Below are 59,328 nucleotides of genomic sequence, written 5' to 3' on the forward strand. Positions count from 1 at the left end.
GCACTGGATCGCCGTCGTTTCGCCAACTTACCAAGTTTCGGACTGGCTGGGCCGCCGGGAGATGCCGTGAGTGAGTAGAGTGCGAAATGGTACGACCCGGGCTGGCTTGGGGGGGGGGGGGGGGGGGGGGATAGGGGAGGGGATATCTCGACCCTTGGCCTTGTGAGTACCCTGGTCCTCCCGGGATCCCATGGGGATGGTCAGGATCACTGTAGGAGCGTTTGTGTATAGAAAAGTATTCATATTGTGCAATTACTAACTTGATCCGATCCTAGGCTCTCTAACTTGTTAGGGCTAACTCACTTAACTGTTAGGCCGGCCATCCACTTCGTGACTTAGGTGACCCAAATAGAATTCTCATTTGTTTGTGTGGTGTGGAAGATAAAACTGAAAGACATCACCAGTCACCAGGCATGATCATCACTAACTAATTTTATACACAGCCCTGTCGCTGTACACAAGTGTAAGTCGCACGGGGTCTGGTTGGGCTAGATCATCACCGCACCCTCAGACTTGAATTTGAAAGTGTCCAAAGAAGAGCTGTTCGCTTCATCGTGTTCATCACACGTCTAACATTATAAAGCAGAACTTTAACGTTAGGAGATTAGGGCCTAACGTTATATGTTTCTAAGTTTAGAGATGACGGCTTTGGACCTCACAAACAAGCTGACTGATTAGTGATAGGCCTACATTGCATCTCCCGAACTCCAAGTTGGAAGGAAAGAAAGGAACCTCTAACTCACCACCCTCTTCTTCAAAGTGGTTGGGGGATCCAGTTGTGGTGTCTGCTCTCCCAAGTTAAAATAGACAACATATCTGTGCCAAGCAAGTGTGATGCTGTAAACTATATAACGTTAGATAGAGAAGTGACAAATAACACTAACAGTAAGTGCTTTAACCAAATAAGCAGTAAGACTCTAAGAGCACAAACAAAACAATTCAAGAACTCATTCTTCTCATCTACCGTCATCAAGTAGAACCACCGGAGTGACGCCACTATCAACTCGCCATCAAGACTCGTTCAAAAAGGCCATCAATCGAACCTTCATATCCCTGCGCCCTCTCTCATCATGCTCATGTGATTTTGCATTATGTCCAGTATAGCATCATACACATCCAGATCCAGATGCAGATCCAGATCTAGCTAGGCCTAACATGTTAGATTCTATTTCTAATTCTAACTTTCGGCCCTATTACAATTTTGACTTGATAGGTTTTACATATTTTCCCAAAATTTTATTCACATCACACTAAGTGAACAGTAACATGCTGACTTACTGCACAGTACTGTTAGCTGCTTTACACAATCAAACTGGTGTCTAGTTTTAATAAGTTATCAACATGAGCCACAATTTTTCAAGAAAACTCTAAAAAACAGTAGCTGTGTTTTGTGTGTTTTTTTTTTCCAATGGCCTACTGACACTATTGTAAGATCATGAACAACAATATTTTGTGATTGAAAGTGTGTTTTCATCTGGTTTGTCCAACTATCTGACTCTGAGTCTTTAATATGTCTGTAATTTTTAATCTAGTTTTAGGTGAGACACAATGTCATCAAGACCAGGGAAACAGCAACTTCAAGAAAACTTTGCAGCTTCATAGTCTCGCTGCATAGGAGGAGGAGTTCCAGCTATGCCAACACCAGCGGATGTGCCGGGATCTCTGGACCCAGAGAAACGTCTCCTGGATATCAACGGTCGCAGATCAGGATGTGAAGAGAGCGCAGTCACAGCTCCATCTACCTTTGGCCATTTCACTCACTTTGTGGACGAGCACTTGCATGTTGTCAGGGTGAGACATGATTTTGTTTTACTTTGGCTTCAGAGTTTTTAGCTCACCTGAGCCAAATTGAAGGCTCAAGTGAGCTATTGTGATTGGTTCCACGACATGTAATTTGCTGGACTGTGACAATTACTCCCGTGAAATATCTGCATGCTATACAAGTCAAACATAAAACCTACACACAAGTAATATACATTGTAACCCTGACCCTAATCCTAAGTCAAACATCAAACTAAACCTAAAACCCTATCACAACCCTATCCTTTCAACCCTACGTAGAAAATAAGACTGGAGCAATTTTAGCAGGAGCAAATGTGTCACCGTTGTGATCATGTCCGGCGTGTGTAGTCTGTCATGCATAAACTAAAACATTGTCAACTTCTTCTTGAAAACTGCAAGATGAACATTTACCGGTATTAAACTTGGCACGAAGCATCCCTGGGGGATTGGATATAAATTTGTTCAACTGGGGGGGGGGGGGGGGGAGGCCAAATTGGGGCATAATTGTCACATTTTCATCTTCATGGAAATGCATACTGTAAAACGAGGAATTTTCGCGTGCTTTTTAATTTCACGAATTTCGCGAGCGCCAAAATTCGCGAAATTAAAATGCACGCGAAAGTTTTTGTCTACACTACATGCATTGAACGCCAGTGGCAATTCGCGAAAATTTCATGCCACGAAAAAGGCTGTCGGCTCCAATTCGCGAAAATTTCATGCCGCGAATATATCATGTTTTACAGTAGTCAGAGGTAGGCCTACGTCACAAAACTTTGCAGGCATTAAAAATGCTCTCCTCAATTCATTGATTTCATTAAAAAAGAAAATTGATCATGTGCAGTCGTGTGCTGCACTGTGATTAATCGACACACATTTGTATCTCAGTGAACTGGTAAAGCTCTGAAATTGGTACATGTACAATTGCATTGCAACCATAGTGCAAGCATGGTATGATATCGTACAATGTGGAAAGTTTGTGCAAATTTTTCATTCTGCTATAACCCTGCAAGAGTAAAAACATTAAAAAAAAAAACTATTTTTGGGATGTCCCCACATTAGAATATTTGCAAGAGTCCTCATTGTTAATGAAAGTATGTACACTTGAAAGCAAATGTTGGTGAAATTGGCTATGTGTGAAAAAGTAATAGTGTCTCCTTGTTTGTGCACACTATGAAACAATGCTTCAGCATAAATGGATCTAAGTTTTTGTTGTTGTTGTTGGGTTCTTTTTTAGCTGATGTGCTCTGATTTTGTTTTTCAATGCTTCAATGATTTGCGATCAGAGCTGCTACATATGACTCTAACAACATGGACAGTTTGGGAGTTTTAACATCAAGTTACCTGTACCTTACAATAATTATTTGATAATGCCAGAGAGCTTGCTGATGATTGATCATTTAAGAATTGATGCAATATTGGCTCTTCTTTTTGCAATGGTGTATTAAGATGCAAATGTCCATAGTCCATCATATTTAATCACAAAAACTGTGCTTTAATTGATGTATATATGTGTTCTATAATTCTGTGATCCAGGCAGGGGTTCTTATTGCAGGATTTACTGGTGTCCTCCTGATAGGAAGGAGTGTGAGGCTGGTAAGTTTTTATATACCGGTAGCTGAGAAAAGATTAAAGACACTCTGGTCTTAATGTCATTTAAAAAGAAATAAATTACAGTAATGGCAGTTACTACATATGGAGACAACAGATCATTTGCTTCATAGGAACCAGAGTGAGTCCTCTCAAAACATATCTGAAAAAAAAAAAAAAATTATACAAGAAAAATTGCCTTGACTAATAGTGAAAGAAAAAAAAAATGAACTTGATGCAATGACATTGATTTTGACTGATAGTGAGTCATGATGTACTGAAAGTGAAGTCATGATTCTTTTAACTCACAAATCTCCGACCTGCAACTCAAATTGTTGGATGCATTTTATTGTTTGCCATTTTATTTAGCACAAACCAGGACTATAGAGAGATAGATAGATATAATACTTTTGTAAATCTGGAACAATTCCCAGGCTGCAGTCACCACAAAAATCTTTAGCAAAATCAATTTGTATGGACAGTTGTGATATGTGCAGTTTTCTGCTATGAGGTACCTGTGCCATACATATCTTTCCTGTTTTTAGTTTGTTTTTTCTCTCTTTTGCAGATGAAGACATTCTACACTGTCTCTGATATTCCAGAGGAGTTCATCAGCAAACAGATGAGGCTCAGGGGCAAGGTCAAAGGTCATGCAACGGATCATCTACATGTGGAACATCTCCCCATCGTCAAGAAGAAAACATTAGGAAGAGGTTCGAAAGGTGAGAAGTAATAGTATCTTCCTGCTTGTACCCATGAAAAAAAAATTCCTTTCGTGTTCAGGTGTAGAGTTAACAATTCACCATGTGTGCAGACCTGGAAGGTCAGTTTGGGTAGAAAAAAAAAGGAGTATTAAAAGTTAGAAAGATAAGGGAAAACATAAAAGAGAGAAAAAGAGAGAAAGAAAGAAGTTAAAAGTGGAAGAAGGGTGAAGGAAAGGAGAAATGAAAAAATGATAAAGGACCTACTGTAAAACCAGAATTTTTTCCATGCATGATACTTTCTCAACTTGGCAAAGAGCCAAGATTTGCGGAAGTGAAATGCATGCAAAAGCCTTTGTTTGGTCTACACAGTGCATTGAATGCCAGAGGCAATTTATGAAAGTTTCATGCCACGAAAAAGGCCATTTGTTCCATATCACAGTTTCATGCCATGAACGTTTCTGGTTATACAGTATTCTTTCTTGGACAGCCCTGAAAAGTACTGTTGGTAGACCTGATAAGGTCTGCTAGATTGAGGTAATGCAGAGTAAGATGGTTGAGAAGAGTGGAGGAGGAAAGGTAGAAATAGAGGCCTTCAGTGAAGACGAAAGGTTGTCCATGGTGTTGTAAAAAGGGAAGTTTGTGCAGCAATAATAAAACACGAGTGTGAAAAATTTGGTGCTTTTGTCTGGAGGTATATCATTTAAAAATTGCATGAGCTGAAAGAAAAGAAAATCAAGTGTAGATATTCATTATCATTTTGATTGTCCATTTGATGCACGCATGACGTTCTATACACTGTATCCAAGTAATAATGAATTAAATCTTCTGTGAGACCTCGACCCTGGATCATGGCCCAAGCTTGGCAAACACTCTAATGTGGGGTTGAGTATGTTACTTGTTTGTTTTTGTTTGCTTCTTTATTTGTGAAAGAGTCCTCCTTGCCCATTTACCTGGCCGGAGTGGACCTGTCTGTTGCTGATATGAACCATGTGGCAAGCATGGCCCCAGTTGGTTCGCTGCTCTGGTTCCGTATGCTCAGTGTGAACAAGGACCAGGGTCTGGAGTGCATCGTCTCACAGAGAAAGGTATGGAGAGTAGTTACTGCAGTACCATGCTTTCTTGAATACCAGTTAGCATTAAATATTCTGAAGAATATTGTGTTAGTATGTCATACATTCCACTTCCATATGTTTCCTAACACACAAAGTCTGCAAGCAGATGGGACCGAAGTATTAAGTGTGCCAGAAAAGCTTATATTTGGGTCAGGCATCGTAAAGTGCTCCAAGATTATGGAGTCTTGTGGAATGAATTAAAAATGTCTTCCTTTTCTAGTACCACCTTCACTCATCATCTTTGTATTCAGTTGAAACATTTGAGGAGAGTGCAACCAAAGAAGTGAGTGAAATAGTTGGAATATACAATTAATGTTGGTATTTGAACTGAAGCAGTAGTTAATGAAGATGAGAATAACATTGGGCAAATATCAAGAGCAATAATAGTAAAGGATCTCTTGTATATTATGAAATTTTATGTTATTGAATGCTAGCAAGGCATTTAATGAAGGATCATGTGAATTTAGAAATGTTAAAGCCTTACAGTCGTGGCGAGTGGTTTGTGTGGCACGGAGACGAACGCAACACGCTACCTCCCCCCATTCTGTATCAAATGTTGTGACATCGGATGAGAATAGTGCTGGCTCAATGGGTCAGCGAACACACGCTGGAGTCTAATTAATCACCTGACCCAAAATGGCTGTCCGAGCCACGAGAGTTTCCGATCAGTGCTGAATGGACTCACACAGTGCGCATGCGCATGAAGAGAGGCCAAAAGAACCACGCGTCTTTTGGCCTCTCTCCTCCAATCACCACAGCTCGCGGCCACAATGTTTGTGTATGATGCGTACACACGCACACACACACACACACACACATGTCAGTGGCAGCACTGTCCCACTGCAGTCTGGCATTGCACAATTGCATGCGCAAATTTCGTTCGTTCGTAAGAGTTACGCAATAACGTACCATTAGGGGTGACGATCGTCCGACTTTAAGTCATTGAATGTTAGCCATCTAATGAAGGAACCTTTGAGGACCATAAGACAATTGTCTCATTTTTTCTTATCAGAATAATTTTCATGTATGTCAAAAGCCCTTTCATCATTACCATTAGAAAATAGTAATCATCATCATCATCACCATCATTAGAGTGGTATTCATCATCATTATCATCATCGTAATCATCATCATTTTTTTATCATCATTTTATTTGTATTGCTCGTACTGTGATTTTGTTGACACATATGGCTCATGCAGTGCTGCATCTTGCTTCATCCCACGTAGAACTTTCTGCGGTCTCTTATCCTCAACGAGCAGCTGGTGCGGCGGGGCCTGGCCAAGGTCCGGCCTCCGGATCCCTCTCAGGAGCTCAGCCCCGCCGCCGTAAGCCTCATGCAGCAACTGTTCAAGGCAGAGTTGTACGCGGAAGAGAAGGCCAAGGGAATCTGGGCCAGACCGTCGTTGGTCGAACGTCTGCGGGAGAGAGTGACCGCCACGCGGGACTCAGCCAGGGGCAGGGTGCAGAGAGGCGTGCAAACCGTCACAAAGCCATGGACTACCAGTGTCAGTGTTGTCAAGTCAGTGGGAGCACGCATCAGAGGACTTTGGAGGTCAAAAGGTCAATCAAGGTGACAGTATGTAACTGGCCGGCAGGACAATGCCTGGAACTTAAATGCAGAAAACTGAAACCTAAACCTATTTCTGTCATGGCTGTCTAACAGCATGTTGGCCACCATTGATCAGTGTTAAATTCCTAGTGGCCAAGCCATGGTAGCTTCATTATTCAGTAACTCACTCATGTTATACGGGATATAAGTGTTTGCATTGGCGACATCTATAGATAGATTTGTATAGATGGATGATGTTACTGGTGAGCTTAGTGATGAAGTCGCCAAAATGGCTACCCTAGAATATTTGAGTAGAATGTATACACATGCACTCTCCAGTTCAATATTGTTGTTTTTTTTTTCCACATTTAAAATGAGAGTAGTTACTTCATCCAAGATAACAGGGTTTAGAATTTAAGTGGCTCATAATATGTATTATACGGTTTAAAGATTATATATAGGCCAAGTTCCTACTATATGATTGTCTTTCCATCAAATCAGAAGTGTTGATTTATGCCCAGGTGATAGATTAGCATACATCAAATGCCTTCAGTCTGCGTTCCTGCTCAACCCTATGACTGCAGCCCTTTGCCTATGCACGCAAAATCTCAAGCTCTTTAGACAGCTCACACAAATTATTGAATTCCTCAAAGTTCAGCCTGTATTTTTTTTTCTGACTTCTACAGGATCCATTCAAGGAGACTTAAGCTCTCCTTTACATTTCTGCACTGAAGATCGTGAGCATCATCACGGGTGAGAAAAAAAAAATGCATTAGTGATTATCATGCCGCCAAGGGAGGCAGCAGAGTTTGAATGGAACCACCCTAGAGCAGTTCAATAATAGCATTCTTGTAATGCATGATTTCTAAATCGACCAAAACAGCCCAAATGAAGCATTCCTAATTGAGATGTGATAATTAGATGACTGTAATGCAAAAATGATTCTCGCTGATCATTATGTAGCACCATCTAACTCTGCATGAAATATATGCTTTCTGCTAACTACTGGACAGGCATGTTGGATAGAAACAAAATAGTAATTAAAAAGAAAGCAAAGCGGTTTTAATATGACAATATCTATTTCCTCCTGAAGAGCTTGTACTTACCCGTTTCCTGAATTGCTCTTTTCTCATTGTGAAGATTCTCCTTCCTCGTACTGGCAAGGTTATGCCATCTGGCTTTCAGAATTTATATGAGTGGAGATTTCTTACCATGTCATCTCCTTATCCAGAGCTGTTGTTTTTTAGCCAAACTTCCCTCTAAAAATTTCTTTGTGCTTCTTCTTCTCTTCTATTAGAATAATCTTTCGCTTTCAGATAAGTTTCTTCTCTTTGGCTCTAAAATGATTTTTGTGAGTCTTGATTGCTTCCCATGCCATCTCCGTATCCCAGGCAGTTGTCTTTGAGTGGAAGTACGGTCTCAGAATTTCTTAGTGTTTCTTATACTCGGCTATAAGGACCATCTTCTCCCTATCGGAAATATTTCCTTTTTTGCTCTTTGGCTGTAAAGATGCCATTTGTAACACGTTTATGGACCCCGTTTGGATCTAGGATGGACGTGAAATATGATCAGATTTCATGCGTTGCGATTGCCTATATAGCATGCAAAATGCCATACGGAAAAAATCCTTGCTCTGGCCGCTTGTATGCATGAGACGATTGGCATCTTATGATATCGTAGAAAGTTAAACAATCCTTATTTAGTCGTCTGGCTTGAGAGAAAAGTTGTTCAACTTGTTTGGAATATGATGTTAACATTTTTCTTATCAGAGAAAATGTCTAAGAAAACTCTGAGTAACTTCAGAGTTTACTAAAATACACGTACGGCCCCGAGACAATTGGTATCTTATGATTTCGTAGGAAGTTAAACATTTCATTTCATTTCATTTATTTTCACTTAATAAAACATGCATACATAAAAATGTGACAATAGCATAAGAAGTATAACATGAAAAGTAACAAAATAGACAAACAAGCAAACAAACAACCAAAGTTATCAAGTGATGGGGTTAATGAGAAGGCACTGGGCCTTATTTAAAACTAACCCCGGGAAAGTAAATACAGTGTATTGTCTCTTCTTTCTACAAACTATAACCAGTAACTCAAAAAAAAAAAAGTCAGCACACGCGCGCATATTCGCATACATACACATATACAAACAAAACATACACAAGCACATTAACAATACACAAGATGCCATTTACACAAACACACCCCTGTCATGCTCCTCTACTATTAATTCAGAATGATATTGAGTAATTCCAGAATACTTTTCAAGTAAAATACACTTGAAAGCTTTCTTAAAACTTGTTACTGTCTTCTTACATTTCACATCAGAGTGTATAGAATTCCAGATTTGCGGGCCTTGAAAGAATATTTACTTTTTGTAAGAGGATGTACGAATCAGAGGCAAGAAAAATTTTTACAATTTCTTGTGCCATAATTATGATTATCTTTGTTTAATTTAAAATACCCAAGTTGTGATACAGGTAAAATATCATTATAACATAAGTACATATATATTGCACTTTGTAATAAATACATATCATACACAGTTAATATAGACAAAGAAGAAAAAATTGGCCTTGAAAAGGATCATTGAAAAGATTTATAAGTATTTGAATTAAAATCCCTTCTATATGATTTTGATAGCGCTTCTGCCTTCCTTGCCTTTAGTAATACAAAGAGAGAAGGCGGTCAACCAGTGTGTTGCTTGTCCGTACCCTTTCATTTCAGATTGTGCAAAATGTCATGGGCCGGGGTATAATGAAAAAATATGGTTACCGTTACTGTTGGGTGTGTGCTTATTTGAGTGTCATCTGAAGGTAATGTGATATAAATACAGTGTTCTATTAACACTTCAGTGCCACTTGCAATAGCATGGCGCAGGGCCCAGCTGGCATCATTCCTTGCACGTTTACTTTCAGAAGTAGCCTGAAAGGGTAAAATTGACAGCTCCATGTAGACCTAACCTCCAGAATTTATTGCTCTTCTTGAGCAGGTAAACCAATACTCTCAAAAATAGAAAACTAAAGTAATATGATCATCGATTGTGACACATTAGTGTAACTAAGTATTTCCAATATGTAGCGATATAATTCCATTACAATACCACTTGCTTAAAAAGGTTAGTCATCATCCTTATATTATACTCATTCATATTAGTAGGCATTTTGAAACCTTTCTTATTCATCATCTCAATCACTCTGTTTACCAGGTCTAACAAATGTGAAATTGTTTTAATGTGGGCCTAAAAGTCAGACAATCATAAGGAAGTTTTCTTTAGAGAGAAAAAAAAAAAGAGACAAGAAAAGTGTTTGTAAACTAGTATCTCATCTTGAAATGAAATGCCACATAAGTACGGTAGTTATCGATGTTGAATCAGATATAAGTTGGGCGGTGATATTGCACCTCCATTAGTATTTCTGCCTTCCTTACCACTATACACTCCAAGAGAGAAGGTGGTCCAAACGGTGTATTGGTTGTCCATATCCCTTCATTTCATATTGTGCAAAATCTCATAGAGACATCAGGAGCCATGTGAAGTACGTGCGTGGGTTTCTTCTTCTGTTTGTTATATTTGGCATTTGCAAGCACCCGAGTCATCTTCTTTGAGGACGGGGACAGAAGCAGGCGGCCATGTTTCTTTTTTGGCCCCATTGTTTGATCCATTTGACAAATACAAATTGTAGGAAAACGACATCGATTGCCCAAGAGGCTTTACAGTGCAATTAGATCAACCTGTAATGGCATACCGTCACTGCGATGGCCAAGCATTATGCATGCTCTGTGGATCTGCACTGTTGCTACGCATGTGTTGGGAGGTAGGCCTCGAGGTTATGTTTTTGCAATGTTATAAAGTATGTATGTATGTACAAGTATGTATGTATGTACATGTATGTATGTATGTATAGTATGTATAGTATAGTATGTTTGCAAGATACTCAAATGTGTCTTGACACATTCAGAAATTCTCCCTCCACTGGTCATCAGTGAAATTCCTCTCAGCTTCCTCCCAAAACACAGCACCCTGTGACATGCTCCAACTTTAGATAGCTCTTTCTCTAGCAATACTGAGAACCACTGCATTAAAGAAAATATTGACCAACTCCATTTTCAGCAGGTGGGCCAGGGCATTGAGGGGCACGGTTGGATCTCAACTTTGCAACGTGCCTATTTCGTGATGCTTTTCATGGTACACTCTGCACATTTCCATCAGCACAAACAGTACTGTCCTGTTTCGGTGTGTGACAAAATGAAGCAACCAGCTATGCCTGTATTCCTTTTCTTTCCACCTTCGCAATAGGTCTATAGCTATAACTTATATCCTACACATCCATATCTATGATGACACCAACATTCAACTTACCAGTGATTATGATCAACAATGGCTTGTAGGATGATTGAATGGCATCCTTTTCGGTTGTGGTAGTCAGCGGGGCTGTCTTTGGGAGCTGTGACAGGCAAATGTGTCCCATCGATTGCCCCAATGCATTGTGAAAACCCTCTGGCTTCGAATTCTTGAATGACGCTTGCTTGTCGTTCTCCAGTAGGCAGTGAAATGTACCGACAAAAGAAAAATGTGCCTGATGTCGAAGCAAACATCTCTGACCAGAACAATAGTACACTGTACAATAGTTATGACAGTTGATATAAATGCTACATCTCATAGTGCTCTCAATCTAAATCCTGTCAGTTTGATATTCGCAATGAAAATGATCTGACACCAAAACTAACACTGTTAACACAGTAAGTCATTCTTCAATCTTAAACTCTACAAACCTATTGAATAATCATTGGAATCACATAAAGCTACATTTAAATCTCTTTCCTGCCTCATTGGTTGACTTGAATTGCTCAAAAGGGTAGCAGGTTTCCATGGTTTCTACTTCTGATGCTTTCAATGCTTTCGATTGTACAGAATATAAACTGTGTGTAACAGTCATTCTAAATTTTTCTGCAAGATAAATGCCAAGCGTTTAAGCGCTTGAAGGTACTAGTAGATCAAAGCCTACCGCCTACACGTATGAGAGCTGTATGCACGTGATATTTTTTCTAAGCACGGAGCATCAAATAACACCTCCATGGATGGGTAACCTGGGGACAGCAGCCATGGCTATGCCTGTATCCCTTTTCTTTCCAGTATGGCAATTAGGCCAGCGGATTGAGGCTGAATTTGGGGGTCAACTGGCAACTATCGTATAAAAAACAAATTGTGTGATTTTTTGAAAGTATATGTGTTAACAAACTTACCAGTAAATTTTAAGTTCTGCTCGGGAACATGCCCAAATGACGTCATCAACGTGGCCACCCCCCAAACCAGAAAAATGAATGGGACTTTTAGGATATCTCAAGTGTTCATTATACAACTGACATTAATCATGAGATAAGTTGCTAGTGTATGTATTTCTTATTTCCTGCCTTTCTTCAACCAAAATTGGGCCCATTTGTGACCTCTTTTTCAAAAAATCTGAGCCCAAATTAGATCATTTCTATGGCAACTTTATCCTGAAAACAATGTTTTTCTCAAACAAAAAATGCAACACCTTCTCAACGATGAACATCATTTTAGATTTATATAAGTAAGTACCGGTATGTAAATTCATAGCTATTTAATTGACTGGAGTTGAGACCTAACCTGTGTGAGACATAGTGACCATGGTTACACTCAAATTTGCCCGTAGCCATTATAACACAGCTATCCAGAAATCACAATTTTCATTATTAGTGATGCAGTATGTATATTCCATCTCAGTAGCTGGATTTTTTGTTGTTTTTTGTTTTGCATTTGGCACAATTATAAGACAAGCTGACATATTGTTCAACTCAATTAGGCGTAGAATATAGATTAAGTCAATTTCTCATAAAATGAGACCCTCCTCCACCTCCGCCCCCACTCCCAATAAAAATGGTTACACTTGTAGTTCATGGCTGTTCCTTTCTTGCAGTCCTGCAGGGTGTTTCACCAAACTTTTCATTGGTTTCAGTTTCACTTCACTGGTTTCAGTCTCGCTATCTCACTTTTCTGATTGGTATGTTTCAGTCACGAGGACTTGCTAAGTGAAACTGAAAACACTAAGTGGCACTGATCTCACTGAAATCAATGTTGATGAAACAGGTCTTGCATCCATGGACTTCTGTACGATATCAAAGCAAGCTCATTATATTCGATAGACTACTACAACAAATACTGTACTTCTGAAAGAAATGAAGCACTGTTAATAGAAACTGCATACACATTTTGTCATAGATCACTATCACACTACATACCAACAATCTCTTCTGAAAAAAAAAAATGTTTGAAAGCACAATGTTTTGTTAATACCATTTAATAGATTATAAAAGTATTTTGAACAATATATGTTTCAAAGGTTGACTATATATGCCCTTGCATATGCGCATCGTTTGGATAGGTGATCATCAATAATCATCAATAATTCCACAAATGCAGGGAAGAAGAGGGTAAGTCATTTGCCTCTGCCTTACCCTCCCCTAATTGTTACTTGCTAAAACTGTATGTTTATATTAAAAGTTTTAACTGACACTCATTCTTTCCGTGAAGCAAACAGCACTGCATGCTTTAAAGAGAGTATCTTGTATGGACTAACAGTGCAATTTTGTTACTGCTTGAAGTTTTCCGATAATTACATTATTTTTGTCTTTACTATGGTAACAAAAGGGAATATGTGGATGAAGTAAAATATATGTACATGTACGTGGATGATATGGTAATTTTTGTAACTATGGTCAATAAGCCTATTTGTATCCTCACTGAACATGACAATTATAACACAATCCACAGTTTAAACCTCACAAGATTATGACACCCATATTTTTCCATGATATAAACTATATGTACTGTTAATATACACTCTAGAACCCTGTCTTCAGATAGCTCCGACTCTACACATCATTCAGGAATGAATCAGTTGACCTGGTTTCCCCACTTGGTTTGTCATAATTTAGTTGAAATCTCCTGATCGAAATCTCCTGAGTCTTTGAAAACTATAGTTAAGATGTAACTATTATACATGTGATATTTTACATGCATTTGTTTGAAATTTCCTCTAAAAAGGGAATTTTTAATGTATTCACCAATGTCTATCTTGTTAACTGATACAGCTGCTACTCCAAAGCGGTAGCAAAGCAACAAGTCTACGTATTTCATTTGTATATACCTGATTTTGTTGCATTGTGCAAACTAATGTGTTAATCAAGTAACAGGATCATTTCAAGCACTTCAAAATTTCACTCATTTCCAATGCATTATAAATGCTAGCATACTCTGACAAAGGTACCTTCTTGCTCTAATTAAACGTGAATGATTTTCCAGCAATAACTAAAATTAACATGGGTTTTCTTCTTACATGGATCTTACATGTACAATGCAAAAATTGTCAACATATTCAGTACTTTTGAGAGCATTGTATGTCTAATGTTCCCTGAAGAGTTCAACAAATCGTCACTATAGTATGATCATACATAGCCTTGTTTGCAAAGAGAGAGAGAGAAAAAAACTTTCATTCAATGCTTTTTCTCAGTTCATGAACATAGGGCACCCTTTTCTTTGCCAATGTGGCTGTGTTGCCATCATCAAAATTCTCTTTTCAAATAGCTTTGTGTAGTTCTCTTTCCATACAGCCAGACAAACTATGACTCTTCTGAAGATCATTTTAGTACTTACATTTGTATATCCAAGTTTCAAATTCAGGTGCCAAAGATATGAAAGTTCTTAAGACACCATTTTGATGACGTCATTTGAGCATGTTCCCGATTAGATTTTCTGGGTAAATTTCATGTGGGATATTGTCAGGACGTATACTTTTTTAAAAAGTTAAAATTTGCTTGTTCTACGATAGTTGCCAGTTGAGCCTTTTTTAAGCCACTTTTTGGCCATCGTCTGCAGGCCTAAATAGGTCTGCTCCAACTTTGGACAGCTCTTTCCTTTGTGTTTCAAAAAACGACTGTATTTTTTTAAAATATCAGCCAATTCCGTTTCCAACAGGTTGGCTTGGGCATTAAGAGATGCGATGCGGCTCTCAAATTCACGACAAGCCCATTTCGTAATGTGTTTTGTGGTACACTCTGCACATTTCCCTCATCAGAATCAGTACTGTCCTGTTTTGGTGTGTGACAAAGTGAAGCAACAACTGTGGAAGCAGGAGATATTTCAGCCTTGTATCCATTATGATGATGGTGAAGCTCATTAGCAGTACTCCCAAACAATGACAAGAGTACAGTACTACACTATCTTTGGATCGCCTCAGATGACATGCCACTCACGATATTGCGACATGAATGAATCGTGGTCGTTGCACGCTATTCTTTTTCTTTCTGTGTTGATGTAAGTCGCCTGATGGACCACTCACTTATTCTGTGGTGAGATCAGGGGGGCATTTCATGAAGTATTTTGTCCGACATCTTGTGGGACAAAATTGCTCTCAGCCAATCAGATACATGGATTTCAGTAGCTTTTAACAGTTTGTCAGACGAAATATCTTGACAAAATGCTTCATGAAATGCCCCCCAGGAGGACAGCAATAATGTACAGTGGACTCCCGTTATGATGAAGTCGTCGGGACGGGCAGTTTTCTTTCATTATATCGATGGTTCGTTATTATCAAACAAATAAACAATAAAAGGATAACATAGTGTTGATAGTGTTGCGGCCTGAATTTTTGCTTCTTTGTAACAGGAATTACATTATAATTGTGTTCGTTATAACGAGAGTGCACTGTACATTGAAATTACTGTTTACTCAGGGTCTGTCTCCTGAGACTGAGGCTTCCGTTTTCTCCCGCCTCCCACATGTGAAAGAGAGGACTTCTGACTTTAAAATCTGGTACCAACGTATCTTGTCCAGTGTATAGTGTAAAGCAAGATATATTTGCGGCATGAAATTTTCACAAATTGGAGCCAACAGCTTTTGTGCCGCATGAAAATTTTGCATCTTGCCGCTGGCATGCAGTGCATACAATGTAAAAACAATAGCTTTTGCATGCATTTTGATTTTGTGAATCTTGACTTTTGCAAAATTCAAGAAATTAAAATGCACACAAAAATATCTGATTTTACATCAGTGGGTTTTCAGTACAGTGAAAACTTCGGATGTGTCCTTGTTCCGCATATAATTTCTTAAAGTAATTTCCGCCAAAATTCTTAAGACTGGTGCCGTTTTAAGACCTGTCTGAAATATTCCTTAGCATGTTTGCACCCATCTTTAATATCATTGCATTGGTGTTGATGATGGCTCTTTCCTACATACATTGTACTGTATAAGTGTTGACATAGATGTTCTTGAATGAGTCCTCATGGATGACAGGGAAATATTGATAATCTCTATCATTAACTAGCAAAAGACAGACCAGCCGCTCTTGTAAATGGTTGTACACTTTGTACCTTTCTGTACATGCCTTGCTATCAAATCAGTTAGTCTATCTTAACTTCTATAGTCCACTAGATGCAATTTTTTTTTTCTTCAAATTCTTCTCTACCATACCCAAAATCCATATTTTCAATCCTTTTCTGGGGCAACTTTCTTCAGAAAATGATTTCCACTTCTCTTCTCCAGGTACCATGCTGTTGTCAGTGTTTGTTATGTCCATATCACTTTGGTTTACCTGCTTCTTTTTTGCTCCCTTGGCTGTGGTCGTAGGAGGCATGTTGGAGATGGGCAGATCTCCACAAATCAACCAGGAGTAGTATCAGTGATGGATAGCTCCAATGAATAGCGATAAGCATTGTTGAAAAGAAACACAAGACCAGATTTTACCTCAATTTTTGTGACCAGGAAAAATGCAGTTGTAATACCAGTTGGAAAGTGAGAAAATTTATCTCACCTTATGGAGGAAAATTGAGCTGTACGATTGACGAGTGCTGGTGGAAGAGAGAACGAGTTTTACTTTGCGAAAAAAGACCATAGATTTTAGTCTGGAGTAGAACAAACGTGTGCTACAGTACTAGTCTTGGAAATTATATTTGTTTTGTGCCAATGAATTGCCTGGAAGAAGTGAGAATGAGTATATATTTAATTATTTGCCATACTCAAAACTATTTGTATGAGTATGGAAATATGAAACTTACATTATCAGAATCAGAAATACCGGGTTATGTGAAGATTGTTTCATTTAACAATGAATGAGTGAAATCATTTACATGATTCTTGCATATTTCTCAAGTTCAGACAGTTTGCATATAAAAGGTATTCATAATTATGTTTTGTCTGTTCAGAGAGTATGTTTGCCAATGCAAGCTGCACAGTGTTTCCGAAATTCAAATTATTCAAGATTTTGTGTCAGAATGGAATAGTTAATTCTTTGTGTTGTCAGATTTGGAAGAAAGTAAAAGAATAAAAGATCACATGCTTATCCAACATCAACTCAACTGTACATGGTTCTTGTTTACAGATTGTGAGACCATGGAAGATTCCCCTGTCTTCCCAGGATGGGTGTCTTGTTTATGTGTGTGCAAATGTGTGTGTGGGTGTTCAGTGTATTCAAACATGTTTCCCCATTACTCATGTGTCATAATGGTACCTGTCTTCAGTATTGATGAGAATTAACTCTCATCATACTAGACGAATGACAATGAACTTTGAGAAGGCCATATATTATGTGGTGCATACTTGTCTCAGAGAAACGGGGAAAAGAAGTAGCGAAGATTCTACTTAAGTGCCTGCCACCGAATGACAGATTTACGCTCACAAATGCACACATACATTGTACATTCTTGTAGAGATTACGACTTAATGGGATGTGGAGAAAATAGATAATAATAATAATAATAAGGTCTTATTTACCCAGGGTAGCCTCTTCAGTGTTGCCACTGCTCTACCAGAGGGCCCTGCTATCATTATTACCCTAGCGTTGCCAGGTACCCATTTATACACCTGGGTCGAGAGGGACACAGTGGGTAAAAACATCTTGTCCAATGATGTAAGCACTGGGCGGGATTCGAACTCGGGTCCTCCGATCGGGAGTCGGGAGTCTTATCCACTATATGCCGCAGCGCCCCCAGGAAGGAAAAGCAGAGAGAGAAGGAAAGGTCACACATAATGCCTGCCAACAACACTCACAGTCATTATTCATCTCGGCACACTCCCATGATTGTAAAATTCATATGCATCCACCACCAGTCAAGCTCTTTGAAAGCAATAATTACAGTTTTTTGCAGTTAACAGATGATCTCGAGGTATGGGTTTTTTCCAATTTGTTTGCCCTCTGTACACATGAAATTTGTAAGTTCGCAATTGGTGATCAACAATTTAACAATCTCTACATGTCGGAAAAAGGAACCAGCAGGAACTGAACGTGTCATCCACTGCTTTCTGGGCAGCAACACTACCACCAGGCTATCCCCTGGTTGCTGGCAATGACACTATGAACTTGGAACAATTCGTCGCTGGGGCGACAAGACCTCGTATCTCAAAAATGTCAAATGTTCAGGAGAGCCAAAAAACATGGCGGCCAAAGCACTATACTGAATGGGATAGCCGTTCTTATACAACACATGTATGGAATCTTGCCATCTGATTGGATGAATGCGGGTCACATGACATTCAGAGGAATCGGCTATCCAACGCTCACTCTCAATGGCAGTGCAGTAGTCGACTATTGAACAGTACAAGCGAGCCGGCAGTGCAATAGACCGTAGGACACACTGAACTTGTGTATCGTACACTAGCTAGCTGGCATTGTATACGCGCACCCGTAGGGTTTGCGCTGCATGCGCCAGCCCAGCACGCAACCGGTTCACCACCAGTAGTCGCCACCATGCGTACTCACGTGCGTGGTGTACGGCCATGCCACTACTATAGGATACGTTATCATGGCTACGTTAGCTACCTCTTCTCACCCGAGCTTTGTTCTCGTCTCTGATGAGGATCTCAGCGCATTGCTAATCATGAGTGAAGTGCAGCAGCAAATACTAAGAAAGTGGTCTAATACAGTATGCTTTAAATAGTGGTAAGCAAACTCTCTAGACCTATATATATAGGGTTTAGTTAGACCTTTTTTCAAGACCTACCACAGATCGAGCCAGTGGCAGTACCGTACATTACGTATAGCTATAGTATAGGCATACAGTAACGTTAGGCGTAGGCTTTCGCATACGGGTAGTTCTCGACCTACCTATTTAGGGTTAAAGCATATCTATTTTGGTCTAGACTCTAGACCATGCCTAAATATTTTCATATCGTTTGTTGTATAAAACAAATATTCAATGTTTATCATTCGTGCGACGGTACCGAATATTACATTCGGTGCAAGTTTAACCGTTCTATTCAACTCCGCTTCGCGTCGTTGAATAGAACGGTTAAACTTGCACGCTCATGTAATATTCGGAACCATCGCACTCATAAACATTGAATATTTGTACACTTTGACATGCCGTGGTGGCTTCATTTTTGGGGTAAGACAGCTGGGATTTGGACAGGACATCACTTAACCGATTATTTGACCACTAATGCAAAAAAGTCATTTTCACCAAAATCTGAGATACAAGGTCTTGTCACCCCAGCGACGAAATACTCAATCTCCGTAATTCTGACATTGTTATGTTAAAGGACAAGTCCACCTTCATAAACATAAAGATTGAGAGAATGCAGCAATATGAGTAGAACACATTAGTGAAAGTTTGAGGAAAATTGGACAATCGATGCAAAAGTTATGAATTTTTAAAATTTTTGTGTTGGAACCGCTGGATGTGGAGACTACTACAGCTTGTGAGTCATGCGTACAATAGTATAAAGAAAATGTAAAGAAAATTCAACATATTTTCACTTTTTTCGCATAATAAAAGAGCACTTGACTTGCCTCTTTCTAAAGGCAGGGGGAATAATATTACCCCTGACATATGTCGGTAATGAGTCAAGGGAATGTGTGCTTTTCTCAAAAGATGAAATTTTGTGAAATTCTCTTTATATTTTCCATATATTGTTGGTACGCATGTGACATCTAAGTTTTTCATACACTGCAGTAGTCTTCTCATCCAGCGGTTACTGAACAAAAACTTCAAAAATTCATAACTTTTGAACGGATTGTCCGATTTTCCTCAAACTTTCAATGATGTGTTCTACTAATATTGCTACATTCTCTCAATCCTTATGTTTATGAAGGTGAACTTGTCCTTTAAGTAGTCCAGGGTGGACAAGGCATAAACTTAAATGAAAGCATTAGATTATTAAGCAGAGATTGCAGATGGTCCCTTTTTTCTGATATGTTTGTTAAATTTTGATCAGCAGTTACGATCTTGCAAATTTCATTTGTACAGAGGCAGACAAATAGAAGAAAACTCATACCTCTATCGTCGCCCCTCTGCTTATTAATCTTTTGCTTTCAACAGATTATCTTGTTTCAGTTTTCCCACGAAGGTGAAACACACATTTAGGGAATATCTCCCAGATTCATTTGTGATTTCGCTTAAATTCACTGATACACTGCACCACCAAGGAAGCACAAACAACAGTTTCTGTTTCTAAATATCAATCTTTTTTTTTTTTATTATTATTATCATGGTTTCGTAATAAACATCACCGGGGCTTTACTGCTACATCCTGTGCCTTTCCAAGAAACACACACATTCAAAATACTGCACACCAAATTGAAATGGAAGAGTGTAAGCGTCTCTTCATGAGTAAACTGGGGAAGTACTTTGGACGTTCCATTTGATCTCATAGACGCCCATTCACACTACAACCAACCCTGAAAACTGATATCTGCTTGCCACAATATTATACCTTTGCCAACAGATATTAGCACTCTCTCTGGAAACATATATATGTTGGGACACATTTTTGGAAGTGTTAATCTTCAAAGACAGTAGTTCAGATTAAATCTGTAAAATATATTTTCCGTCAAACAGACACTGATTTTATCATTTATTCTTTATAAAACATGAAAGAACAAGTACAAACTTAAAACAAATATATATTTTCTTTACTTTGTTCTTTATGATTCAATTACCAGAAAAGTGAATTGCTTTTAAGCAAGGTGAATTGACACTGGAAATCCAGTTGTGTACTTGAAGTTAATCATTGATATGCTGGCACAGTTGCATAATAAGGGGGAAATGATATAAGCCAACATCCAGAAAATGATATCAGCCAATATCCATACAAGTCCTAAAAAATTCATGAATTCGTCTTTCCTACAATTTCCTTTCTCGTTCATTCACTTTGTTTACGTTTTTGGCACACTCGATCACGATCATCTGAGGGGCAGTATATTGGTACATCGGGAGACAACACCGAATGATGAAAGTGGGGGGCTGGTTCTTACATGAGCTGTGGTAAGCTGGGCAGTGTGGAAAACAAACTGTACTAATGGAAGTAAACTGACGGGTGAACACATCACATGAGACCTTGTCTTCTTGGTGCGAGCTAAATTGTGCGCTTTCACATAAAGCATATCTACAAAATCACTCTTTTTACGACTAGCTTGGAAAAGTGCAAGACTATTTCACCGAAACCAATACGATACTTTTGCACACCAACGGACAGGGTTCCCCAAGATATACATGGACATAAAACAAGACGCAGAAAACTGAAGTATGTGTGAATTTTTGACAAATCTAGAAGTAGTAAATGTGGATTAATCTGAGCTTTGATTATAATGATTATTTTAAGGAGGGCTACAGAGGTTCAGTCCCAGGGTCACAGGTTCAAGACTCCGCTCAGTGTCTGCTCATCGGGATGCCATGTAGACGATCAGATCGACAACACGGTAGCTGTAGCCAAATTCATTGTCATACCTAGTGAGAAGTCAAGAGGACAAGGATGAACAAGACAATGTAAAATATTGAGCTTTTCTCTGTCTTTACAATCATTGTTAATTTAATAGTATAAATGCCTTTTGGCTCTTTTTTACAAAAACCACACACAGAGATGCCAAAATTGTATACAGTATTGCAGTATTCCAATGGCTGAACGAAGACCTATTTTGAATGGAAAAACATCATTTTTACCACTCCTGCAAAAGACTTGTATTAATATAATTTGAGAAAAACAGTACTTCCAAAGAAGCATACATTATTTTCAGCAGCAAAAAAGTATAAACTACTGTAAAAAGAAAAATAAACAAAAAAATGCATAATTAAAATGCTATCAGGTAAGATTCCAAATGATGCCAAATCCATAGAAGTACCATAAAAACAGTTCATAGACGATTCCTCATATGAACAAAAGGAAGGTTCCCCCCCCCCCCAAAAAAAAAAAAAAAAAAAGTGTAGTTGGAGAATGCACAAAGAATGAAACATTCAGTAAAAGTTTGAGGAAAATTTCACCATCTATGCAAAAGTTATAAAATTTTCAGCTCTAATATCCTCTCAGCGTATCAATTCTACAAAATAATTGTAAAAGCCCTACAAAGCGGGAAAAACAGAAGAGGTATATGACATTTAATTCTTTTAATGAAAAGTGCACTTTCTTTCATGAAGCTGACATCATCTCTTAATGAGGTTTTCTATCCCCACACCCAACATTGACAGTGGAATAATTTTCGCACTCACCATGAGACGAGCTTGACAAATGAGTCTGTAAGAGCGATGCCTGCATTGGCGTCAAAGATGCTGGACCTTGAGTCTCCACGGAAGTCCTGTGACACAACCTAGTGAATGGAATAGGGGAAAAAAAAGGACATGCATATGTAAAGAACACTGTACTGAGAGGAGGCAAGGTGCAAATGTCAGCAGACATTTTGGAGAGGTTATTCTTTATCTTAAAAAAAAAAAAAAACAGTGCACTCCCGTTATAACGAACACGCTTATAACGAAATTCCGGTTACAACAAAGTAAAAATTCAGGCCGCAACATTATCCGCGCTATGTTTTTCTATTGTTTATTTGTTCGGTTATAACGAAATTTCGATATAACAAAAGAAAACTGGTGGTCCTGAGGACTTCGTTATAATGGGAGTCCACTGTACATATGAGGTCTTCAAAGAAATGCAACGGCTTGCCTTCAAACAAACTCTACTGAAACAAAGAAGAGCGCATCCATTTTGCAGAGTTCCACTTCTCTTACACATGTAAATCTCTTGCTGTCCCTAAACTCGGAGAGACAGTAATCTGAGACGTCAGTGGGGTGTCAGCATACACAGGCTTTGGACATTTGTAAAGTCAAACTGAATGCTGGGTTAGATGATTGGTGCTGTTACACAAAGTGAAAACTAAATGAAACAAATATCAGGGCATTTGGGTTCTTTCAACAAACGACAAAGTCTTCAGAGATGATACCCATCGAGGTACTAGAAGATGCAACAAAACGGACAAGGCAATTGTGTTGCACAATTACTTTGTCAGAAGAAAGGTGCTACGTAATACATGATGTCAAATAGTATCATATGACATACCCAACCAATGATAATTCACACTCAAAAGAGGAAACATACAAAGAAAATATGAAATCATGAGAAGTCAGTTTACCTGGTCCTCAGTGTATCCAAGGTAACGGCTCAGTTCTTTAGAGTTAGCAGCATCCCGAACCGTTTGCTTGATTTCCTCATAGGTGGCGGGCTTTGCCAGGCGGACCGTGAGATCGACAACGGAGACGTCGGGAACGGGGACGCGGAAAGCCATGCCGGTCAGCTTGCTGTGAAAATGAGATGGTCGGTCAATAGTGGCAGTGATGATAGAATATCAACAAAAACGTATACAGTACACTCCCGTTATAACAATCACGGTTATAACAAAATTCCGGTTACAACGAAAGAAAAATTCAGGCCCCAACAGTATCCTCTCTACATTTTTTTTTATTGTTTATTTGTTCAGTTATAATTAAATTTTGATACAACGAAAGAAAATTACCGGTCCCTAGGACTTAGTTATAACAGGAGTCTACTGTATAGCCAAACCAGCTGATGACATATCATGGCTCAACTTCAGCACTTGCCCACTTGCTTGGAGCATGTAGAATTGTTTGTTTGGCTTGTGAAAATATAAAAACGCTAAAAGTTACTTGCCCTATTCAGCAAGAAAATTTTGACTTCATATGAAATACGTTCTTGGGTCTTTTGGGAAGCTCTGTATGACGGGACTAGACAGCCTGTAGAGTTTTAAACAATTCCTCGGCTAAGGGATGCCTAATTTTCATTCGGCATGCATTCCAATGTGCTTGGTGTACACAGTGAAAACTGTTAGGCATGGGTTAAAAATCTCATTGTTTCCAAAGACAAAATATTTTGGTTTTAGTTGAGTATGGCTTTGGTCACTTGTTTTCATTATCTTTCTGGAAATATTGCATTTGTTTAGCTTTGAGGAAAATTTCTGATGTCTGTCACATGGCTGTCACATGTATATCACAAGGCCTTGGGACTGTTTGACACAAATCTGAAAGTACAGTAGCATCAGTATCTCCAGCATTTAAACTTTCATACTTCACTTTGCATGTCTTGGATAAATCTCCACAAGATCATTATTTTTGAAGCGAAATTTAAGGACTGCTGGGGTAGATAAAGCAATCAAAGGTTGACTCACTAATCAAAATTTATGCTGTAATGTATGTTACTGTGGATGCCAAAATATTCAATAATATCTGCATCCAGCAGCACTGCCAATTTAGCACTGTCTGGGCGGTATTTTGGTGTGTTGTCATTATTTGAGCCTACAAAAATTTCGGAGATTTTTGCATCGTTTGGTAATGAAGAGCAAATGGGAACGGTAGTTTGGGGTTTTAATATTAGCCAAACGATACTTACAGGGTATAATGAATATATTGGAATACAGGAGGGAAAAGCCGAGATGTCCAGAAATGTATAGTTTAAGAGTAAATCCAAGTTGGTCGATGTTGAAATTTCAAAATCAACAACTGAGATCAAAAATTTCCACATTTCAAAATATTTCACGCTTACAGTCACACAAGACACCAAAACCTACTTGTAAGATACAATCTTGTAATATAAGCAACAACACCACAAAAATACAAGACCTGCATTTCAAAACATTATTGTGGGTGGTCCTTATTTACAAGTTTAAATTGGCAGAGAAAAAGAAAACAGAGAGCAAGAGAAAAGGACTCAATTGGCTATTTCCTGAGCAGTAGATGATCTTATTGGTGAACTCACCCGTTGAGCTCTGGGATAACTTTGCCAACAGCCTTGGCCGCACCAGTGGAAGCAGGGATGATGTTCTGGGCAGCGCCACGGCCATCACGCCATTTCTGCATGGAAAAGGTTAAAAAAAGAAGAAGCATACAATGCAAATGTGTTGTGGTGGTACAGGGGAACCAACTTATAACAAGAAGCTAATAACAATGACAATTGCCTTATTGTATCTTATTTCCAACGACATCGGGGTACAAAACAGAGTTGGGACTTGCAAAATCACCTTGTTATATTGTATAAGCTGTTATTTCCATGAGGGTTTAACTTTTGCAAATTTCAAAAAATCACTGTTGGACTGCAAATTCAACAACACGCGAAAATGTCACCATGCACTAAGGTAATAGTGGATATGATGGCCTCGATGTTAATTAGCGAAAACAACATCACGAACGTGTCCATCATATCCTCATTCGCGAAAATATCAGAACACGAAAATAACAGCGTATACAGCAAGAGGGTTTTGTTTTATTATACCCATTTAACTCAGTTTCCACCATATTCGATAATGGATAAGAATTTTTGTGCAGTAAAGCTTCTGTCTCAAGTGCCAAGCATTTTCTCTTCATTTTCTCTTCTTTCCCCCCACCAAAAATCACAGTCTTCCTACATGCAGTGTAGAAAAGATTATTTAATGGTATCAAAACATCTCATCATTAACCCACAAAGAACTGATACTTTAAGTGTATGCACTCATAATTGTCTGTGTATACCACTGTTTGCATTCACAAGCATTTATGACAGAGAGAAATGAAAATCATACTGAGCCAGTGATAAAAGCATTCAGAGTTGTGTTTTGTATGAGTGTGTGTGGGGTTTTTTTTGTCTCTCTCTCTCTCTCTCTCTCTCTCTCTCTCTCTATTCTTTCTTCTTTGGTGTGGACAGACCAAATTCAAATTCACTGGAACATTTAGAGTGAAAAGGAATTGTAACAAATTATTCAGGGTGAATTCATGACTCTCCTTGTATGCTATTGAAAAACACACACACAGACACTAGTCAGCTGTAAAACTTTCTCAACAAATAAGAGCCTCACTCATAAGCTCTGCCACTTGGATTCACCAACATAGAATTTGACTTACAAGAGATATTCTTTGGGCCTAGATATTACAACCTCTATGGCAAACACATGAGTGCACTACACAAACACATCAGCATAACAGCTGCTGCGATGAAAATCAATATGTACATTGTGCTTTCCTAACAAGATACGGGAATGTGTACAGCAGTATAGCAGCTGGCAATTTATGCCCACAGGACTTCCATGGATTTATCACACAGCATGATGGTAGCAACAAGCCACGACGGAGTAAATAATACATGGGATTAGCACAGAGAAGCTGATTGTGCAAACCAGTTCATATGACCATGACATCAGTCAGTTTAGGGATCTTAATAAATAATACAGATGCTCACCTCAAGAACTTCCAGAAAGCACATAGCTATACTTGATTCAATTTGCTTTTATGAGTTCAAATACACTATTAGATGCATAGGTGGGGCAGCATACACAGAAAGAATTTCAAATCATCTTTCCTCTGGCAAAACATCATCCTTCCTTACCACACATCTTACACACACACACAAACTTGTACTATCATTCTCATCCCATATGGTTCAAACGATGTAGCCTCGACTTTTACAAGCAGCTTGTGGCAGGGCAGAAAGGTCATTCTATACGGAAAAGCTGTTATTTTCACAAATTTCGCAGATCACCGTTGGGCTGCGATTTTCACAACACACAAAGTTATCGCCACCTGATTTTGATCTCATAAAGTGGCGAAGTGAATGTACAGGCATTAGTGTACTTATGACAGTGACATGACATTTTCACCTGTAACAATTGCTCTGGTCTTATTTTCTCCAAGGACTAAGGGTTAAGGTTGGGATACGGTTTAAGGTTTAGCTTGATGTGAGGATTAGGATTAGGGTTTAATAGGGTTATGCTTGTGGGTAGAATTTATGTTTGGCATAGTGTGCAGATATTTCATAGGAGCAATTGTCACAGGAGCAAATGTCATGGAAACAGCTTTGGTGTCAAATCACACAAACATTTCAGTAAAATGTCTGTAACCTCCTTATTCGCAAAAATATCTGTGCGCGAAAATAAAAGCGTTTACAGTACCCTTTGGTCACGTTACCTTGGCGCTGGGTCCATCAACAATCTTCTGCGTGGCGGTGTAGGCGTGGACGGTGGTCATCAAACCCTCCTGGATGCCATATTTGTCGTTGATGACCTTGGCCAGAGGGGCCAAGCAGTTAGTGGTGCAGGACGCATTGCTGTAGAGGATGAATGTGTTTAATACAATGAGAGTAAAAGGTACACTAGCACAAACAATCACAACTAAACACATAACTTTGCACCAAAGCTTACCTTGTCAAAAACATGACAAAATAGTAACATGAATCCAAATAAAGGTTTAATTATGAAAACTATCTCAAATGGACAGATTGCTGATGTATTAGTTTCTACTAAACCAAGAATAAATAGCAAATATGTCACCTGCAACTATTACTGTTTCTTTTGCAATATTCATAATCCACTGTAATGAGCTTTTGTCGTCAAAGGGCTTGTGATGATGATAGGATTTTGAAAATCCTTGTCATAAACAGAGTGCCATTGAGATTTAACTTCCCAATCTAGGTCTGCACTCTACGGGTGCAGACGATGTACTAGCAATACTGAATACTGGTTTATTTCACTGTGTCTTTCTGTTTTTTCCAGTTTTCAAGTCGACTGATATTCAAGAAAATAACTTGTGAAAATACAGCTTTCCATACAATGCACAGTAGCGCATATATCGTACCCCAAGGTGAGAAATAATCAACTTTTCACCTGAAAATGTATCAAACTTATTTCTTATTCTGTCGCTGCAGGTAAAATATTATGCTAAAATTGCATCCAAGAACATCTAGATAGAACCCTCAACAGGGCTGGCCATAGAGGAACCATGAACCGTGAGAGACTTTGCATCGATGATGTGTATATTGATCATAAACATTCATGTACATTGTAATATATCTTTTATCAACATTTTTTTTTTCGATGGGTCATGCTAAAATCTGGAAGGTTTTATGACATACAAATACATGTTGATTTACATTGATTCATGCTACCCTCACCATCACTTTTGCAGTGAACCCAGTATAACTTGCATGTTCCCTCACTATGGGATGTTTCTAGATATTTGTTTCAGAGCAAAAGTGGTGTTGAGGGTATCATGAATCTACACAAATCAACATGCATTTGTATGTCATAAAACCTTGAAATGTGGACAACTCTGTTTACCCTTTTGTTCCTCCCCCCCCCCCCCAAAAAAAAAGGGTTTGCCACTAATCTCATACCTGACAATGTCCATGCTGGATTCATACTGGCTCTCATTGACGCCCATGACAAACATGGGGGCGTCGGCCGAGGGGGCGGAGATGATAACCTTCTTGGCCCCGCCCTCAAAGTGGGCCTTGGCCTTGTCTTTGGTGGTGAAGACTCCTGTGGACTCGACCACGTAGTCTGCACCGCTGTCTCCCCAGGGAATAAGAGAGGGCTTCATTCTTTAGAGGAGAGATAGAGGAATATAAAACATGTACTGTGAAACCAGAAATGGTTCATGTGCTTTTTTTATTTTGTGAATTTTGCAAGAGCCAACACTCGGGGAAATTAAAATGCACGAGAAAGTCTTGTTTACACTATATGTGCAGAACAGGTTTTTTTTTTTGTTTTGTTTTTTTTCCCTCTGAACGTCCGCATCACAAAATCTAAAGCTCACTCTTTTTACTACACTACTTCACATACAACAAGGAAAAGTAGAAATTACGCGGTGCGTAAAATATGTCCCCGCCGGAAGTAGCATCACAAAAAGCAAACGGAATCGAAATCAGGTTTTGATAGAAATGGCGAAGGAGTAGCATTTTGTAGCCAATTTATAATATAGGTCAAAAATCAAGGTCAAAGGTCAAAGAAGTCAAAGGCCAAAATTCTGTGTAGAAGTTTTGAAGCCCTCACCTAGTGCCATCACATAAAGAAAACGGAATCGAAATCGGGTTAGAAATGGCAAAGGAGGAGCATTTTGTAGCCAATGTACAATATAGGTCAAAAATCGAGGTCAAAGGTCAAAGAAGTCCAGGGTCAAAATACTGTGTAGAAGTTTTGAAGCCCTCACCTACAGACTGTAGTGCCATCACATAAAGCAAACGGAAATGAAATTGGGTTAGAAATGGCAAAGGAGTAGCATTTTGTAGCCAATGTACAATGCAGGTCAAAAATCAAGGTCAAAGGTCAAAGAGGGCAAAGGTCAAAATTCTGTGTAGAAGTTTTGAAGCCCTCACCTAGTGCCATCACATAAAGCAAACGGAATCGAAATCGGGTTAGAAATGGCGAAGGAGTAGCATTTTGTAGCAAAATGTACAATATAGTTCAAAAATCAAGGTCAAAGGTCAAGGAAGGCAAAGGTCAAAATTCTGTGTAGAAGTTTTGAAGCCCTCACCTAGTGCCATCACATAAAGCAAACGGAATCGAAATCGGGTTAGAAATGGCGAAGGAGTAGCATTTTGTAGCAAAATGTACAATATAGGTCAAAAATCAAGGTCAAAGGTCAAAGAAGTCAAAGGTCACAATTCTGTGTAGAAGTTTTGAAGCCCTCACCTAGTGCCATCACATAAAGCAAACGGAATCGAAATCGGGTTAGAAATGGCAAAGGAGTAGCATTTTGAAGCAAAATGTACAATATAGGTCAAAGGTCAAGGTCAAAGGTCACAACTGAAATTCTGTGTAGAAGTTTCAAAGCTCCCATGTAGTGCTATCATATAAAGCAAACAGAATCAAAATTGGCTCATAATGACAGAGAAGTAGCAAATTGAACATTTTGATCACACACGGACGCACAGACAGACAGACGGACGGACACACACACGTACGGAGCCCGTTTCATAGTCCCCTGCTCGAACTCGTTCGGCGGGGACAACAAAGAGGTGTTCTCATTTATTCATTAAGAGAAATAACTCCATTCTCTTGATAATACATAACAAAACTCTCATACTTAGCTGCCTACCAAGGCACATAAAAATGAGGTGTCCTGTGTCAGATAACTTTACTGCATTTAACACAACTTAGATGGACACTTTAGGAATTCACAACAAGGAAAAGTAGAAATTACGCGGTGCGTAATATATGTCCCCCGCCGGAAGTAGCATTCTGTAGCAAAATGTGCAATATAGGTCAAAAATCAAGGTCAAAGGTCAAAGAAGTCAAAGGTCAAAATTCTGTGTAAAAGCTTTGAAGCCCTCACCTAGTGCCATCACATAAAGCAAACGGAATCGAAATCGGGTTAGAAATGGCGAAGGAGTAGCATTTTGTAGTACAATGTACAATACAGGTCAAAAATCACGGTCAAAGGTCAAAGAAGGCAAAGGTCAAAATTCTGTGTAAAGTTTTGAAGCCCTCACCTAGTGCCATCACATAAAGCAAACAGAATCGAAATCGGGTTAGAAATGGCGAAGGAGTAGCATTGTGTAGCCAATGTACAATACAGGTCAAAAATCAAGGTCAAAGGTCAAAGAAGGCAAAGGTCAAAATTCTGTGTAGAAGTTTTGAAGCCCTCACCTAGTGCCATCACATAAAGCAAACAGAATCGAAATCGGGTTAGAAATGGCGAAGGAGTAGCATTTTGTAGCAAAATGTACAATATAGGTCAAAAATCAAGGTCAAAGGTCAAAGAAGTCAAAGGTCACAATTCTGTGTAGAAGTTTTGAAGCCCTCACCTAGTGCCATCACATAAAGCAAACGGAATCGAAATCGGGTTAGAAATGGCGAAGGAGTAACATTTTGTAGCAAAATGTACAATATAGGTCAAAGGTCAAGGTCAAAGGTCACAACTGAAATTCTGTGTAGAAGTTTCAAAGCTCCCATGTAGTGCTATCATATAAAGCAAACAGAATCAAAATTGGCTCATAAATGACAGAGAAGTAGCAAATTTAACATTTTGATCACACACGGACGCACACACGGATGGACGGACGCACGGACGGACGCACGGACACACACACGTACGGAGCCCGTTTCATAGTCCCCTGCTCGAACTCGGTCGGCGGGGACAATAAATCGAGAAATACTGGCATTCAGTTTGGGATGCTTTGTTTTCAAAATATAATTAATTTATTCATTTTGCTACTAACTTTCAATAAAATACTACCCTCTTCACATCCTACTAAGCAGCATCATGATGGTAAAAGAGGTTTCCCAAGGAGGCTGCAAAGGCCATCACATTCATCACTTACTCAGCAAAGACCTTGATCCGCTTGCCATCGACCACAAGATCCTTGCCTTCGATCGCAATCGTGCCCTTGAACTGACCATGTGTGGAGTCATACTTGAACATGTAGGCCTGACATTCAAGGAGAGGTGAACACGGAGGCAAAAATTAATATGTTACAATTAAACATTACTAATAAGGTAAACAAAACAAGATGAAAGATTAAAAGAATAGGAGGAAAAGAAAAAAAAAATAACAACACAAGAATAAAAGACGGACGGAAAAAGAAATGAGTATGGGAAACTACTAAGAAGAGAAATTCTGAAAGTAATAATGTGCTTGTCTAAGACTGCTGACTCCAAACCATGAAGTGTTTCTTGCCACAAATATTACTGGTTTTACGGTAGTCAAAAAAAAAAAAAAAAAAAAGACCTGTCGCTCACCTGAGCAGGGACATAGAGAAGAGACAGACCTCCTAGGTTAGATAATCTTTAAAAAAAAAAAAAAATGATGCACAAGAATTGACACTTTATACTCCTTTCATTTTTCTTCCTGCATCATGTGAATAATGGAATGTGAAATATCATGTAAAAAATCATAGTCATAGTATATTCAATTGGAAATGGCTAGTGTGTGCCCCAAAACAACTTGCTCAAAAAAGTGTCATGCTTGAGCATGTATCTCCCATATACGGATGGTCACCAGTCCCTTCATGGCTGGATATAAGTTTCAGGTTGAACGGAACCATATAAAGACACAGTGCCCTTACCATGTAGTCCAGGTCAATGAACGGATCGTTGATTGCCACAACTTCGACGGCTGCATTGTCGAGCGCTGCCCTCAGCGTCAAGCGACCGATGCGGCCAAATCTTAAAATGGAGACAAAGAGAACAGGTGTTTCAACGATTTATGAACACTGGTGACTTCAACAAATTTAAAGCAACATTCATTTATAGTTCATCAATACTCATATCCACAAAGCTTGCAATCTTGCATCTAATGGTTCATACAAATATCCATATTCCGAATATAGGATAAACAGCAGAGAGCATTTTGCATGCACACTGATATCACCGAGTGTGACTTTTTGAAGAAACAATCATTAGAGTATAACTCAATATGTGAACGGAATTGTGAACTACTGTACAATATATGTAAGTCTGGACAGGGAGGTGCTAGAGAAGGAGAGGCAACTAAAGCTCTCCTTTGAAGTCATGCGCGGCACCGCCGAGAAGTTATGCGTTCAACTACAGGTGTTACCCATGTGCTTTGACAAAAGAGAGCATCAATAATCGGGACTAGCGCTCTCACATCTAGAAATATTTGCTCCTACTGCAATTCGCTCTCTCTTTCAATGTGATAGCAACAATGAATTTGTGTACCTTGAATTGGAGCAGCGAATCAAAATGCACTATAAAACTCACAATTTTAACAGCAAATAGTTTAAAAACACGCTGGACCACGCTTTAACGGAGTACTTTATTTGAAAGATCAAAATATCCCCTTATTAACAGATAGAAAATTAACATGCGGAAATGTGCACATTATAGAAAAAAATTAGTTTTTTAAGAGGGCCTAATTTTCATTTCCTTTCGATTTGCGAATTACGAAGAAGCTAGAAATACATGTTAATAATATTGAATTCTTTCCTAAACTATTCTAAATCAATTCGAGTATTTCATTTAAGATTTTGCGATGAAATAAAGCTTGTAATTCAACAAAAGGTGAAATGCGTTCTTCGTCTCCGAACTTCGTCTTGCAACTAGAGCGGTGCCGAGCATGACTTCAAAGCGTAATGGAATGCTAGACATCCCATTGTAACGCCTTGAACCCAAACATGTGTTTGCATGAATTACGAAGAGTTGCCACTCCATCTCTGTGCAAGTGCGGCCATCAATAACAGGAATAGACTGTGGAAATACTGCACGAGACATAGATACACGTAACACTGTTGCGTGGTTCACAATTAACCCGTTCTGTAAGGAATTCTGAAATTTCTATAGACTTAATACACAGGCCACCAGGTTCCCGTACGGAACGGGTTAACTCTCCCCTACTAGACTGTACATTTTCCCTCATTCAAAACGTAACAAGCTGATGAGTGGTAAACCAGTCTCGAATGCGTGGCAAACTTTGCACTCCATTAGATCTCACTGCTACATTACCAGTTTTGCTGCACCAATGGTGAGCAGAACTACAGGTATGACTAAGTCCTCTTATTTTCCACTGGAAGTAATGTGCAGATAAGGCACGTACCTGCAGACTATGCTACTATGCTTCAGTTATTCTAGAACTAGGAATGCTTGAGGATTTCACAACACCTATCATAACTTACAACTGCACTTACCCATTGATTCCAACCTTCACAACCATGGTGATGCTTTGGTGAGTCTTTGGGTCTGACGAAGATGAAAAGGAAGAAGTGGTGGATCTGCAAAAACACAGAATACAAGGGGAAATTCCACGTCAAAACAAAAGCAAGGCAGCTTCTCTGAAGAGCCTGAATGTCCATTACAGTGAAGGGAAGACATATATTCCTTGTAATGCCCTTAAAGGGACGCGTATAGTGTCAGTTGAGATGGGGCTTCAGGTTTCTAACATTTTTTGACAATGATATGAAATATGAAACTGCATATAATTCTAAGAGGAATTCAAAGTTTATTTGATTAAAATTGGTTTTCAAATGGCTGAGATATCCAGAACAAGGCAATCTTAACAAAAAGGTGGGACCCACCTTTTATTAGGGTCGCTTTGTTTTTCTTTGTTTTTAGATATCTCGGCCATTTCAAACCCGATTTATACAAAATAAACTTTGAATTCCTCTAAGAATTGTATGCTCTTTATCAAACATTTCATAAAATGGTTTCTAAGTATCTCCCACAAAGATAAAAGCTAACTCCACATCTCAACCAGTACTTTACAATCCCTTTAAAGATCATTAAACCCGCTAAAAACTAGTCGCAAGTATACTTGGAATAGGCAGCTGTCAATGTCAAATGGGTTTTACAGCAAAATCAGTTTGTCCTCAATGAGTGAAGTTGTGAGTTGGGACAGTTGGAGCAAAGATGTGTAACAAATTTCTGACTTACAATAGTGTATTAGTGGAAAAATGAGCAAAAAAAAAAAAAACGGGATTCCATTGGGATTTAAACCCCGAGAGGTCCGGATTGCTAGCCCAGTGCTCTACCGACTGAGCTACAGAAAGTCTAAGACTTCACACATATCTGATGACTACCAATGGAAGCCGTTAGAACAAAACTGAATAAACAAGTTTACACAGTTTTCTGTTCTATTTTTGGTTGTTTAAGGGGTATTTTCTCTTTGATCAAGAAAAAGGTAGTAGGTACAGAGAAAAACCACCCATGTGAATTGCAGCATGAACAGAGGAAAACCCAAACGACAATCAGCATTCCAACACACATTATAAAGACAACGTCCCACTCAATGCTACAAGTATATTGTGGCATTGGTATGACTTGCACAAGCATATTTGTATCATAACGTATTTACCAAACGCCAGTGGCCATAAACACAGTTTATGAATAGTATCAAATTGAACCTGTTGAGCGTTTCTTCTAGTGTTATTGTGTGACCCTCACATCAAGAAATGTATTACTGATTGTGTTTTCTACAGCAAACTATCCAAATGAAAAACATAAAAATGAAAAAGAAATGAATGAATCACATTGGCTGATGACTGTAATGAGTGACAAATCCTGATTCAAAAGTTACAACACATTAAGGGTGCTGCAACAGATACTTGTTTAACAGAACGGTAAAAAATGCAAGAAAAATAAGCAAAAAGTAAGCATCATGACAAACTTTGTGTCAGGTTAAGACTAAGTAAAATGTATTTTTAGACATCTCTCAACAGTCACAACAGTCATTATAACTGTGATATTTGCAACATGGCGAGTACTTTTAATTTACAATTTATAAAATATGAAATGTTACAAAATTCGCAATATTTCATATCTTTCTTTTGGGGGGAGACCAAGTCCATATTTTTTTTTTCTCTCTATAAAGAGACGTGCACACAATGCAACTACAGGTATGATGAACCTGAAATATCACATTTCCATTGCATGTTCTAAAGAAAGAGTCTGGGTGTCTGAACTGTAGTCCAAGGTCAATGAATTTATATCTTGGTCATGCAGACCTCAAATTTCATCAAATTTAGGTCAAGGCCACTTTTTGAGGGGGCACAAATCCACTCAAAGGGCACAAGTGATTGATAAAATGTTGTGGCCGTGAATGGTTTGACTTTGAAAGGAGTGGCCAGGCTTGAAAATATGACACAAATAGCTAAATTATTTGTTATTACAATGTACATCCTCTGGGGAAATGAATTCGACAAAGAGGGCCATTTGACAAGGGTGGTAACACCAACAGTAAGCAGGACGTGAACTTTGGTATTAAAAACCCTTTACCATTTCTTTATCAAGCCAGCTGAATGGAGGATAGAAATTCATTGAAGGATACAGTGCCAAGGGCTAGTGCCACATCTTATTACACGCACACACACAGTACATGTAGGATAACACACCAAAGACACACACCGTAACCACATTTCTTGGTGTACGTGCCAAAATGCACTGCCAGTGACTAGCTAGTCTCATTTCCAGACTTGTTCACTGAATTGTTGGGTAGGGGTAGCTGTAAAGGTGCAGTCTCTTTAATCATCAGACCAATATACCATGTATCATCAGGGATGGATGGATGGGTGTTCATGTGTTCATGCTAGACTCATCATTCATGTTCAGTCCATGACATGGAGATTCATTGGCATTCTTGAGGGGTCAAAAGCCATTTTATCCTGAGCCTCTTACAAGAGGCTTCAACCAGCTCATATATCAGGTGCGGTCCATCAGCTGTAGCAATTTTGCCCTTTGAATTTCCTTTGATGCATTTTTTTTTTTGTACAAAAGTAAAGTTTAATGTACAAGAAACTACGCGAAGGAATGGTTTGCAAAATGTAATCCCTCAGTTTTATCAGACATTCAGCAAAATCAACATTAATCTTTTCCATAGAAAGATAGCAACTTGACACAAGCAGGGGCAAAGCAGCATTGCGCACTACTGCTGCACATGCATATGTTTCAGTGTACTGTACGTGTATGTAGTCTTTGACCACAGTACACAGTCAATACAGAGTAATTCCATTGTCTGTTAGACCACAACTTTGAGTCTAATTGACTTTTAATATTTCTTTTCTTTTTGTTGTTGCAAATTTTCAGAATGAAGCAAAGAAAAAAAAAAGATATGATTGGCAAATATACAATGGAGCATACTAGCTTTGCACTGAATCATCATCTGCTCTATTGTATAATGTCTTTCAGAATTTTTTTTCAAGATGGGGGGGGGGGGGGGGAGAAGAATTTATCCAAAGCATACCTCAGGAGCTTTCCTTACTTTGAATAGATATACCACTGAAATAAGTATTGTCCAAAAAGAATAATTCTGATGCTAAAAAGCAAGCTGGACCTTTCAGGGGCCTCTACACTAAATACTGGCCCCCAAACTGTCGTCTCTATCATGCATAGTCTTTGTGGAGATCCCATGCTATAGTCATCGCCCTCAAGACGACGGGGGCAGCACACACTCCACCATCATTAGCATTCACACTCACTGGAATATTTGACCTGGCCGGGGTTCTGCGATTACAAGCTAAACAGCTTGCTCGCTAAACCAAGAGACAATATAGTGCAGTGATGTGGAATGCATGTAACGGTGACAAACTAGTCTTTGCACTGACCCCTATACATACCAACAAGCTCTTGCATTTCTGGACCCCAAGAAGGGTAAATGAAAGACCCTGAGTAAACCTCTCTACAAAAAGGAATGGCTATTATTATACTAAATGGTTCAGTACTACTGAAAAGAGCAACTTAACTTTTAAGTTGAAATCAAGATGTCAACATCTGCTTGTTGAAGCATCAGTCTGCATGGCATTATTTGTGAATTGTTTTGTGTTTGAGTTACATGTATCAAGGTTTATTACACAAGAACAAAATCACATACAAGTATCCTTGCTATCTATTTCAAAGAAGAAATATCACTACTGTCTAATTCAAGATTCTGGGAATTTCACTCTGCAAAAACTGTCATTTAAAATCATCCTACATTGTATGTCCTACACTAAGTCACTATTAACTCACATACATTCACATAAATGTGTATGTATCACTTGTGACAAATCTCCCTGCCCAGCTTCTCCCCTTCATAAGATAGTAAAATACCGGAAGGTGCACATGTACGACAGTTAACCTCCACTCATATCTCCCCATGAATTGTGTGATACACTTAAACAGGTTACACCAAAGGCTGTGTACATAATATGTACCGGTATGTGTACACACACTGGTGTACTCCATACAGAGATGACTCTGGCACCCATCCATGTTTCCAATGGGGCATGGAAGCAATCTCTATCCAAGGCTATGGACAAATCTGGCTCGTTTATGCATTTATGATGTCATAATGTACTGAAATGAAAAGCCAAGGCCTCATATGAAGGCAAGATTCAAGGAAATTCATAAATTGAAGTATTACTCATAAACACGAAAATAAAAGGAAAAGAAAATAGGAATAAGATTAACACTCAACCTGTTGAGGTTGGTTTGATTTTGCTCCAACACGCACTTCCCATCTAGACGCTTGCCTGAGTATACTGGGGACTCGTCAAGATGGCTACTTTGAGATTTTGAGGATCAAATCAGGTTAGAATGCCTGTTAAATACATTTATGACTTTTAAGGAAGCTCAGAATCTGTACATTTAGTTTATTCTGACTTTGCTCAAAGTTTGAAGAAGATGCTGTGCCAACATGTGGCATATTGATATATATCAGTTATATTCTCTTGTGTCTAGTGTACGTACAAACTGTATGTATACGCTATATCAGGTATACATGCCTGTACAACTTTTACTTCATCAACCCATAACTCACAGACTTGTAATGCCACAGGTTTTACATCTTTGGGTTATCCCTACCAGGGAGGTGGACCCACCTCCCTGTCCCTACTGAGAGGGCAGAATCCCCTCATTGTCACCTCCCTTGGCTGGGGACGAGTGTTGTACTGTTGGATCATGTGTCTAGACGACTATTGGCATTTGGACAGGACTTCCCCCTTCTGGATCTCTTGTACATTGAGGACTCTATTTGACCTTCATAATGCCATAGGCAGAGTGCTATAGGCCATTGTGCTAGCTTGTCTTCTAATTCTTTTCGTGAAGTACATGTACAATCCATCTTCTGGTGTATTATGTGCTGTTTGGCTTGTCACTGTAGTGCATTTAAGGTGCATTCAAACAAAATGAAAATGTTGTCCAAGACAGCTACTGTAAAACCAGAAAGGTTCATGTGCATCATGTTATGAGCCAAAATTTTTGAAATTTATGCATGTGAAAGTTTTTGTCTGCACTATAATACATTTGATGCCAGTGCCAATTTGTGAAAATTTCATGCCTCAAATACTTACTGCTTTACAGTAATACCCTGTTTAGAGTCTCCTCAACAATGCCTTCAACTTCAAGAATATATCACAATATGCAAAAATATAACACCATCATCTTTCCCAGATGCACTCGTGTCATCAATTTTCAAGAGAAGTGAAAATTAGGCTGGGTTGCAGACATGTTTTTCAATCATAATTTTGACACTTTAACTTGGTTGCAGATGAGCATTTTTGCAGATTTCATGCTGTTACAGTACAAACTTCTTGTGACAAGAACCTACGTACGTGCCACAAAGCTTCTACCTATGCTAACCACATTATACCTGGGCAATACATAAAATTTAAAGACTTTGTACCCACTGGGAGGTCAAATTTTTGAGGTCTGGTTAAGAAATGGTGGCCAACGACTTTGACACTTGATAGTCTCTGAAATCTGATAACTCACGTCCTGGATAAACATGAATCATACCTGAAGAATAAACAACTAGAAAAGCACTCTGAGAGCGCAGACCTCAGCCAAGCATGCAGCTTATTTCCACCACTGATCTTGTTCTTCCACAGAGATATCAGTGATTTCCACCCATACGTACTTATAGTATTGTGTGCTGAAAGTTGCCCAATTTCCCAATATAGAAGCCTTTGTTACGTCATGAACCCTCAGCTGCACGGCGCCTCGCCCTAGCAGAAACTAGAGCACGCACTTTAGTGCGCGCATGCAAACCTCAATATGCGCAGCCTGAACTCCCAAGTTCATTGACCCTACCTGCCAAAATGTCAAAGATCCTTCATAAATTCCCCAAAAATTCTCAGATCACTACCAAAAGTTAATCGTTTGTTACTTGTGTCATTCTCAACCTTTCCTGCAAGTTTCATCCAAATCCATTAACTACTTTTTGAGTTATTTTGCACACGGACAAACTAACTAACTAACTAACGGACAAACTAACTAACTAACAAACCAACGGTAACGAAAACATAACCTCCTCCCTTGGCAGAGGTAACTAGTAAGACAAGGTAGTGATACTAACTGGTGCATGTACTGTACATAGAGGAAACAAATTTTCTGGTATTGGTATGAAACAGAAGTTCTGCAAGTGAAAGTGATACAATCATACTCAGAGACTCCAACTCTCCCGCTTTCGACGGGAGATCTCCCGCCGAAAGCCCATTTTTTGCAGAATTTCCCGTTCTCCCGGTTGAGATTTAATTTCTCCCGCTTGAAATGATTTCTTACTTAATGTCATTGTATATTGAAAAATAAGCCTTAGATAGCGCGAGAGAGCATCTCGAACCCTAGACCGCAAGGAACTTCGCGCTCGTGATGTGCGCTTCACGCACATCAAGTTGGAGTCTCCCGTTTGCTAGGGGTTTCAGGCGGGAGAATCTCCCGATCAGAAGATGCTTGGGGTTGGAGTCTCTGCATACTTCCCTGGATAAACATTCAACATAACATAACATTCAACATATTACTTCATGATGCAGCTCTCGATACGGAAGGGATACAAAAGTCAAAGCTTTTCACTTTCACATTATACAAATCTACATGTTCTGGAGAGTGTACTCTTATGTGTCCCATAGTTTTGGGCAGAGACATGGGAGCTATTTCCTGGTTCTCACTCTTACCTGGAAAAGCTGCAAACTGAAATACATTTGTACATGGATTGCTCAGAATTCTTCAAGATGACAGGGCAAGAACAATCTTCTTTTCTTTTTTTTAAAGCAGAAATAACACAAACAAACAAGCAAGCAAGCCAATGTACTACATCATAACATGTAGTGTTGCCTATGGTGACACTTTAGTCTACTTTCAGAAACAGACTATTGGTATAAAATGACCAGGCGCGGCGCTAGGGTGCAATTAACTCGCCAAAAGCTTATGACCTCGAAGCCTCAGTTGCAAAAAGTAGACAGCTTGTGTGCGTAAAACCGCTGGGGAAGTGTTGCAGGACAATCGCAATATCTCACCTCAAAGCCATCAAATGATTAAATCTATACAGCAAACTGAAGAAGAAACTATTCTCTAACTCGTAATGTTAGTTATTTGGGGTTTTATTGAGGATAAACGTGTGAAAATAATGTCGAAACTTAGCTTCCAAAACAGAAAATTTGGTCTCAAAACAAGTGTTATTTTCTCACATTTTCCTTCATTGCACAAAAATGAAACTTCGGTATATGACTTATGGTAGTATATCCATGCTGCTCTCCAAATATCTTTTCTGTATCATTTGGCGCACAGCTATGTCTGGAAAAAATCGAGATCACTGTCACTTGTGACCCACGTAAAATCCATGGCGTAAGGAATACGCAGTCCGATGTATTGGTTTTTGTGCTGCTTGAAACAGTTGAAGCACAAAGCAGGGTTCCTCTCTTGCCCACTCACCACCCTGCTGACCGAAAATCGACCTCTGTCGCATTGCGCCGAGCCTGACACCGCTGATTGGCTAAGCGTGCACTCACCAGTAGAAAACGCATGCGCAGGAGGATGATCTAGTTGTGCATGTCCAGTATCTTCTCTTAAAGTTGGTTGTCTTTTTGCTCTTATTTTTACCTAACTACTAATTGCACAAACACGAGACTTCGCAGGTAGTGAGTCTGGTGTATACAGACTAGTAATATGTTGATCAAATGCATATTCATGCAGGCGCAGACTTGTGTCGGGAAAAAATCGTAACCCTTTCCCACAGTCGACTCAAGCAGAAAAATACACATATCTCGAAAGATACATCAGCGTTTTCGCCCAAAAATCATATGAAGGATGATATATTCATATTTGATATATGTGTGAAGTTTCAAGGGATTTGGTGGTAAAATAAGGGAGATACGAGGAGGTGAACTTTCGAGATTTTTTGTCCTTCCCTCCGCACAGCGCTTCGATGACCGTTAAGAATTCAAAAGCTTTGGCCTCTTATCAGTGAGTTAATTGCACCGTAGCACCGGGGCTGTGACTACGTCTGTGAAATAAATCACAATAGCTGGAATGCATAAAGGCACTTTAAATCTGGATGATATATTATACAATGTACAATCTATTCTGACTACAACTGGAAAGATACACCTTGCTTTCATCATTGTTCATTTCAGTTTATTATCTGATTCTGAAAGGGGAAAAATAACATTCTACCATGTATATTTTGAAGATTTCATCCCATTTTTTTTTTCCAGACACACAGAGAAGGAACAAGCACTTCTGCAATGGAAACTCACCTTAGTAAGTCTCATGAAATGAAATGTGTACAATGTAGGTACCTTTAAATGTGAAATATTTGCCTGATATGTGCAGGTACTACAACAGCACAACAGACTACTCAAGTTACCCACTATTTCTCACTTTCTTAAAAAAAGGTTGACTGGGTTAGAGATGCTCGTGTCATGTCTCACACCATAAAAGATTACATAATACTAAATGGATGATAATGATGTAATAAATGGACCAGAACACCCTACTTTCACTTTCAAGCGAGCAAATATACAGTCAACCTTGCAAAGTCGACCTCGCATAAGTTGAATATATTTGCCTAAATCAAAGGTCTTTTTCAAGTCCTCTTCTCTTTATATTCTTTTGATTTTCATCCTCATAAGCTGAATTTTCTGTAAGTCAAACCTCTATCTCCTCAGTCCAAATAGATTCAACTTAGGCAAGGTTGACTGTATCAACAATAGTCTCCACAAAGTAACATAAATGGACAATAGTCAACATAAAATCAAACTTTTCAAATATTATCTACCAAATTATCTTCTTGTAGAAAGGAGTTTTACTGCATCTGCGGATACATGGCAACATCTCCAGGGCAACCAGCTTAGACTACCATGAAAATCTTCTCCATTCATGCAAGTTTCTGCATGTTGCCTCCTGATTACAACAATGTGCTCTAATACAAAATTGTATTCAATTCAATCAGCTTTAGTCGACTACAAATTGTAATTTCCATTCACTTTGTTGTGCGGACTGTATGATCTGAATGTATCTGCACACATGCGAGTTCAGCAGTTTGAACTACGGTGCTGCTGCGTCTTGTAGGCGAGCAGAGTTTGAATTCCGTTTCCTGATAAATCATGCAAAATCATGACATCGGTGTGCTTCACTCAGTCCTTGAATATAATGACATGCATGCCAAGTTTTGCGAACTCTTACAGAAAAAAGGAATTCTATCCCATTTCTCACTTGCCGCCATGCCGCAAGTAAGTCCGCACAGCAGCGAGGGTGCAAGATGTATAATAAGGGCCTGACCATACTACCAACCATACAGTTTTTACAAGGGGCTACCAAAGCCAGCTTCGCCAGATTTATCAGTCCATATAACCTTCAGAAATATCTGTTCCCAGTTAAGAAGCAGAACACACATTAGTTACGTTCAGACGGCAAGCCCTAACCTCGAGGTTAGGAAACCTCGAGGTTTAGCTCTTGCCCCCTAACTACGACGTGTGTCCACACGACGAATCTTAACCTCGAGGTTACGAAACCTCGAGGTAAAGCTTCTGCCCCCATAACTACGAGTGGGTCCTACTCGATGTTAAAACCACAAAACCGGAAGTTTCAGCCCACACTGCTAACAAGACGTCTATTTATTCTTTTGTCCAACCCTGTCGGACTCGCTTACAGGTACTCTTGTTCTCTGTCATGGTATGCAGAGATAGCACTGCACTGATGACTTTATGCCTTTATGAAGATATTCGTCGAAAACATTTTTTTAGCGTCGGAGAAGAATATAGAATACAGTAGCGAGTTCGACGTGTTCAGTTTCAGAGATCAAGTGCATGGGAAGAAAAGATGATGTTGTTGTGTCGTGCGTCATAGGTTTTTCACGTGTATTGTATTTGTGGTGTACGTTTGGGAGGTTGACCCGGAAGCAGAGGGAAATTGTGGGGGCTGGAGTTTACGGCGAGGTCACTCTTAACTTCGAGTTCGTTGTTTTTTGTGTCCACACGGTGCTTAACTACGAGTGGGGACCCCCCGCGGCTCGTGGTTAGAGCGCTAACCATAAGATTTCTCGTGGCTCGAAACATCGAGCAAACCTCGAGGTTTGCTAACTACGAGTGCGTCTTCACGGTCCCTAACTACAAGCTCTAACCTCGAAGTTTCCTAACTTCGAGGTTAAGGGCTCCCGTCTGAACGTAACTATTGACCCTCCTTCAGTATCTTATCATAGATATGTTTGGTGCGGCCACTTATTCATTGGGTATGTCAGGATCACAAAGCACCAGGAGTGAGATGTCAAATGATGTGAGAACAATATTGTCACTTTGGCAGTGGGCTGTGGTCTAGAATTCTGTGCAGTGAAGAACAGACTAGAGCAAAATACCAGGTTTGCAGCAGGCATTGTACAGGGTGCCTATTCGCGGCAGGGGTCATGTCATTCATTGATAAAAAGGCCTAATGGGGCCCGTTTCATAAAACTTGTCATCGGTGACAAGTTGTCATAGATGTGACAAGCTACCGAAATCCTTGCATCTGATTGGCTGAGAGCAAATTTGTCATAGAAATGTAGCAGTTGTCACTGATGACAAGTTTTATGAAACGGGCCCCAGGTGTCACTTTCCATAACACTTGTAACTCCTGCTTGTGTTCTACAGTGGGACTAAGCACACATGATGTTCATTAGCCGTTTTGATGAATGAAAGTGCCCCTGCCAGAAATCTAGGCACCCTGCCACAAACATGGTTGAAAAATGCCTGACAAATTTTGTAAAATCAAAGCAAGCTGCCCATATAATTCAAGCATAATGGCATCCAAAATTTGTCTGCTGGCTGCATGGTAGCAAGAAATCGAACCTAGAATCTATTATCTATGCTTTTGCACGCAGTCAAATTTTGGCACTGGAGGTGGTCGAACCTTGCGTCCTTGGTGTAAGTTTTTTAATCTTCTTAGTGACAATGACAGTGCCACTGCCAGTGTCATGGCCAAGGCATCGGTGGCTTCACCTCCCCAACAAGCAAGCATTGGTCAGTAAACTTATTGATTTGACCGAAAGATCGGTCTGTATCTGGTCGACGTCTGATTTCTCGGAATCCCCTCTAACGTTTTTATGTGCAGAGGGCCTGATGAGCCATAAAAGTTTTTAAAAAATGATTAAAAAAACTCCTCCAGACAGACAGATTTTTCTGTCTAAGTCTTAACGAGCTTCATCAAGCAATAGGTACAGGTTTTTTCAAGTCTGAATAAACTCACAAGTCACAGAAACAAATTTATTACACTCAATCATACCACTGCCAGTCTCCACACGACTACAAAATGCACTGCAACTGGGGCTGCGCTGCGGAGTGTCTATCCATGGAGCTACCAAGTAGCTCCATGGTCTATCGTACAGGCCTTCCAGGTTCCACGTACACGTGTGGCGTGCATGCATTTATCATTGATTTACGTGTGAGGAGTCCGAGGTACGTGCCGCCGATCAAAAGTGATCACACATACACATCACATATCACGATGAACAACATCTTCCTCTTTCTTCGTGTACCTTAATTTATACTCTACAAAGTGTTCATATTCTCAAATTGTTCATGCAGACCCTTAATAGACCAAAATAGTCAATAACGATACAATATTTGATGATAAAATTTACCTGCTTTGCTGCCCTGTGCTGGCCCGGTGTTATCACGCGTCGCTCGGCTGATGGTGTGGTGCATGAGCTGAAGAATTGCCCCGGAAGTGTTCAGGGTTAGTTATCGTGCATGACCTAGCTACAGCGTGCGGAATTTCCAGACATGCAGCGGTTGAATGTCCGTGTGTGTGTGTGTGTGGCGGCGGGCCTGGGGCCCCGTTACTGCATCCGAGCAAGGTGGGAAGTTCCCACCTCCCTGATACTGAGTATGATCCGAGCTCTCCCGTGTTTTATTCCTCACCTATCCCTGCCATCATATCAACTTTTTATGAATCTTGAGTACGAGTATAATCCACTACCATTTGAGTATTTTAAAAAGTTCCATCGATCTTCTTGATTTATGCGTTTTTTGTTTTGTTTTGTTTTTGTTGGTTTTTGTTTTTGTTTTTTTGGTTTTGGTTTGTTTTTGTTTTGTTTTTAGGGAGAAGGGGTATTATTAGGGCCTATAGTTATTACTAGTATTGGTAGAGGTGTAAGACGGGAAAGAAGAACTGACGGGGGTTAGCAGGGTGTTTTTTGTAATAGAGGCCTAAACTTCAGATGGACCAGAATGAACGTAGGAATAAAAGTTCTGTTATTGATATAGCTAGGGCCCTGATATATAGTGATAAATGAATAAAATTTATTATTAAAAAGGGGATTGTGCGTCAGTAACAAAAGAAAAAAAAAAGATAATACGGTATAGGCCCTGTATGGATTGTGATTTATGTTTGGTGAAAAAAAAAAATATGCATCAGAGCTAAAGGATTATGAAATTAATTGATGCAAAGATAGGGGCGATTGTAGGCCCTGTGTTTGTTTGGCACAATGTGTTTCCACTAAGTGATTAAAGTATTCATTAAAACAAACCAAACAAAAATGAGTTGAAGAAGAATGTAACTTCATTAAAATAGATTTATGATGTTTGCGCAAGACCAAGACCAGGGTCGACAAAACAACGAAATCAGAATTATTAGTAAACTCATAGGTCTTTTATTTCAAACTATATCTCTTTTTTTAAAGGAAAGTTTCAGAATTCTTTCACTTCTTCCATTTTCTGTCCGATCACATCAAATGACTGCCTTAATTTCTTGTTTGATTCTCTCCTGAGTCTCCTTGTAAAAGCAAACTTCATGGTTGAGGACATTTTGCATTGGCCGATAATTAATATAACTATCCATATTGGTCACGGACTCTACTCCTGTTTCTCTCCTAGTTTTTAGGTATAATCCAAATGACATATTGGTTTTTGGTATTCAAGATATCAAACGCAATGAACAACAGGACCCTAATGGAACCGGACCCTAATGGAATCAGACATTACGACTGACGAGTTTCATAAGAATAAAAGTGACTGGACTTTAAACGTCATTTTTTTTCCAATTGGATGCTGTTTGGTCCGACGTTGCTTGTGCAAATTGCTACAAGGTAATGTGATGAAAATTCATCTCACAAAATCCCCATAACCAGAGTTAGGCCCTCATGCACATCACACATTTTTCTTGAATTCCTGTTCCTTTCTTTAACATCTCTAAAGTAAATCTTGTCTCCATCGCCATATTGTTAGCTGTGAAACAGGTCTAGATGACATTTCATTTTCATCATTCGTCATAATTCATCGAAAAAAAAAACAAAAACAAACACACACACACACACACAGCCTGTTTTACATACAACAGGAGCTCATGAAGCATAGTGCTCAATATTACTGAGTGAATCCCGCATTTACTACAAAACTTTCACTATGTTTTAGCTGACTCTTCAAATCGTCAATTTAAGACATTTATACCAGAAAGTAGAAAAAGATGCCCTGGTTATACAAAAAAAAAAAAAAAAAAAAAATGAATAAAAATTAAGATGATAATGAAACAAATGATAAAAAATTATAGGTCCTGAAGATGATGCTGATAATAATAATATTACTATTATTGTTGTTATTATTATTATTATTATTATTATTATTAAAGAATAATAACAGGCCTAAACAATGACAACAATAATAATCAATAATAAATGAACAATTCTTGTGATACTTTTCAACAGAGTATACCTGCAAGATTTACGATACTTTTGTGGCTCTAATATTACTGTTTTAAAAAAGCTAAACAAAAGAAAAATAAATCAAACAAACAAAAAGGAAGTTGCATTGGCCGGGAATCGAACCCGGGCCTCCCGCGTGGCAGGCGAGAATTCTACCACTGAACCACCAATGCTCACATGCTTGATGAGTGGCACATTGCTAACCAATCATCTAGAACTGTACACTAGAGGTCGCTCTTGAAGACCCCAGCTCTTTCAGAGCTGTCTTTAGATGGCGCACCAGAGCTCTGTCACAGCTGAATGAGGATGCAAACTTCCGACACATTGTCAAGGTTCTCACTTTATTATTCAATCGTGATTATTGCTCGAAACGGACTTAGTGGCCTGTAAGTAGCAGGGAGGACGTGACCTCCCTGGTCAATGGCAAAGTATAATGACCGGTCATTAGGCCCTATTTTCATTCCATTTCATTTTATTTCATTTTCAACAATGCAAAACATTTACATACACAAAATAACACAATATAAATACATTGTAATCACAGAGAAAAACTACGTGAAATTAAGAATACTATGTATATACGCATCACATAATGATAAGCAGATGAACTTGAATTAAAATCAAAGTTGCAGGAAATGGAGGAGATGTGCTGAAAAGCCAAGCTTGTATTTCGCAGTCTCCTTTTGGATAAAATAACTAAATAACTCTAGACATCAAGGAAGCAAGTTGGTTAGATATATCATCATATACATAATAAAATCACACACACATACATACTTATCTACAAACAAACAGACAGACAAACACAAGTAAGCTCTCTTGTTAAAGAGAGAGAGGGAGAAGAAAACAAACAGAGTGAAGGAGAAGAAGGAAAACAGGGAAAGAAGGAAATTATCTTGGAAGGAGAGACAGAAGGAGACATGAGAACAGGAAAAGATTTGCAGGGAAAAGGCGAGAATTAAGGGAGCAGATATGAAGGGCCTATACCAGCACACGAGAGGCACAGGATGCGATGGATCACCGTCAGATAAAATATAAAAAAGGAATAGGTAAAAAAAAAAAAAAATGAGTATGTCGAACAAAAAAGAGAATTCAAAGCTCGTGTAGGCTAACTAAAACTCATTCCGCTATATAAGAATTAATGTACTGGCAAGTATGCAACCTCTTCAATTTGAATGTGAGTGTGTTAAACTTAGAGCTTCTTTACTATTATGTATTCCAAAATTTGGGGTCAGCAAAGGAAAACATAGAGCAAAAGAAATAATAATAATAATAATAAAATGAGTTGGATTACCGGGTAGGGTAAAAATGAAAGTTTATATTTAGTGAACATGGGCTCAAACTCAGATGGTAAAAATATAAAAATAATCTTTTATACCTTCAGAATTTTATTGTCATGAAATAAAGTATCAGTGTGACCAACACTTTTCCATAATTACGAAGAACTTTTTTTTTCTGTAACAAATATTCTTTCTAAATGCGAGATATAATGTGTGTTTCCCCAGGCGAGTATACCATAACTTAAATAGGCCTAATGATAATAAAATTAAGAGAGACTCTTATAAGATAAAATAAGATAGAATCAGAGATGAATATGACATTAAAAGTACGTTCTTGGGTAAACAAAATTTAGCTTTATTTATCACACCTATATTAATTTTCTTGAAATGATACGGCTTATGGAGTCATTATCGATTCCAAGGGAGTTACGGTCAAGACTCAAACTTAAAATTTTGATTGAAGAGACTACTTCAATTTACTGTATATCATTCAGGTTTAAAAATCCCTCGGTATGATTTTCAAAAGAATTGCTGAAAAACATAGCTCTTGGGGAAGATTTATTGACACTGTGAATTTCTTTGCTCTTATGGACGAAATTTCATTGTTTTAGTTACTCGTAATGGGGTGTTTTATCAAACGACAAGGAGCTGTCTCATCATTTGAGAAAGAAAACAATTCACATAAGATTTCTAAATTTGTAAAGTAGTCAAATTACCCATACAATCGCGCGGCAATTGAAACAGTCCAGTCCAAACGTCCTCGGTTGTCTCCTCGAGAAAGACTGTTCCGAGAAGGGCTTCGTGTGGCTTTTATATCAATTAATGCCTTCAATGCCAATGCATGATTGTGTATATCCAACAGTATGAAGGTCATACTGTCAACAGGAATGATTTTTGATCGATGGTCGATAACAATGAAGTGGAATATCATCACCAAAAAATGAAGTGGGATATCATCACCAAATTAGAATGTCCAATTTAGTCTTACAGTTACCAATTGTGATTTCAATTCTTTAAAAAATTATTGTTTTTCATCAGTTCCATCTATATTGAATTTGAATATTTTATTAATTTAATTAATTCCTTCATCATAGTAATATTCAGTGTGAACAGATCGAGTGGAGTATAAAAAATATATTCGTGTTCTTCTGCAGGATTAAGTCGGCCTTGAGATGTTTTCCTGAAGTCATCAAGTGGTTTTAATCATTCCATTTACGGCATTGTGGACAACAATTATCATATTTTATACAAAAAAAAAATAAAAATCGACGGAGCAGTAACAGCAAAACCTTGTTCAATCATAAAAAGGTGACATGGCCAACTGGAGTGTAGAAATTCACGCAGGTGTGGCAGTGGCTTTTGACGCAGCTGCAAAGTAGCAATTAAATTAATGGTTAGTTCCCACGCTTTTCTCGGAGCTGTGTGATCATGGTGGGAATGAAACATGGAAATTTTGTGATTTTTTCCCCCCTCCTTTTTGTTTTTGCGACCAAAAGGAGTAGTCGAATTGTATAATGTATAATAATATGATCACACAATGAAATCAGTCATTCGTGAAAGCCGACAGTTTGCGAGGACTCGACTGCCGATCACCGGGCACGGCGGGCGGCCGCGGCGCGGTGGCGGTCCATCCGTGTGAAGCGCACACACAGCAGTCCGCTGGTTGTATCGTTATCACAGGATTAGCCAATCAGAACACGGCTAGGCTTTGGCACGAGTCCGGCTGTTTTGAATTCAGTACATTCATTGTTGTACCCCGAACCGTGCTGTGTAGGGGGGCACGACACTGACAGACAGCGTGACAGGTGAGTTTGTCCATCAACATTGCGAGTGAGCTGCGGATGGTGAGACGTTTTTACAACCGGCCAGTGGGTCACAGAGTGGTGGTAGCAACTGGGATACCCAAGAACACCGTTGTTGCTGGAATCCATGTGTTGCTGTGCTACTGTGTGCCTTTTTCTGTCTGTAGAACACTGTATGAGGAGCGTGTGACCATTTGCAAAAGGTTTGTTTCAAAAGCAGTGGTTAGAGATTGAGTATTTCCTTCTCTGTTTCCTGATCCTTTGATTGACTTACACTGTACTACTAGAGCTAGGCTAACTGTACGTCGTTGTTAGTAATCGATCATAACTTCTCAAGAAGGGGGCGGTGGCGGTGGACAACCGGTCTGAATGGTTGGTTCTCCGGCGCTAGACAACTTGTGGATGGCCTGCGCCTCTAGCCTTGCTATGCCTATGGCTTGCATTGGAAAATGTGGGACAAATTACCACAGGCATAACTGTTAGCGTGAAATTAAAGGGACACAGGTACAGTGTTGAGGTGAGGTGAGGATTATCATTTGCGAGATATTCAGAAACCACCCTGTGAGATGTCAAGAGCATGCAATTCTAAGGGGTATCAAAAGTTTATTTGTAGAAAATCGGTTTTGATTGAAATGGCTGAGAGTGAGATATCCAAAAACAAAGTGAAAATTAATAGGTGCCTAGAAGTAGAACCTAGTGATAATTAATGATATCATCTTTTTTTTTGGGGGGGGGGGGTATGTCTCAGCCATTTGAAAACCAATTTTCATCAAATAAACATTGAATTCTTCTTAAAGTTACATGCTCAGGTTAATTTCATAAGAGGTTTCTCATAAATCTCACTTAACTGTTAAGTGGTTAGGAATCGTTATAAACCTGAATCCCCACCTCAACCTGTGTACGCCCCTACTGTTGTACAGTCCCTTTCAAGAATGATTGTTGTGACTGCTGACTGGCCTTAGACCCTACAGCTTAAAGACACAAATAACAAGCTCGGCCAAACGTTCAGGCCGGGCTAGCAATTCAATGGCAATGCTGTGCTGTGCTGTATGCCACCACTACCAGTTAAATGTAACAACAGTATTATTAAACCCATTCCATACGGGACCCTGTGGAGGCCTGTGAGTTAAGTCTATGGGGATTTCAGAATTCAGTATGAAACTGGTTAACTGACACCTGTCATTGGCCCTGTTTCTATGAAATAGATCCTTAAAAAATGTTTGTGTATACATGTAATATAAATGTGAATTGTGAGAATAGTTTTTTGATTTACTTTTTATCTTTAGATAGGCCTAGAACTAGACTAGTAGACTATTATGAATCATGTCTAGCAATTCATGTGTTCATTCATAAACTTCATAATTTGCAAACGTGCCGTCAACATTTAGACACTAGTCAGTAGAGACATCTATTCTACAAGTCGGTATTTTGACTTTTGTGCCAATCCATTTTTTATTTCCTACCCAGTGTATCCTACAAGTAGCTGAGGTAAAACACTTTGAGTCAGCATTTTTCCTATTTTTTTTTTATTTTTTTTTTACTGATCTTGATAAAGAATGTGCATTGATAAAATAACTGTATTCAAAAATATGAAATTTTGCATTCAGCAATAGGCCTACCATGAATGAAGATGTTCATAATATACCCAGTCATTGGTGTTTCCTGCATAGATCTACATGTATGGAAACGCCATTGCATTTAACACAAATTGGGTGTTCACTTAAAACCCGGGTATTTACTTCACCTAAAATGTGTGTTTTTTTTTTTTTTTTTTTTTTGTGTGTGTGTGTGTTTGTGTGTAGAATATTACTGGATTGTGCCAGAGTGCAGTGATGCTTGTTCTATATTGTGATGTAAACAAAGCGCACTTGTCAGCACCTGTTTTGTACTTGGAAATGGTGCCAGGTGGATCTCAGTTCAAGCACTTAATTGTTAGTCACCACATTACGTTGCACAGAATTAGGTTGCATTACAGTACATTGTTGCCAGCCAGATGGAAAAAAAAATTAAGGAAGATAAACTTAGTGTAAATAGAAAAAGAAAAGATCAGGTAAGTCATAACCAACAAGATAACAAGATCACAGTAACTTGTGTGCACTTGTGTTGTTGGATTTGACTCGAGTTGCTTGCATAGTAGCCATTAACCTGTTGAGGACGAGTCCTGAGTATGTAGGCCTACTTGGGCAAGTGTTTATGGAAAATGCGTGTTGTAGCAAAATCATCCAGTCCTCAACGGGTTAAAAAACCCTGTGCATCCATGAAAGAAACTGTTATGAGCCTACAGTGAGCTGCTTAGTTTGTATGGTGATCCCTCATGTTTTCAAAATCTTTTCATGTGTTTGCATATTAATAGCAGTTTAGAGTAGGTGAGAAGGAAGGTTTTTGATTTAAGTCTTAAGTTTCAGTCTAAACTCAGCACAAACTTGATTACTTTCAAACAGTTTCAGATTCATTACAGGTGTTTTGTCTGAAGGTGCATGGAAGATTTCAAAGAATTCATATGGGTAATGAAATACTGGAGATGAGCTTAATTTTGTATCAAATCATCTAAAAGAAATGTTCCAGAAGCTAAGAGGAAACTGGGATGAAGTGCCAAATACGTTAAAAAAAAAATAGTTCCACCAGATTTTGAAATCAAGTTCCGGGTGTAGAGATAAAAGTAATTTCTTATGCAAACACCGTTATTGTCTGATTGTGTACTTTATTGCACTGTGAAACATCAATTTTATTCTCCATGGCTTCATGCTGTGTACATGTAGGGATGAATGCTTTTATCAATGATTTTTACATATTGTGCGAATGGGTGTTAACTTCTCATCGAATGAATGCCACATGTGTGACCTACTTTACTGCCACTGCATGGCAGGTTCTACTGTCGCGCCAAGCCCACATACATTGTAATAATCAGTTGCCTGCCATGACCATGAAGACTGTTGGCTCCAAGTAAGGAAATCAATCCCTTTGCGACCTAGCTGCCCTTATTCGGAGCTCTCACGTGACACAGATCAATAAATCCTATTGTCTTATTGTGAGTACCTGCCATTCACCTGATGATTCAAACCTTCTGCAGTGATGGGATTTGGGGCAAAGGTAAACAGCGCCCTCATAAGGCAAAAAGTTTGTAGTGGGCTACATGACCTTGTTCCCTTGCCTTGGCTTCACATCTCCTTCGATCCTTGCCTTGTCTTGTGCTTTTTCTTTGTCTTGAAACCACAAGTTGGTACATTTAACAGGCCTGATTTTTAATCAAGGATAAATACAAGGGTTCTCTTTCAATCGAATTTCATTGAGGTAGATGGAATTTCAAAATAAGAATTCGTACTTGGTGTGCATACACAGTCATGGCTTATCAATGTGGACACATTCTTTTTACATTGTTGTAATCACTGCTTATTTTTGAAATGAAGATAAAGTTTTGAGGGTTTCAAATACCTGTAACTACAATTTCTTCTGAATATGACAGAGTGCTTGAAATGTGTGCAGCTTCCCTTTGCCTACGGTATTTTGTGAAGAAAGTGTGATGTCATCCCTAGCTGAGGGTATACGTTTTATTTCTCATCAAAAGTTCATGTAGGAATTCAAACATTTTGCAACAAACTTGAATGTGTTATGAGCCGCACATTTTATACATTGTCTCAACTTTGCTTATTATGATGACTGATTCAAGTGTTACTGTTAATGCACAAGGATTCATTTCATTCACTATAGTAGTCTTTTACAAAGTCTTGTTTGTCACAAAAAAAAAGAGAAGCTGCCATGAGTATCAAACATTGGACCTGTGTGCTATAGACAAGTATTATTACTACCAGACAATGATTAGACCTCACACTGTATACAGCGATGCAAAGTTATTTTCCACATTCCAAGTGCAGATCGTTCACAAATTCTTGTAATGCACAATTGATACCTTTGTTGCCAGTAAATGTCTCACTAAATCTCATTTACTCTGCGAGAAGAAATTCTTTTGAGAGTCAATCATTTGTTTATTAAGTGTTTGTTTAGGAAGCTATCAACCTTGGGTAACCCGGGCTACAAAACTTTCAAAATCTTGCAGGGCACTGTAACGTAACAAAAACATGGATATCAGATTCTGTAACATGAGCACTGAGCATTCACAATCGTGAAAAGACTAAGTTTTGCCAAGGCAATCCAAGAAAATAAAGTATAAATTTGTTTGTTTCTTCAAAAAACAACATATGCTGTTTAAGCTCCCTTGTTGCGTACCCTTATGGTTATATGATATGTTTGCAAATCACCTGTGGCCCTCATCACACAATGCAGCTCAGAAAGAGAAAGAAGAATGTCTTTTGTGTACTTTATTTACAATCAAATTCAAAAGGTTGACTTGGCCTATCCATTTTTAAATTACTATAAGGAAGTAATGTAAGTCACTAAAATATAATTTGTCAGATGAGTAAGAACATATCGTCGCTGGGGTGACAAGACCTTGTATCTCAAAAATGTCAAAAAAATTTTTTCAAATAATGGGTCAAGTGATGTCTTGGCCAAATCCTAACTGTCTTACTCCAAAAATGAAGCCACAATGACATGTCAAAGAGAAGGCTTTCCCATTCACTATAGTGCTTTGGCCGCCATGTTTTTTCGCTCTCCTGAACATTTGACGATTTTGAGATACGAGGTTTTGTCACCCCAGCGACGATATATATAATATATATAGATATACAATCTTTCATCGTGTATTTCATTCTTTTCATAGTTCTGTTTTGGATACAGTCTGACATACAAAAAGGAAACAGATTACAGCTTCACCTATCTTTCATTGGACCCATAAATATTTCAATTAAAAATCGCCTGCAGGATATTGATGTACTGTTCTTCAGCCTGCAGTGTCTGACATAAAGCAGCCCAAAAGTAACTTTTTACAAGTAAAGATTTTGGATGAAGAATTTTGCATTGGCAATATAATTACACATTTATCTGAGATATCCAAAGGACACAACAGCCCACTGATATCAATAATATTTATAATACAAAAATGCATTTTACATCAGCACAAATGGATTAGCTACAGAAAAGTAATGCCTTCGTAAAGGAAATGCTTACATTTCAAAAATGAGTGTATAGACTGAAGAGAGAGAGAGAGGTTGAAATGACTTGATTTAAATCACAATTTTGGAGAGTTTCTGATGCATAATTATATGTAGCAGCAACACAAAAGAACTTACTGTCAGAGATCTTTCAGCACAGGCCAAATATGGCTGTATGTATCACAAAGACAGTAAGAGATGAAAACTAGAAGCCACCAAAGTTAGAGAAGTATACATAATGACGGTATCAGTTTAAATGGATCCTGTTTACATACCAGGATGCAAAATGCTTCTGACTGTTTGTTAAGTTTAAGAAGACCACACTTTTGCATTTGTTGTCCCAACGGCTAAAGCCTCTAGCTATTCTGATATCAAGGATCAACTCTTATTCATCCAAGTCCAGGTGATGTTTTGCATTCTAGCTACTCAGCATTGTGTTTGTGAGGAGTGTACGGTTATTCATTAGATTTGCAGAAGCAGAAGAACTCGTAGTGCTAGAGGTACATATATCTTCAGCCTATTCTATCCCTGGGAAAATTACCCTGCCTGCATCACTCCTATGATGATGTTTTATTTGTGTAGACTTCCTGTGCTCATTTACCACATGAGACCAATGAATTCTCAAGGACTTCACATGCAGAAGACACTGATAATATGAGGACTATCACACATTACAATACTTTGAACTTTTTTTGGCATTTTAGTTTCAACTTTCCTCTAAATATGGGCATAGAATACAATATATTTTATGTTGAACATTTACATTTCAATGATAACATTGATATAATTATTATTGGTAGAAAGAGCTACATACTATTTACTAATACTACTGATATACTTCTTTTAGTATTGCTAATGTACATGTATATTACTATTATTACAAATGTAAAAAAAAAAAACATAATGGTATAATAGTAATGTTAAGTTTTTAATAATGAAGATGGCTATTACATCTTTTTCTTTTTCCAATTTCCTCTTTCCTGTGGATAAGAAATTGTGACCTCCAGTTCCTGCATTGCATGTCTGTCTGGAAACGTGAAATATTCATCTCTCTACTTTAATCAAGGCTGAATCAAACATAAATCACGTGCGACTGAAGTTGATTACGCATAATTTAACACTTCTCATTGGCCACATGTCGCTCCTTATTGGTCATTTGTCACTCAGTTGAAGGAATGTCCCTGATATGCTCCAATTCCTCCGCACATATGTATTGATTTGTAGCTACCACAATTCACCTTGATGTTGATTGATCTTTTCCCTCTTTATTATTCAATGCACATTATAAATGGCTAGTTCATTATTCATGAGCTGAATTGCCTGTACAGTAGATGCACACATGTAGGCCTACCCTTTTATTTTTCATGTGTGCCCATGTCTTTGGGTGTTTCTTTATTAATTTGACTATATTCACTTATCAAAATGAATGCAGCAGAGCAAATGTACCTGTCTGTATTCTCTGTGAAGTGGAAGTATCAGTACTAGCAGAAAAAAAGGTAATTGTCTGTGCCAAAATGTGTACAAGTTATTATAAAAATGTGGAATTATTTTCTGTCACTACCTATATCAGTCTTTCTGTCTCTCTGTCTGTCTGTCTTTCCCTTTTACTGTACATTGTATCTACAGATCCATCACTTGCTCATCTACAAAGTATCTTGCACAGGGTTAAAGGGAAAATCTCTCTATGCACCAACACCAATTACTGCCAAACAGGTATCTAAGCAAACTGCTGGGACTGGCTTGTGTTGTCATGGTCACCCCGGCTGCAGCACTGGGTGTTGCCATGGAAACTGGAAGCCAACCCTGATCAACCCCCTTCTCTCTCTTTCCCGGTGTTCCTACAGTGTATTACCCCATGCTCAGGCTTGGCTGTGTAAGCCATTGGATGACAAACAGCTGGGGGTTGTGATGGACTAATCCTTCTATTACTGTGCCAGGGAACACAAGTCCAAGTTGTGTATTCAAAGATTTAGTTGCAGAAAAAATATAAAAGTACTTCCAGGGCTGCAAGCACCCCTCAATGCTCAGAAGATGTGGAAGTCACAGTAATACACTCCTCAAACACCCTAGGTCTTGTAGCATATAATGCCACTATGATCAAGTTCTACTACATTTTGTAGTTCCATTTCATCCTTTATTCTTTTGCTGCTCAATAGAATTGTAGTCTTCACAAATCTAATAAAAAGTGAATGAAAGTTGTTACAAGCCATTATCAGCAAATGAATCATAGTGGGGAATATACATGTACAGTTCAGATATGATTGTAATGAATAGTTTTGTAGTCAGTTTGTCTAATGACAATTAAATGGAAAAATCAACAGACACAATTGCCAATAATGTACAAGATATGCAGGGCACATTGTCACTATTCGTGGGACCATTTTGACACCGATATCACCTTCTAGCCGGAGTCTTTCTATTTGCTTGAACCGGGGATTGTTTGCTGGGCAAACAGAGGGTAGCGTCCGTTTTTGCTGTTTGCTCTGCACCCGGCTCTTCACAAAACATTGTATTAACTGGGAGCTCTTTTCAAATCATCCACTTGCTGTAATGAGTTTCACAAAATGAAGCTTGCTTTCACCGGGGCATGCCAACCTTTGTGACTTTGGTGAGGTACAATACCAGGTCCAACAGTGTATATCTACAACGAGTTCTTCAGTACATATAAATATTTCATCATACCTTGAATGAAATAGTAAATTGTGTGGTGGAATAGAGAAACTTGACATTGAATAACCTCATACTGAGAGAACCTTTTTCCTAGCCGGCAGCAGTCATCTGTTTGTATTCAGAATTTTTTCTATTTAACTGCAATATTATCATCTGATGCACACATATTATTTGTGGCAGCCTTCCATGCAACTGTAAAGTATTAAGGATTCACATTAATGTGTGTATCTAGTATAATTTTCTCTCTAAGTTTCCAAATACTATCATACTTTATCTAGGAAGACAGTCACTCGATGAATGCTAAATTTACACATAGAATGTAGCTCTGAGAATGTCTCATGAAAAGCATATTTGGCAGCTCGCACAGTAGGCTCAAACAGTCGATGGCATCCAATCCATGCTGTCAGCGCAACAGCATGTGCTTCTTGGAGTAGAATTCATCATTATTTGCAGGGCAACTGATGGTAGCCTGTGTCAAAGACCCTTCGTCATATTTTAGGAATGAGCAAAGGATTGTCAGGCAAGACAGCATTCAGCCATCATGGACAGGGCCTCTGGAGGCCTGTCCAAATTTCTTAACTTGCAATGTACACTTACAAATTACCCATATTCACCATCAGCATTTCATAGCAAAAGTCATGACCAGTCGGTGGAGCTCTGTTCCTAGAAGCTCATGTATAATTCATGTTGCCCTGACAGAGGTATTATGGTTAATCTTGCATTGCCATTGGTTGAAGCAGGGAGGTGAGTCTCACCTCCCTGGTTGAAGTGACCTACTGAATTATTCAGTAGATTGCGGCACTGGCCAGGCTTCCCACCACCTCATGAATAGTAATCACATTGGCAGAGCTCAAAAGGCGCTCATGCTGATGCACTAGACTTCAGCTCTGTGCTTACAACTGACATGCTAATGGAAGGAGGGTCTTCGAGAAAAGGCTAGGCAGCTAGAAGATGTCTGAAAAGATATATGATAAAAACCAAAGGAGGCAATAAGTTCCCTATGCAGTGGCGGATCCAGAAGGGGGGCGCACCCGGTGCACCCCCCTCTTTTTTTTTTTTGTGTTAAAACAAAAGAAAAAAAAAATGGGAGGGGCACGTGCGCCCCCCTTTAATTTTGTAAAGGCACCTCCCCTTTACGCAATTCTGGGATCCGCCCCTGCCATTACTTCTATAGTTTTAAGGAAGACATCACAGGTTTTCCATAAAGAAAATGAAACAATTAGATATGATTCTCTAGTAACATGTCAAATGTAAAGAATTATGCTTCCACTCCGACTATAAAACATGGAAAATGTTTGAGCTGATCATATTATTCACTTTGCCAATCTGATACAGTGGACTCCCATTATAACGGAGTCCTTGGAACCGGCAGTTTTCTTTT

At 38.8% G+C, this 59,328-nt stretch overlaps 2 protein-coding genes and 1 non-coding gene across 3 annotated transcripts; 1 reads left to right on the forward strand and 2 right to left on the reverse strand.

Moving 5' to 3' along the window:
• Positions 1 to 1,632: 1,632 nt before the first annotated feature.
• On the forward strand, positions 1,633 to 6,760 carry LOC140238520 (protein C3orf33-like). The gene is made up of 5 exons (XM_072318424.1): positions 1,633 to 1,791; positions 3,316 to 3,375; positions 3,938 to 4,091; positions 5,004 to 5,158; positions 6,413 to 6,760. Exons 1-5 carry the CDS (start codon positions 1,633 to 1,635, stop codon positions 6,758 to 6,760), a joined length of 876 nt encoding a protein of 291 aa, XP_072174525.1.
• Positions 6,761 to 20,198: 13,438 nt separating this feature from the next.
• On the reverse strand, positions 20,199 to 45,163 carry LOC140238469 (glyceraldehyde-3-phosphate dehydrogenase-like). The gene is made up of 10 exons (XM_072318372.1): positions 45,090 to 45,163; positions 33,421 to 33,504; positions 31,843 to 31,942; positions 31,099 to 31,205; positions 28,171 to 28,377; positions 26,967 to 27,105; positions 24,790 to 24,884; positions 23,153 to 23,318; positions 22,239 to 22,336; positions 20,199 to 21,482 (listed from the first exon to the last, which is right to left on the reverse strand). Exons 2-10 carry the CDS (start codon positions 33,444 to 33,446, stop codon positions 21,416 to 21,418), a joined length of 1,005 nt encoding a protein of 334 aa, XP_072174473.1. The 5' UTR covers positions 33,447 to 33,504; positions 45,090 to 45,163; the 3' UTR covers positions 20,199 to 21,415.
• Positions 45,164 to 47,249: 2,086 nt separating this feature from the next.
• Positions 47,250 to 47,320, reverse strand: Trnag-gcc (transfer RNA glycine (anticodon GCC)). Its single transcript has one exon. It is a non-coding gene; the product is annotated as a tRNA-Gly (tRNA).
• Between the last annotated feature and the right edge of the window lie 12,008 nt (positions 47,321 to 59,328).

The sequence above is a fragment of the Diadema setosum genome, chromosome 15 (genome assembly GCF_964275005.1).
Source record: "Diadema setosum chromosome 15, eeDiaSeto1, whole genome shotgun sequence".
NCBI lineage: Eukaryota > Metazoa > Echinodermata > Echinoidea > Diadematoida > Diadematidae > Diadema > Diadema setosum.

What these genes read in the sequence shown, in the direction of transcription:
- LOC140238520 (XM_072318424.1), top strand. Translation starts at nt 1,633, where the DNA reads ATGCCAACACCAGCGGATGTGCCGGGATCTCTGGACCCAGAGAAACGT. An exon ending in ATTAGGAAGAGGTTCGAAAG is followed by an intron (nt 4,092 to 5,003) that starts GTGAGAAGTAAT and finishes TATTTGTGAAAG; the next exon opens with AGTCCTCCTTGCCCATTTAC. An exon ending in GCATCGTCTCACAGAGAAAG is followed by an intron (nt 5,159 to 6,412) that starts GTATGGAGAGTA and finishes CATCCCACGTAG; the next exon opens with AACTTTCTGCGGTCTCTTAT.
- LOC140238469 (XM_072318372.1), bottom strand. Translation starts at nt 33,446, where the DNA reads ATGGTTGTGAAGGTTGGAATCAATGG. An exon ending in CGGATCAAGGTCTTTGCTGA is followed by an intron (nt 28,378 to 31,098) that starts GTAAGTGATGAA and finishes TCTCCTCTAAAG; the next exon opens with AATGAAGCCCTCTCTTATTC. An exon ending in TCCAGCATGGACATTGTCAG is followed by an intron (nt 27,106 to 28,170) that starts GTATGAGATTAG and finishes CATCCTCTACAG; the next exon opens with CAATGCGTCCTGCACCACTA.